Source organism: Procambarus clarkii, chromosome 46 (assembly GCF_040958095.1).
Source record: "Procambarus clarkii isolate CNS0578487 chromosome 46, FALCON_Pclarkii_2.0, whole genome shotgun sequence".
NCBI lineage: Eukaryota > Metazoa > Arthropoda > Malacostraca > Decapoda > Cambaridae > Procambarus > Procambarus clarkii.
This window is the reverse complement of record NC_091195.1, coordinates 14,687,333-14,759,421: the sequence shown is the minus strand read 5'-3', so window position 1 is coordinate 14,759,421 and position 72,089 is coordinate 14,687,333. Positions and strand designations below refer to the sequence as shown.

The following is a 72,089-nucleotide window of genomic DNA, read 5'->3' as shown; positions in this document are numbered from 1 at the left end:
TCTGAGGAGACACCACTGTCACAGGGGCCACATTGTCTCCTCTGAGGAGACACCACTGTCACAGGGCCCACATTGTCTCCTCTGAGGAGACACCACTGTCACAGGGCCCACATTGTCTCCTCTGAGGAGACACCACTGTCACAGGGGCCCACATTGTCTCCTCTGAGGAGACACCACTGTCACAGGGCCCACATTGTCTCCTCTGAGGAGACACCACTGTCACAGGGGCCCACATTGTCTCCTCTGAGGAGACACCACTGTCACAGGGCCCACATTGTCTCCTCTGAGGAGACACCACTGTCACAGGGGCCACATTGTCTCCTCTGAGGAGACACCACTGTCACAGGGCCCACATTGTCTCCTCTGAGGAGACACCACTGTCACAGGGGCCCACATTTGTATAACGGTGGTATTGCCATCTCTGGGAGGGGGGAGGATGTAGGCGTTATCCTGGACAGTAAACATCATAGAAAAGTTAGCAGATTAGAGGCCCTCGAGTATCAGGACCCAATCACTGGTTACTGTGAGTGTGTCAGGATATCATCACCGGGACACCTGCTAGTACTGGGACACAGTCACTGGTTACTGTGAGTGTGTCAGGATATCATCACCAGGACACCTGCTAGTACCGGGACACAGTCACTGGTTACTGTGAGTGTGTCAGGATATCATCACCAGGACACCTGCTAGTACCGGGACACAGTCACTGGTTACTGTGAGTGTGTCAGGATATCATCACCGGGACACCTGCTAGTACCGGGACACAATCACTGGTTACTGTGAGTGTGTCAGGATATCATCACCAGGACACCTGCTAGTACTGGGTCACAGTCACTGGTTACTGTGAGTGTGTCAGGATATCATCACCAGGACACCTGCTAGTACTGGGTCACAGTCACTGGTTACTGTGAGTGTGTCAGGATATCATCACCAGGACACCTGCTAGTACCGGGACACAGTCACTGGTTACTGTGAGTGTGTCAGGATATCATCACCGGGACACCTGCTAGTACTGGGACACAGTCACTGGTTACTGTGAGTGTGTCAGGATATCATCACCGGGACACCTGCTAGTACCGGGACACAGTCACTGGTTACTGTGAGTGTGGCAGGATAGCGAACATTGGACTCTGAAAGACTTCTGTAACGTGAGCGGGAGAAGCCAGCGGCCTTGAAGTAGTGCCAAGGATTCAGAAGAGTGGGACTAAACACTTCACGCTCCCTGGAGTAAACTGTCTACTTTCTGGGTGTGGGCTGTTCCTTTCGGGCGACCAAGCGGCGACACTAAATTGTTTATAATCTTTTCGGTCTGCTCATCTTAATATTACATGTATGTTTTTAAATTTGGTATCAATTTGTTCACAAGAGAATGCTCTAGAGGAATATATATGTAAAATTTCACCATACTCGATATGAGACCCGCACCAAATAAAAAACTTTGGCGATCGTTAGCCGGGAGCGTCAAACCGCGCTGAAATGTTTATGATCTTTTCATGTTTGTCAACCCCGGAATTGTTCTATGTCGTTAATTTTGATATCACGGTGACCGCAATAAAATTCCCTACACGGACATATGCATTTAAATGTAGAATCATGGTAGCTGCCCACCCGCAAGAGTGTGGGAAGTGGCTAAAGTGTTATCTCTTACCACATACCTGACAGCAGATCAGGGAAACACCTATTGAAAAGTGTAAATTCTTTTCACTGTCCTGACCTTAATTTTTGTAGTATGTACTTAATTTTTGCACCAATGTCTTCGCAATAGAATGTTCTAGAAGGACATATGTATAAAATGTCACACAAGGATGCGTTAGACCGGCACCAAATCAAAAACTACGTCGATTACACTGGTCGTGTCAACAATACAATGGTCTTACCACGTAGATGCCGTTCTCCCAAATAGGCTATGAGGCTGTTAAAAAAAAAATAAAAATATAAATAAAAAATATAAAAAAAATAATAAAAAATTTAATGGCAAACATTTTTATACTATCCACAAGTCGATCGGATATGAATTGGATTTTATAGAAATATTTTTTCAAATGCCGCTTGAGGTGCATTCAAGAGAAAACAAATATGTCGTGCTCAAGCGACATATGGGTGCGAAAGTGCTAAATTGTGTGCAATCTAAAGGCGCTCATTTTGAAACCATTACCATATTGATCGGATAAAATTAAAATTTTTAACAAATATTTTAATGAACGACTCCGGACGTCGTCGCTAAAGCGGGAAAGTGCTCTAGCGACCACTAATTAATCTCTGTACTAATCCTAAGAGGCGAGATTAATCTCTGTACTAATCCTAAGAGCCGTGATTAAGCTCTGTACTATCCTAAGAGCCATGATTAAGCTCTATACTATCCTAAGAGCGGTGATTAAGCTCTGTACTATCCTAAGAGCCATGATTAAGCTCTGTACTATCCTAAGAGCCGTGATTAAGCTCTGTACTATCCTAAGAGCCGTGATTTAGCTCTATACTATCCTAAGAGCCATGATTAAGCTCTGTACTATCCTAGGAGCCGTGATTAAGCTCTATACTATCCTAAGAGCCATGATTAAGCTCTGTACTATCCTGAGAGCCGTGATTAAGCTCTGTACTATCCTAAGAGCCGTGATTAATCTCTGTACTAATCCTAAGAGCCGTGATTAAGCTCTGTACTATCCTAGGAGGCATGATTAAGCTCTGTACTATCCTAAGAGCCGTGATTAATCTCTTTACTATCCTAAGAGCCGTGATTAAGCTCTGTACTATCCTAAGAGCGGTGATTAAGCTCTGTACTATCCTAAGAGCCGTGATTAAGCTCTGTACTATCCTAAGAGCCGTGATTAATCTCTGTACTATCCTAAGAGCCGTGATTAAGCTCTGAACTATCCTAAGAGCCGTGATTAAGCTCTGTACTATCCTAAGATCCGTGATTAAGCTCTGTACTATCCTAAGAGCCATGATTAAGCTCTGTACTATCCTAAGAGCCGCGATTAAGCTCTATACTATCCTAAGAGCCGTGATTAAGCTCTGTACTATCCTAAGATCCGTGATTAAGCTCTATACTATCCTAAGAGCCGTGATTAAGCTCTGTACTATCCTAAGAGCCGTGATTAAGCTCTGTACTATCCTAAGAGCCATGAATAAGCTCTGTACTATCCTAAGAGCCGTGATTAAGCTCTGTACTATCCTAAGAGCCATGAATAAGCTCTGTACTATCCTAAGAGCCGTGATTAAGCTCTGTACTATCCTAAGAGCCGTGATTAAGCTCTGTACTATCCTAAGAGCCGTGATTAAGCTCTGTACTATCCTAAGAGCCGTGATTAAGCTCTGTACTATCCTAAGAGCCGTGATTAAGCTCTGTACTATCCTAGGAGCCATGATTAAGCTCTGTACTATCCTAAGAGCCGTGAATAAACTCTGTACTATCCTAAGAGCCGTGATTAAGCTCTGTACTATCCTAAGAGCCATGAATAAGCTCTGTACTATCCTAAGAGCCGTGATTAAGAAGTCAGTGTTTACCATGCGGGTTGAGTGTACCGGGGGAGGGGGACAACACCTGTGTGTTCGTACAGTTGTGTACACGTCTGTGTGTGTGTGTCAGCACGGGTGACAGGTGTACCAGGGTGTGTGTGTGTCAGCACGGGTGACAGGTGTACCAGGGTGTGTGTGTGTCAGCACGGGTGACAGGTGTACCAGGGTGTGTGTGTGTCAGCACGGGTGACAGGTGTACCAGGGTGTGTGTGTGTGTGTCAGCACGGGTGACAGGTGTACCAGGGTGTGTGTGTGTCAGCACGGGTGACAAGTGTACCGGGGTGTGTGTGTGTCAGCACGGGTGACAGGTGTACCGGGGTGTGTGTGTCAGCACGGGTGACAGGTGTACCGGGGTGTGTGTGTGTCAGCACGGGTGACAGGTGTACCGGGGTGTGTGTGTGTGTCAGCACGGGTGACAGGTGTACCGGTGTGTGTGTGTCAGCACGGGTGACAGGTGTACCGGTGTGTGTGTGTGTCAGCACGGGTGACAGGTGTACCGGTGTGTGTGTGTGTGTCAGCACGGGTGACAGGTGTACCGGTGTGTGTGTGTGTCAGCACGGGTGACAGGTGTACCGGTGTGTGTGTGTCAGCACGGGTGACAGGTGTACCGGGGTGTGTGTGTCAGCACGGGTGACAGGTGTACCGGGGTGTGTGTGTCAGCACGGGTGACAGGTGTACCGGGGTGTGTGTGTGTGTGTCAGCACGGGTGACAGGTGTACCGGGGTGTGTGTGTGTCAGCACGGGTGACAAGTGTACAGTGGTGTGTGTGTGTCAGCATGGGTGACAGATGTACTGGTGTGTGTGTGTGTGTTAAAACGGGTGACAAGTGTACTGGGGTGTGTGTGTGTTAAAACGGGTGACAGGTGAACCAGGGTGTGTGTGTGTGTCAGCACGGGTGACAGGTGTACCGCGGTGTGTGTGTCTAGCCGGGTGACAGGTGTACCGCGGTGGGTGTGTCAGGCCGGGTGACAGGTGTACAGTGTGAAGACAGGCACTTCATCTCAAGAACAACGGGACGGTAACGACCCTGTACACACCTAATTCTGATTGTTGGGGTTGGGCTTCAGCTCTTTGATCCCGCCTCTTAACCAGTGAAGCTCTTCATATAGACCAGCCATGAGTATCAAGGAAAGAATGTTAAATTGTTGGAAGCAAACCCACAGACAAGACCAACTAAAATTATACTCAAAGACAACAGTATTCATGTTGCAGTGGAATATCTCGAGGACTGTGAAGAGACTGTCTGGGTCAGGTGCAACACTGGACCAGAGGGACTGCCCAAAAATCAAACAATAACTCTTTGGAAGGGAGACCCGCCCCCAGTCATTAAATTATCAGGCATGATGGCGTGCAAGGTGGAGAGGTATATTGGCAGCCCATCTTTATGTGGCAACTGTCAACGGTGGGATCACAGAACGTGGCAATGTGATCGCCCAACTAGGTGTGAGTGTTGCAGTGGCTCTCACGACACCAAGCAGTGTCTGGCTAAGCTTACACCGGGTGAGGGTGGCGGGGTAATGCCTAAATGTGTCAAATGTAAGCAGCCCCCCACCATACCTGGAACAGTTATTGCACCTTGAGGCCTGATTGACGGGGCTCGAGAGGAAGACCGAATCAAGCCGCAGGTGGACCAGTGAACAGAGACGGGAATGGCTCCGTGGACAGTACCGCAGCAAGATAGGGTCCAGACCAGGACAATAGACCGGCAACCGTCTGGTGTAGTGATCAATCAGTGAATAGGAGAACCCAGGGTCAGGAGGGCAATCAGGCATGGGCCATGGTCACGAGCAGTGTACCCACCCACCACCACTTCCCCTTCCCGGGAACCCACCCACACCTCAATTTCTACCTTAATCGATACGAATTAAATATAGGACAAGGTACCCCATGGGGTGAGCGGGTAAATGGGGACGGGGGGAAGAATTAGTGGGGGGGGGGGGAGGAGGAGAGGAAGGGTTTTAGGTTGAGATAAAGTGCCAGGACTAGACCCAGCTGCATGGAGTTTACGTGTTTTTATGACCGTATTAAGCAATGGAAGCAAGGAGTCGGTATTTTGTGACAACATTCCGTCTTTTCAGCGCACCCACGGAGATAGCAGCCCTCAGCTGAGTGAGTCCTGGAGGCTCACACCAGCAGAGGTTTGATCCACTAGTCAACATCGTGTCCCCCCCCCCCCCACCCTCAGAGTCACTGCTAAACGGGAGTTAGCACCTTCTCCTCCCCCCCCCCAGAGTCACTGCTAAACGGAAGCTAGCACCTTCCCCCCTCCACTAAAGAGGGGGAGAAGAGTTAAGGAGTCTGGGGTAGTTAGGAGCTAGATATTTTGAGGAGTGGTTTTGGAGGAGGCGAGTGTCATTGGAATATAGGAGCAGGGGGTGGGTCGTAGATCAGGTTAAACAGGTTGTGCATATTTCTAGATCTACAGAGGGGTGTTTCTGAGGAAAGTGTCGTAGTTGTTGTGAAACGTGAGACTTCTTGTGATCTGTTTTTCCCCATGTTGTCCCAGACCATGTTCAGTGACGGGGTGTTCGTCCATCCGTGCAGAGCTTCACTAGTGGTGAAGTCCTGCCAGTGAGTGTCGAACACCCATCTCGGGGCCCTGTTCTGGGTGCCTTGGAGTTTCTTTTATTTGTTGGTTTTGCGAGTGATAGTGGGCTGGGTGTGTATGTAAGGAGTAGGAGAATGAGTGTCTTGTAAAGGTAGAGTTTGGTGGCTTGGGAGGCGTGTCTGAGGGGGAAGAGTTTTTAAAGCTTTTGAGGATATGACTTTTTTAGATGTTATGTGTGTGTGTAAGCGGCGGTTGTGGTCTAATGTTAGGCCCAAGACTGATGCTGTTTGCTCTCATGATGTTGGCTGGGTCAGATGATTGTGAGTAAAGGTTTAGTGGGGCTGGCTCTTGTCGCTTGTTATAGAAGTGGATGATTTTGGATTTGTTAGGGTTTGTTTTCATCCGCCAGTCATTTTCCCAGAAGGTTACTTTGTGTATTTCTTCCTGTGCTTTGCGGGTGAGGGTGTCAATCGAGTATCAAGAGATCAGTTGGATTACGTCGTCATCATAACAGAGGGTCATAGAGGTCCAGTATCTTGGGTTCGGAATGTCATTTATGTAGCGTATATATATAGGGTCGTTGTACTGAGAGAACTGAGCCCTGGGGTACTCCAGCATTTTGGTTGAAGTATCCTGTCAGGATCACTGCGATCCTCACTGAACTCCCAGCTAACTGTTAAACTGAAACATTAAATGGTGGAAGCTACAATAAAGAGATATTATTTATTTCAATTAAATAAAAACTTAACTTACGGCTGCTACCACCTTCCTGAACCTGAAACCTGAATGTGCCTGCATTACTGATCTCCTAGGATGGACAGAAATCAATAATTATGAACTCGAAGGGCGTAGGAATCTTGGCAATACTGCTTGGGAATTAATTTATAGAACATTCTTTACTTTACTTGTTTAGATTCAAGAGCAACTTTAATTGCCATTAAATGGAGGAGAACATAGGGGACTTCCAGTACAGCATGTAAACCAGAAATATAACGACTCAGATAAGAAACAAAAAAGGGAGTGAAAATATCTAAACACCAAAATACATTACTCAGCACTATATTTAACAAAAGACACGTATTTATATCCATGCTGTAATTAAGTCCTACGAGGCAATGGTATATCACTGATGGAACATGAGTTCTCAAGAGCACCTTACCTTATCCTGCAATTACCGGCCACAGATGTTGAATGGATCTCTCCCTCAGGTCCCTTGGACCTGTCCCCAAGACACACTAACTTAAAATTTGTTCACAAGGTTACCATTGGAAGGATAGCTCCTCCCACAACTAATACAGCGCCTGGGCTTCTCCCATTATTTTTGGCTACTGCTAATCATTTAAAAACTAGGCCTGAGGTCTGGCTCTCAAGGGCCAGTAAGGGCTTGGCACCTATCTACAGCCAATCACCTTCCAGGTCTGCTTGAAAGATACATGAAATGCCCATAGAGTCGTGTCAGCTGTACCCAGCAGCCCGAAGGAACAAGGTTTCTTTGTAGTTGGCGACAAATACCAGACCTGGCCCACAGCGAGCTGTGTTCACAGAATTGGATGAAATAAGTTCCAGCTTGTCTTATCCAAGATACGGGAAGGGACACTTGACTCGCTTAAGGTTCCATGGGGAAGAAGGGGAGATGAGGCAACGGGGGAGGGGGAGAATGAACAAGGAAGGGGAAGGCGAACAAGGGAAAGGGGCGCAAGTACGCAAGTACTCCCTGCCCTGAAGGGAAAGGAAACGGGGCCTCATTACTTTAGTAAATAACATCATTCCCGCACAGATTATTGATGACCTCCACATAAGGAATGAATATGAATCACTGGGGGGTAACCCCTACACTTAAACAATAATGCCCTACATATAGTCAACCTATATGTGCCAAAGAATAAACTTGACCTTGACACACTACCTGAATTTGTTAATGAAGGAACCTACCTTGAACCGACCAGCAAGGAACCTACCTTGCTGGTCGGTGACCTTAATGCCAGGCATCCACACTTTGGTGCCAACTGTCATCAGCCCAATGTCAATGGACGGAAACTGTTACTCTGTGTTAGAAGAAATGAAAATCTTAGGGTCCTGAGAGATTAACAGCCAACCCACTTCAGATGAGGAAGATTGGACTATGCTCTTCTGCTGAATGCACAGGACACGGATGCCAGTACACAGTCTATGTAGTGACCACTGGGCACTGATTACCACCGTCGACATGATTAAGAGAAGGAAAGAGATAAATAAAAGAAAAATGTTATCACTAGGACCGGATATGGGGCCGCACTTCATAAACAGGATGAGTGACTGGTTCACGGAATATCAAATCCCAGAAGATATTGATACAATTGTTGATAACCTTTATAACCTAATTGAGAGCTGTCTCAGAGTTCCGTGTCGTACGACTGGGCGAAGTATCCTTCAGAGGAAGAAAATACAATGGTATGAGAACAATTACATAAAGATGCTCAATGCAAATGTAAGAGCATGAGTAGAGAGTAACGGAGACATCCCACTGAAAGCAACCAAGAGCTGTTTAAAACTGTGTGTCAAGTAGCCATGGAAGAGAAGATTAAAGAGCGGGAAAGACAGTGGCTTGACTTTACTAGCTCCACTGAACGAGAAACATCTGCAAGACGAGTGTGGGCAAAAATTCAGATAGGTAAGGGGGCAGAACCCGGCTTGCGACTCACAAAGACCCCAAGGGTAAGGCTGAGGAAATAATTCACAAGTGGAGTGATACAGCATCCTTCTCCTCCCTCACTGCAGAAATCAGCAGGGAACAGCTCCTGCGACATAATGACAGAAGATTTAGGATAACAAGAGCACAGGCTAGCGATGATGAGTATGGGCAACCAATCACTGCCCAGGAAGTAAGGGCGCTATGAAAGAGTAAAAGTACTGCACCTGGTGAAGACGGCTTCACCTACGACATACTCAATGCACTGTGTGAAGTGACTGGGAATCCACTACTCAACCTATTTATCAAGTCATTCCTAAGTGGTGTGATGCCCACACAATGGAAACACACAATAATTGTTCCCGTACCGAAGCCCAATGACCCTGGTAATTACAGACCTATCAGTCTCATGTAATTACTTGCAAGATTACTTGCATCTCACTTGCAAGATGCTTGAAAGGATCATCCTAAACCGACTGTTGCACAAAATAGGCAGGCTAGGGGAGGGGGTCAATGGATTTGTTTTAGGACAGAGCACAACAAATCGTATAGTTAATTACTTGGCTAATGCCACAGCTAAGTACTCTGTATTTGTTGATATCAAAGGAACCTTCGACAAAGCGCAGGGGATTGCGATCCTGGACAAGCTTGCATACATGGGTGTCAAGGGGAGACTCATGAAATGGGTTGAAGACTACCTCACAGGGAGGAAAGCCAAGGTTTGCTTCAGTGGAGAATCTCAGGAACAATGAATATGGAACTCGGGACCTCCCTAGGCGGAGTTGTCCAACAAAAGTTGGGCAGCTTTTCAGTCCGTTAATGAATGAGTTCCATAGACTAGGTCTCTTTATTTGCATAGTGTTTACACAGATTAAGTTTGACTGTAGGGACATCAAAGAGATATTTATTTCAGGTGTGGTGATTATGGGTTTTATTACATCTGTCTAGGAAGAGTTTCAGAACAGGGTTTGCATTTAAGAACAGGGTTTTGTAAATGTAAATGGCACAAGAGAATGTGTGGAGTGATTTTATGTTTATCATGTTTAGGGATTTAAACAAGGGGGCGCTGAGTGTTGTCTGAGAGCACAGTTTGTTATTGTTCTGATAGAAGATTTTTGCTGAGTGATGATTGGCTTGAGGTAGTTCGCAGTGGGTGAACCCCATGCAGATACCATCTGTAAGATAGGGCTAGATTAGCGCATAGTATAGTGAGAGGAGAGCAGAGTTTGGAACATAATATCTGATTTTAAAGAAAACTCCAACCGTTTTTTGAGACTTTCTTGGTTATGTGTTGTATGTGGGTGCTGAAGTTAAATATCTTGTCTATGTATAGGCCAAGGAACTTTCCATCATTTTCATTGCTGATGTTAACATTGTCTATCTGAAGCTGAATTGCATTTGTTGATTTGCTTCCAAATATGATGTAGTAGGTCTTTTCTATGTTTAGTGTGAGTTGGTCAGTTGACATCCAAAATTGGATTTTTTAATTTCATAATTTAATGTGTGTGGGTTGGGGTCTGAGTAGATGAGTTGCTTTACATTCCAGTAAGTAATGCAACAGAGGCGCCTCTGCATTTGTACCACAGATATGACACTCTTTAACAATTGGGTTTATTATACCTCCCAGCAGCACTTGTAACCAAGTCTGAGTCTGTGTATGGCTACTGAAATGTCTCTGGATAATGTTTGTGAGTCGCTATGATTTTTAGCACCCTTTTATTTGTGCGTTTGGGATTTTGACTTCCAAATGCAGTGTTCCATTCAAATGAGCGGGTTGATAGTAGTAAACCCATCAGCTTGCTGACTTGGTGTTAGCTTGAAATATTATTTACATAAATTACAGAAGTTGTTGAATAAAGTACTGTTGTTAATTTAGAGGCTAAGATGACCCATGCGTCAGAATGGGACAACATAAGAATGTCAAGGATATTAGGAATACATTTATTACAAGGATTATAACCGAGACTAAACGAGTTGTATATCAGTGGGACCAGGTTTGTGATCGGAGACCTCTGTACTCTACCACTCAAGCAGCAAGCCAACTCACCACCCTTCTTGGCAGTATCATCTATGGTCATATGTTTGATATGTAAGTTAACCAAGTTTTTGGTGTTGGGCTTTACACTTCTCAACCTTTGGATTGTTCTTAAACCGTGCCACAAGCTAGCTTACTGACCCACCACCAAATATAGTTAGTCTTGTAGTCTTGGACTAAACTAAACTCTCTGTATGCTGTACATCTGAACTAAGTTTTTTGTTGAAGGAAATTAATTTGACTATGATCCATAGCACATCTTTTGGTGTAGGATTGTGGTGTAGTGTAAGTGTAGGATTTTGGATAGTAGGACTAATTAATGGTAATTTGTATGAGAAAAGCTTTCAATGGTTCTCTCATTGCATCTTTGGCATTTTTATCTTTTTGTTGCTAAGTAGCTTGAACAATGTACTGTTTGCCCAACACTGATGCTAAAATTACTTCTTTTTTATATAAATTCAGCATAATATTTTTACTGTGAGACCAACGTAGGTAACTCATCTCTTTGAAAAGGAATTTCTCAAATCATAGTTAAGATCCAGACACATTTATTTAAATATTTATACAATTGCTACTGCTGATATTCGGCTGCGTCGCGTCCATCATGTCTCTGCTGACGTATACGCGACGCATCGTGATACTTCAGCCAGTAACTGGTGGTACTCCAGCCAAATGGCTCAGTGCTCGTGATGCTTCAGTCAGTAACTGATGGTGCTCCAGCCATATGGCTCAGTGCTCGTGATGCTTCAGCCAGTAACTGGTGGTGCTCCAGCCATATGGCTCAGTGCTCGTGATGCTTCAGTCAGTAACTGATGGTGCTCCAGCCATATGGCTAAGTGCTCGTGATGCTTCAGCCAGTAACTGGTGGTGCTCCAGCCATATGGCTCAGTGCTCGTGATGCTTCAGCCAGTAACTGGTGGTGCTCCAGCCATATGGCTAAGTGCTCGTGATGCTTCAGTCAGTAACTGATGGTGCTCCAGCCATATGGCTCAGTGCTCGTGATGCTTCAGCCAGTAACTGGTGGTGTTCCAGCCATATGGCTCAGCGCTCGTGACACTTCAGCCAGTAACTGGTGGTGTTCCAGCCATATGGCTCAGCGCTCGTGACACTTCAGCCAGTAACTGGTGGTGTTCCAGCCATATGGCTCAGCGCTCGTGACACTTCAGCCAGTAACTTGTGGTGTTCCAGCCATATGGCTCAGCGCTTGTTGATACCTTGGCTAATGGCCGATTTTCAGCTTTCATTAAATAAATTCCTGAGACTGTGAACAAAAGACGAATAAACTAATAGTCACAAACAAAATTAATAGAAGGAGGACAATAATTTTACACTGTCCATTAGGTTACTGTTTCACAACGCCATCCTCCAGAAATTATAGTATCTATAGCTACTGCGGATGGAATATACAAAATATAAACTGTTGTACTCAGAAAAAGTTCACATTATGTAAAATTGGAATCCTAAATGACATAACAAAAACTGAAACAGCCTAGACTGTCCTAGGCCTTGATAAGCAATACTAGGTTGAACACAATCTTAGGCCTAGTTTAGTACACATATGTACATTACTAGAAAACGTTAGGTTTGGTTGTGGCCAAATTTCTCGTGCCCTCTACAAAATAAATGTTACAAAACGTGGATTTTGTGTGTGTGTAACAGTTAATATTTTGTACACTCTATCTATAGCGGCTATAGACTCTATCATATTTGGATGACAGGTTGTCAGGGAGCTATACAGTGAGGCAAATTATTCAAAACAAGAATTCAGTGAAGATCAAATAGCAGCAGATCAAGGTCCATTCACGGCTGCATGTTTTTGCTGGATAGCGATAGATCATCTATCACAGCTACTTTAACTTACAGGATACATAACTTACAGGAAGATAACTTACATGGAACATAACTTACAAGGAGTATTACCTACAGTATACATAACTTACAGGAACATAACTTACTGGAACGTAACTTACAGGAACGTAACTCAAAGGATGCCCAACTTACAGGAACGTAACTTACAGGAACATAACTTACTGGAACGTTACTTACAGGAACGTAACTTACTGGAACATAACTTACATGAACGTAACTTAAAGGATACACAACCTTCAGGAACATAACTTACAGGAACATAAGTTACAAGGATTATTACCTACATGATACATACCTTACAGGGAACATACCTTACAAGAAACATAACTTTCAGGAACATAACTTACAAGGATTATTACCTACAGGATACATAACTTACAGGGAACATAACTTACAGGAACGTAACTTACATGAACGTAACTTAAAGGATACACAACCTTCAGGAACATAACTTACAGGAACATAACTTACAAGGATTATTACCTACATGATACATACCTTACAGGGAACATACCTTACAAGAAACATAACTTTCAGGAACATAACTTACAAGGAGCATTACCTGCTGGATACATACCATACAGGGAACATAACTTACAGGAACATAACTTACAGGAACATAACTTACAGGAACATAAACTGACGGATCACTCAATACAGCTACAGGGAGGGCAGGAAGGGCTCTTATTGCTCATCAGCCCGATGGCAGCACAATTCAAAGAAATATCCGAATTAGTAACTGGGCGTCCACAATGCAAGCCGAGTTGGTAGCGATACTGGTAGCACTCGAAATTATTGACAACACTGAGGTAGACAGCTTAATTATTTCTGACTCCCTTTCCTCACTACGAGCAATAAACAGTTTGCAATCAAGTAATAACGTGCTTGTCTTGGAAGCTAGACGTAGATATGTAAGAATACTTAGCAAGAGGGTAAATATAAAAATGTTGTGGATTCCTTCTCACATTAGCATGCAGGAACATGACAAAGTTGACGCCCTTGCTAAGGCTGCAGTAAATAAAGACAGTATTGAACGGAATCTTGAGTTATCAATTAGGTCACTTAAAAGTGTCATTAGACGAGAACTCCTGGATGGATTTGAAGAAAGTAGAACAAACTGGAACTAGCAGGTCCATTGTTCATCACAATGAAATGTGTGAAGTAAAACATGTGTATGGGGCAAGTAACAAAGTCAGTAGACTAACAGATGTTGTCACAGCTCGTATAACACTTGGCTACAAGTATCTCTGGCAGTTCGGCTTGTATAGGGATCTAGATGAAGTAAAGTGTAAAGTGTGTAGTCAAAGACAGGGACACACACTCGAACACTATATCTTGGATTGTAGTAAAATTGAGCCATTTAGAGATAAATCTAAGCTCACTCTGTATGATATGGCAACCTATCTTATTACCATGGATAAAGTACCTGAAATCCTTGCACTGTACCCACATTTCGCTTCCAGTAGATGAACGACATATGAGATTCAGAAACAAGTAGTGTATTGTGAGGACTAATAATAAACAGAAGCTCCCCTATGACTCTGTAATATCCCCATTGGCCAAACTATTATGTATTAGCGATAAGACCTACCATTAATGTATGATGACTTACTGTAAATATGTAGCTCTTGTAATAGCACTTTCTCTGTAACTAGCTGACATTGTAACTATAAGGTGTGAAGGATAGATGAAATTGTTTATGTAATAATCTAAGATGAGGTCTGATAAAGACCTTTTGTGCCCTCTGTAATGCTTTTGCGCTACCGCTCACAGGATGAGTATGGGGTGCACAATAAACTAGCCACCTTCGGCAGCAACAATAAAAAATCAGGAACATAAATTTTCTGGTACATAACTTACAGGGATCATAATTTACAGGATACATAACTTACAGGAATATAACTTAAAGGATACATAAATTACAGTAACATAGCGTACAGGGAGTATAACTTACAAGGAATTCAACTTGCATGTAACATAACTTACAGGGAATATAACTTTCAGGGGACATAACTTTCAGGGAACATAACTTACATGGAATATAACTTATAGAGAGCATAACTTCAAGGTGACATAACTTGCATGGAATACTTATTTATTTATTTATTTATTTATTTATTTATTTATATATATACAAGAAGGTACATTGGGTTTGTGAGAATACATTGGATAGTACAGTATTTACACGCTTATAAAGCCACTAGTACGCTTATATAACTTACATGGAACTATATAACTTACTATGTATAACTTACATATAATATGATATAACTTACATGGAACATAACATACATGGAATACAACTTATAGGGAACATAGCTTACAGGTAACATAACTTGCATGGAATATAACTTACAGGTAACATAACTTACATGGAGCACAACTTATAGGGAACATAGCTTACAGGTAACATAACTTACATGGAATATAACTTATAGGGAACATAACTTACATGGAATACAACTTATAGGGAACATAACTTATTGGGAACATAACATACCGAGAACAAAATTTACGTGGAATATAACGTACAGGTAACATAAGATCCAGGTAACATAACTTACAGGTAACATTGTGAGGGGATGGTTCACCAGCTCACTTACAATAGTGCTCTTATGCCTGTGGGAGCCAGTACACTTGTTAAGTGGGCGGACTTAAGTTTTGTACCAGCAACCGAAACATCTAGTGTTTGGGCTCATGTGAGAGCCCCAGTCATCAGCAGTCCATAAATGTTACCCTGGCCGGGGTGGCATGTCTGTGGACAGTGCTAGAGCTGATAGCATCATCTCATTGTATGGCATGGAGCCAGACAACTTTGCGCGCGAACGGCTAGGCCGCAGGCGTGGGTGGACATGTGGGGCCCCACGCTCGCCGGCCACTTGAGTGGTTGTCATGGAGACAGCCGCCATCTTAGAAACATCTTGAGCCGCCATGTTGGTCGGCCATCTTGGAGCTGCCCTAGGGGCTATGCTACACCGTCGCTGATTGGATGAGAGGGGTAGGCCGCTGTATGCCTTCCTCTCATTGGTTATTTCGAGAAGGACGCGGGAATAGCCGGTGTGAGCCTCATTCTGAACTCAGCCGCCACCTTGTCAAGACGCCACTGTACTCAATTTGGCCAAATTGGAGTATAGGGCGTCGTGGTGGCTGGACTACTTCACTGCTGATGCTTCCTGCTTCACCTACGACATCGGTCGTCACAGAATCCGGCCGAAGTCGTCGCTTGGAGGGGTTTAAGACATTGTTATTCAGGGGGTAGAGGTACAGTGATCTGGGATCGGGGAAAGTGTGCATACGAGCAGCAACAGACTCGTAGATCCCATACCAGTGATGATTAGACTTGCTAGTGCTCTGTAGCAGTCGATGGGAACGGGGAAATTCGTGTCAGTGTTAAGGCAAATTTCCCAAGGTTGGTGTGAGACGCTATCATTGTGCGTGTCACCTGGGTATGAACGCTTCACTTCACCGGGGAGTCGAGGGTGCGAACTCAGCCGTGTTGAGTGGGAGGGGTTCGAGTGTGCGCCAATTTTCCGTAAAAGTACTACGGTCAGGAACTACCGCCGCCTACGCCACCCGGAGCGAGCCAGCCACCTATAGCGGGGTGCCTGATGTATGGGAATGGTGTGTAAAGCCGGCAGTGTGAATGAGTAAGCACCTATGTGTGTATTTCGGTGATTAGTAGTCTCTAAAGCTTGAATTCGAGGTCAAGTGTTCCGTCACATTGTCACGCAGCACCCGTTCAGGTGGAGTGAATTGTGGGCGAGGAGATTAATCACCTGTGTTGTCATCTTGTCAGTCCAGAGGGACTTAAGTCTGGTGTACACAGACGTACAGTGTGTGTGTGTGTGTGGGTACACACGGGGAACAGGATACATAGATTAGCCAAGGATTGAGAGGATGTCCATGTAATAATTCTTTTATTTCATTGTGGTAATCATTTTTGATCGTCCGTGGGACGGAGTGATATCATTTCCATGTGTGGTCTTGCAGGTGTGGAATTCCAACACTGAGCGCTCAGGTATGTGTAACGCCAGTGATTCCTGGCAATGATTATTGTGGAGTGTGCCACAGTGTGGCTTTAATTTCTTGTATTGTTCCCAGGGCCGTGACAAGTGTGATTTATATAAATATATATTGTGGTTGCAGTATTAATTAACGTAATTTTGGTGAGTGACGAGGCCGTCTACCCCGCTTTGTTGAGTAACGTAACTCTCGAGTGTTTATCGACATGCGTGATCGATAAATCACTCAACCATGTGATTTAAGGAGTGTGAGATTCTCCTTAGTGTTCCCAATAACGTTTAATAGCTGTAGGCTACATGTGTCAGCAGTAATTATATATATATATATATATATATATATATATATATATATATATATATATATATATATATGTCGTACCTAGTAGCCAGAACGCACTTCTCAGCCTACTATGCAAGGCCCGATTTGCCTAATAAGCCAAGTTTTCCTGAAATAATTGTTTTTCGACTACCTAACCTACCTAACCTAACCTAACCTAACTTTTTCGGCTACCTAATCGAACCTAACCTATAGAGATAGGTTAGGTTAGGTTAGGTAGGGTTGGTTAGGTTCGGTCATATATCTACGTTAATTTTAATTCCAATAACAAAAAATTGACCTCATACATAATGAAATGGGTAGCTTTATCATTTCATGAGAAAAAAAATAGAGAAAATATATTAATTCAGGAAAACTTGGCTTATTAGGCAAATCGGGCCTTTCATAGTAGGCTCAGAAGTGCGTTCTGGCTACTAGGTACAACATATATATATATATATATATATATATATATATATATATATATATATATATATATATATGTCGTACCTAATAGCCAGAACGCACTTCTCAGCCTACTATTCAAGGCCCAATTTGCCTAATAAGCCAAGTTTTCATGAATTAATGTTTTTTCGTCTACCTAACCTACCTAACCTAACCTAACCTAGCTTTTTTTGGCTACCTAACCTAACCTTACCTATAAATATAGGTTAGGTTAGGTTAGGTAGGGTTGGTTAGGTTCGGTCATATATCTACGTTAATTTTAACTCCAATAAAAAAAAATTGACCTCATACATAGAGAAAAGGGTTGCTTTATCATTTCATAAGAAAAAAATTATAGTAAATATATTAATTCAGGAAAACTTGGCTTATTAGGCAAATCGGGCCTTGCATAGTAGGCTGAGAAGTGCGTTCTGGCTACTAAGTACGACATATATATATATAATCGTAGTGTCACGGTGCCCAGTGTTATTGTGTTATTTACTGTGAGGTGATTGATATATATTGACCTATGTTCTAGGGGTCATTTGCAGCAGTAAGTAAGTAAGTGTGTGCAGTATCCTAATATTTGGAAATTAGAGTACTTGCCGTGTGTGTTATTGCAAAGGGGGTTGTTATTTGATGGTGATTGTTGCTAGTGTTGAGCAATCACCGGATGTGATTGCAGTCCAGTAAAGCCATTGTGGGGCAGGGTTCTAGAGGGTTCATGTCCTGTATGTTATTTTGCTAGATTCTGCAGTATTGTCATAGCAACCGGATTGTAACGTAAATCACTGTGATTTGTTAGTGTGATTTGTCATTGTCGTGGGGGAACTCGGCTGTAGATGAGTACTTGGGTACAAATATATTCTCCTGGTTATCAGGTAGGACATCGAAGTCCAGTATTCAGTGAGGTGATTGCGAGGCAATTAATATAACGTAACCAAGGGAACGCCCATTGCTTTAAGAGAATTTGTTCTTTGACAATTTGAGTAACGTAGAATGCGTTTGGGTTAATTTACTTTCCTGCAAGCAGCTACGGTAGTCTCGAGGAGCCTAGCCATCAGCCAGATAAGAATTAGAGTATTGTCTGTCGTAATTAACGGTCAGTGGGCCGGGTAATTGACGTGTTTCAGGAAATCAAAGTAATTAACCTCGATCCTTGTTTGATCGACTCACACGAAGGCTACATTGTTCCATTAACGTAACGTCGTTATCTGCCCGGAAGTACCGGCACTTGATTGACTCGTGGGAGGAGTAGCGTCATTTTAGAATAACGTAAACGTGGGGCTAATTACTGTTATTAGTCGCCTGAATTGGTCTGAGTATGGAAGGCTCAGACAGAATTCATACCTTAATGTAAATTGCTGAGCCAGTGTGAAAGGTTGCGTATTTTAATTGTTTAATTATTGATCTTGAGGATAGTAATTAATTACTCTAAAGGTAATCACGAGTGATTACCGTTCTCTTAGCACTTTGGATATTGTAAATCAGAGTTTACCATCGCTGAGTGATTAGTAACCGATTAACGTAAATTAATGTAACTAGTAAAGAGATTAATCAGCTGTCTGGTTGTAATACCACTCTATTGTAACACCACTAAAATGTACCACTATACTGGAACACCACTATAATGTACACACTACTGATCCTGAGTAACACTTCCTCATCGGTTGCACTTGATAACACTGTTATGAGCTGACATATGATGGTTACACCGGAACCAAAGGTACACTGCCAATAAGGAAATGCTAACACAAGGATTAAATACGCTGCCACCATCTGCCTTTGACCATTGAAACTATATCAAGCAACGAGGCAAGAAACATTGCTTGACTAGGAGAGTACTTTCTATGACTGTCATTAATTATGAAAACGGTTGTCAGCCACTATATCCAAAAGGCTAAGAGGATTCAACAATTGACACAGACGGGAAATTTCACGTAAGTTTATTGATACCAAAATTATGTCAATCACCAATTATAAATCCTATCCTAACACTGGCAAAAAGTTAAGAAATTTGGACATGGAACAAAAACTCAGAGATCACACACATTACCTTAAGCTATCTGTCTCTCCCTGGCTGAGATGTTCTTCACAGCCCCGTTCTCGATCCCGGTGTACCGCACTCTACCCTTCTATGTTCCTACAGGTCCTCTATATACAACCCCCCACAGGGGGGAGGGGGAGATCTGCTGTTGCTACCCACCAAAAGTGTACAAACACTCAAGAAATATTTCAATAAGCTTGTTTGACATTCACCATACACTCTTCAAGAGAGGAGTTATTAATTACGTGTGTGACTGACCTCTGACCTGGCCAAAAGGGGGAGATCCAGGGATGTTTACACATAAGAATCTGGAGTCTAATTTCCTTGCATGAAATATTACATACTTGAAACTATGCTGACTAAGACTAACCCAGGAATTTTTAATCAATATACAAGATAAACCGGAGGTCATCTGGGCTGACCTCTTGGAGAAGGCTTCCCTGGGTGTGAACTCTAAGGGGGGGGGAGGTCCAGGGTGTTACATGGTAGTACAGGGATTAATGGGATTTTCTCACTGAATGCTCGACTGGTAGAGTGTTGTGTAATTTCCGCGTTACTAGTGACAATTGTAAGAGTTGTTAATTTAACGTAAATGTTACCTTGTTATTAACGTAAATGTTATTGTGTTATTAACGTAATTCAATTGTTATTGATTGTTGATCGTCCGTGGGACGGAGTGTTAATGTAAGGATTAATTTGAGGAAGGGTGCTGAGTTGCCAGTGAACCCATTAGTTATTGTTGTCATTGAAAGACTACTGATTTGATTGCATTGCAACCGCTGTTGCAGGAGTAGACTGCACTGAGGCGTAGAACAGTTAGGAGGTTACTGGAGACGTATTTCAGAACCTACTGTGTCATTTGTTGTAATTGTGATTATAGATCTGTTAGTTCTTGTTTCTTGTTGATTCCTCTGTGGTCACGCTTTTGTTCGAGTTAGTTCATTATGCAGTTCGAGGGGCTGGTGTCTAGCTGTCATTGATAGTGTCACAGGAAGGAGGTCACGCTTATGTTCGAGTTAGTTCATTATGCAGTCCGAGGGGCTGGTGTGTAGCTGTCATTGATAGTGTCACAGGAAGGATTTCAAGTAACGTCATTGACATTTCTTTTGTTTTGTTGTAGTAGTTAGTACTTTATTGAATAAACTAAGTTGTTATGGTTAACACTGTCTTTTCGTTACACCCCCACACATTATTATTGTTATGCAAATGTTCTTCACACTCGACTAATAAAATTGAGACTAATTTTCTGAGCTTTGGATCAAATATACGGCACCACACAACAATAAATTATTGTTGTGAGAGCCCGTGACCTACTCGTTAGATTTGCTTCGGCGATTGGCAAAGGTCGGCGGCCTAAGTGGGGGGGATTTCAATTTTCATTGGGGTCTCGGCGTTTGCTCGCGCCTAGTCAATTGTTCATACATGGTCCCAAGGTGAGGAATGAGCTGGTTACTACACTGGTGTGTTAGCTAAGCAAGTCCTTCCTCAGGCGACCTAGTTGAATATCACGACAGGAATAAAGGTTAAAGAATAAAGAAAGTTCTTAGAAATTTTCCGAGCTAAAATTCCTTATACCAATTATAATTTATTCCAAAACTTCTCACAAGTAACTCAAAACTCTCACAGTAGGCCTCTTTCTAAAACTCGTATATCACTTCTGCAACCCGTTCTCGCACTTGCTTATAGTCAATATCTTGCTTATGAATAAGTGTATATGTGACATACTAATTTATTGTTAATAATTGAGTTTACCTTGAAAAGCTGAATATAAAACCACAACCTAACCTAACCTTCTTAGTATGTTAAGATATACAATTAGTACTGAACCTATACCTATACTGATATTACAGTTTTATACAAATAATAAAACAAAATTAAAATATTTAAATAAATTTTAATGTAACCTAGGATATAGTCAATTTTTTTTTTATAAAATCGCTATTGTTTAATAAATCTGAGAAAAAGTTAGTCCCTTGAAAGGAAAAATTATTGCTTGGAATACATCACATATGTATTTATTTATAAGCGAAATAGTGACTATAAGCAATAAGTCATATAGGTGCTGTCTTGTGCGAGAGCAGGTTGATTTCTGATGATATTTTGTTGCTGTGTCGCAGGTTCGTTAGTTATGCTTTAGTCTGCCACTTAATATTTGTGTCGCGCCCTTAACACCCGGGAAATTGGAACTCTAACTAGGAGCTCTAGCACCCACCCCCTAACATCTCATCAGTATGATGCTTACATCAGTAGCATGATAATATGCTACTTAAGATGCATACTCACGTAAACCACAAAGAGGTCTACACTGAGGTGTGGAGGCAACCAGACTGGGACATGTCCACCAACTGATGACCTCACTTACTCTGTTGATGTACCCTGGGCTTCCATTGGATCACCGCCCAGTCTGACGTGCAGGACAGAACTATCTTCCGTCAATTGCTCCAGCCAAATGTCAACTCCCAAATCCACATCTGTCACATATGTCCTCTGGTCCTCCACACAACCAGCCCTTGTGCGCTTCCGGCCACCCTGTGTCCTTGAAGTACCGCCTTCCTTATTGCAGCCATAACTGGCGGATGATTCTTAGACGGTACCGACATTCTGGCGTCCCAGATGTCTCCACTAGCTTGCTTCCACACACACACACACACACACCCATTCATACACATAAGGTAGATATGTGATAGGGTAGTGTTATGATCCCAGGTAGCCGAAAAACGAGTCTCCCCTTTGAGAATTATTCTATCAAGCCTGACCTGACTAGAATGTCCAGGAAATATAGAGGTGAAGATACAGATGTAAAATAGTTGGTTGGATATGATGAACAATTTGAGATTATGGGCAGTGAATAAGAAAATAGATAAATGACTGGTTAGGAGATGTGGATAATTTGCTGGAGGCGTGAGGCTCGCTTCTGGAGGGCTTTGAGTTCACTTCAGTGCCAGACATCGCAGGGGAAAGCCGTGCTCCGTTTGAGCTCCCGTCAGAAAGGAACCCCTAGTGATATATCTCCAAGAGAGGAGAAGTGTGCAGACGTTAAACCTGTGGAATCGAGCTGGGAGCGTTGTGGTCTCAAGTCCTGGACGGCGAGGAGTGTTTATTAAGCCACCCAGAGATGTTATCGTGGGCCGTGGGAGCGCCCTGACCAGGCTCTGTCAGAGGGAGGAGCGCCCTCGACTAGACAATCTGTGGTAAGCACGATTTAAGCCAGTTCATAGTGATTACTTGTAGTTGGTTGTGTGCCCAGCGACAGCAGCAATGTTTATTGATAAGTTAGACATGTTTTGATAAGGCAGAAGGCCTAAAATAAGAGAGTGGAGAGGGAGGAACATCCTGGAGGACGGAGCGACGTCCGTCTCCTCTGAGCGCTGGCAGGTGACTGAGGGAGCCCAGCTCCTGACAGCGGAGGATTCCTCCCAGAGTGAGGACCGCCGGGCGAGGCGGAGCATGGACCAGCTCAAAACGGGGGAGTCCACTCTCACAGTATGTAGAGAGCAGATAGATGTTGGAGGCAAACATATTGTGTGGTTATTTTTGTTTATGTGTTTAAGGGGAAACATTTTTATTGGAGTGTCGATGGGTTGCAGGTTTGTCTTTGGGGAAGAAGTTGCTGAGAACTTCGAAGCCAGCACAGAGGGAGTAGCTGATGAGACTCCAAGGTAGTGGAGGAGAGGACCTCGAGCTGTGAGGAGAAGCAGTGAAGAGGAGTGTCACGTGCTTCTGTAGAGGTGGTGAAACACCATAGTTGCTCGAGGAAACTTAATGGTGTAGCAGCCAGGAGAGCTGTGGAGGACCCTAGTAGAAGTGGCGAAGCACCATAGTTGCCCAAGGGAAACTTCATGGTGTAACAGCCTGGAGGAGCTGCAGAGGATCCTGGTGGTTAAACCCGGAAGAACCTGAAGAGATCAGGGTAGTGAACTTCCAGATGTGGAAGGGAAGTTCTAAATGATTACGTGTAGGGAGGTGATAGAGTGTTTGGTTGTCATTAGCGTGGAAGACGCAGTGAAAGGTGAGTGATTGTTTGCCATTCTTGTGCAGAGGAGTGTTTATACTGAAGTTTAGAGTTACAGTCGTAGGCTGGATTACCTACAGATGTAAGTGTTCTAGGACTGATAGGGTGATCGATTGATCATTGTTATATATCAAGGAACATTTATACTGATATATATGTGTTATTGCATTCATACACCAATTTTCCTTGCACATGTTTATAAATATATATTCTCTTGCTGACAGTGCAACATTGTATTATAAGACTTGATCTACTTGAGGAGGTTGGTAGTATTAGGTGGTGAATCCGGAGATAGGATACCACTTGATAAGCAGATGATAGAGTTCTGATAGTGTTGGAGTGCAACCTGACTGAAATAGTATGGAGTTTATGATTCATTATTATTATATGTGTGTATGTATTGTGTATGTGCTTTGTCCAGTAAATGTATTCAAATTTGCTGGTGTTTGCCCTTGTCCTAGTGAGGCTTCCCAGGAAGTAGTAAAGAAGGAGAGAGAGAGAGAGAGAGAGAGAAAGAACCAAGAACCACTGCTGTGGACAGGGTAGGACGGAAAACTAATAAGTCAAAGGGGATTGAGGATATTATATCGCATAAGGAGAGAGTGGGGAGGCACAGCGGCTCGAGTGGGTGTGTGCACGTGACAACGAGGCTAAGTATTGGAGCCGCATCCCCTAAACGTGTGACGTTGAGCCCCTCTCCAAGAGCCAGAAGCGCCCAGGGTGATCTCCTGGTAAAGTATAAACACTCTACCGAGTTGTGGGTTGGGTTGTCCAGAAAGAAGGATCAACGACGACAACACCACCAACCCACGCTACAACAGTAGATAAAGACAGGCTATTTAACACAAGGGGCACATGCACAAGGGGACACAGGTGGAAACTGAGTGCCCAAATGAGCCGCAGAGATATTAGAAAGAACGTTTTTAGTGTCAGAGTGGTTGACAAATGGAATGCATTAGGAAGTGATGTGGTGGAGGCTGACTCCATACACAGTTTCAAGTGTAGATATGATAGAGCCCAATAGGCTCAGGAATCTGTACACCTGTTGATTGACGGTTGAGAGGCGGGACCAAAGAGCCAGAGCTCAACCCCCGCAAACACAACTAGGTGAGTACACACTTCCCTTGCCCAATACTCTGAGAGAGATTTTCGAATTTATTCACTCCTTCACTTTGGGTCACAACAATAGCCTTCTTAAAAATAAATCATGCCTAACACACTGCTCCAGGTTTAGGAAATGGTAACCAGCAATTCAGACAAGGACTTCCAGTACATGTAGTATACATAAACTTTGCTAAAGCTTTTGATAATGTACCACATGAAAGACTGACATGAAAAGTACAAGCACATGGAATATATGGTAGAATACTAGAATGGATCAAACAATGATTAAAACGAAGAAAGCAAAGTGTCGTCCTAAACGGAAATATCTCTGAGTGGAGAAATGTGGTGAGTGGAGTACCGCAAGGTTCCATTTTGGGACTAACCCTTTTTGTCATATACATCAATGACATAGAATAGAATATCACAAACCATATCATCAAAATTGAAGATGACGCTAAGATTTATGGTAAAGTATGGAGAGAACATAATATTGAGGCCTTACACAGCGATCTACATGAACTCCACAAGTATCGGATGATTGACAAATGCTCTTTAATTTCGAAAAATACAAATACCATGCATATGCGGCATAACATTGCACATCACAACTATCAAATAAGAAATATGTGGCAAAAATAAAAAAATAAAAGAGGGTTGTCAGGTCTATCAAGGGGGTGCTGAGAAGGGAGGCGGCATTTTCTGTTGTCCATTGGTTGACACGGATGAAGTGAATGTTGTTGAAAGCTCTGCTGTTTGAAGCCGTGAGTGTCTTTTCCATACTGCACCGATGAGGTCAGCCTGTTCTTGTGCGTCTTCTATTTTTCCCTGTTGTTCCTCGACATCTTCATCCAGGAATGTGTGTATGAGGCAGGTGAGGCTGGGGTTAGCCGATCCCAAGAGCTGTCTGATCTTACACCAGAAGGCTCCTGGCTCCTTTTTGTATTGGTTGGCCTGTCTCACAAGGGTTCCCCATATGTGGCTCTTATGAGTTAGCATTAGGTCTAAGGTTCCCTTTCTGAGTGTTTGTAGGGACAACACTGGTGGCTGGCCAGTTTGGTAGTGGCTTTGACAGGCTCGTTGGTACTCTTTCATTTTACCTCTGATTTCTTGGGTCGGTTTATATTGGTGGTGGATCTTTCACAGGTGGCCTCAGTTGCAAGCTGGATGTGGTTGTGGATGGTGTTTACTGCTTGGTCTATTGTTTGGGTGGGTAGGTTGTCAAACTCGATGATGGGGTCGTCAGTGAGGAAGGTGTCATAGTCACCTGGGAGGTGTCACAAACTGGAAGGGGGGTAGTTTAGAGGGTGGTGACCACATGTATGTGATCCGACCCCACGTTCTTGCCTGGGGGGTCACTCTGCTGTGGAACAGGTCACAGTCTCTGTTGGTCAGTACTATGTCAGGGGAGCCCCCTCACGGTGCCAGTAAAGAATGTCTTGAAGTGGGGGCCTTCGATGGAGAGGTCTCTGTTTTGCATTAAACTGAAGAGCTGTCTGCCCTTTAGGTCTGCTCTGGTAGGAGCGTTAAATAGGGCCTGGTGGTGGTGGGCATTCAGGTCTCCTGCAATTATAGTTGGGAGTGTCCTGTCGAGCAGCCTGTTGAGTGGGATAGAGGGGAGGTAAGCGAGTCTTGGGGGTAGGTATGCGGTGCAGACGATTAGGGGGCCGTGTGAGGTGGTGAATTCTATTGCAAGGAAGTGGTCATCTTCTATGAGGATTGGGCGGTAGGAAAGCCTTCTCTTTATTAGGATTGCCACCCCGCTGTGCTTTCCCCTGTTGACCTCCATAGTAGAATATCCCCAAAGAGAAATGTGCTGGTCCTGTCTACCCGCTGTTTCATTGAGTAAGATAATATCTGGGTTAAGTCTGGCTACCTCCAGGGTGAGGAGGTATCTGTTGTTGAAGTAGAGTCTGATATTCACTTGAAGAATGGTGATCCCCATTATTGGTTGTGAGTCGTATGTGCTTGTTTGGCTCGAGTGTCAGTGTTGTTAACTTCGGTTTGGCTTCTGATGTGTGTGTAGGTGGAGGATAGGTCTCTTGGGCCAGCAATCATGTTTCTGGTTCCGGCAGGGGGATGGATGAGGTTTTCCACACGTTGCTGTACAATTGAGGGGTCTTTGTTGACGCTGCTGTTCTCGATGTCCACGTCTGTAGTGCTAGAGTCACTCACAGATGGAGTATTAGGGGGGTTGCTTACCCTTACCCTGTCCTCAGGGGATGAGCTTCGGCTGCTAGTGTTGGCCCTGAGCCTCTTAGAACAATGGTGTGTGGAACTGCGGTGTGTGAGGCGCTGATTGCGTCTAGGGTTTCTTATGGCAAGGGTGCTTGTGAGGGCTTTGAGTACAATCCTGTCTGGGACTACTGTAGGAATGGTGGACCTGGGTGTTTGTTAGTTTGTCGGGGTGGAGGGACCGGGGTGATTCTGGGAGTTTGGTGTCTCTTGAGCGTTGGATGAGGCCTGGGGGTGGAGAGTATTTGGGTTGGAGTTGTTGGGTTTTGCTTGGGCCTGGCCGGCGGCTGTTGTGTTGTTAGGAGACAGGTAGGCCAGCGAGTACTCGGGCATGTGGACAGGGGACAGGCCATTGTCCATCATGAGTGAGTTCCAGAAATCCAGGAGATTCACAATCGACTTGAGAATGGTCCAGGACGGACCGAAACGTCGTCGTGTGTGGTCTGGTCAACAGCTTCACTGGGTTGTTTGGAAATGTGATTTGGGCAAATTTTAGGAGTTTAGCTCCTAAGCTGGGATTAGGATCGGGGTTTGGTGCGAGAAGGTTAGATGTTGAGGCCTGTTGTGGATGGTTCTGGGTTTGCCCTGGTATAACTGTAGAGTTATTGAGGTGTTGGTTGCATTGGTGTTTCCCTTGGGCGACCGACTGGGCCTGCAACCCTGGGAATTGGGCCTGTTGTTGGTTGGGGTTACCCCAGGCGTTTACTGGTGGAGGAGGGGCAGGAATGGTGATTGCTGCTTGTTGACGGGCTGTTGTCACCGTTTCTTGTGCTTGCTTGATTGCATCCTGTCTATGAGGACACAAATAAGAGATAGCAATGTGTGCACCATTGCATTGTGCACACTTGGGTGTTGGGCTTGTGCATTCCCTGTAGTTGTGTTCCCCTGCCCACCTGCTGCACTTGGGGATTTCAATATTGCATGCACTAGAATAGTGGTCATACTGGAAGCATTGTTTGAGCTTGTGAAACCTCTGTAAGGTGATTTTGTCAGGGCCAGACTTGATGCCAAATGCAGAAAAGCCAAGGTAGCAGACTTGTGCTGCTTGCTCCGGTGAAGCCAGAAATAGCTTCAGTACTTGGTTGTTGTGGGATTGAGTTGTAAACCAGTGGGCCTGAATTAATTTAATATCCCTGTTTTTTCTCCAGATTTCTGCAGATATCTCGTAAACTGAGTGATCCATGATGATGTCATGGATCCTATGTACAAAAATGGTGCGTTTGGCTTGGAAGTTGGCCGGGGGGTAGACTGTGATCCACCTTCTACAATAGTTTGTTCAGACTGTCGGTCGAAAGGAGTTCTGGAAGGTCTGCATTGTGTACCAACAAGATGGCTCCAGTTGTTATTTTGAACACATTTTTTGTAGGTAATCTGGGTGATCTCATGAATTACTTCAAGTAGTTGAGCTGGAGAACGAATCTGGCCAGATTCGTCAGTGAAGCTGACTTTGGTCGACATGACCTTGTGGGGGCCAGGAAGCCTAGTCTAATCTGTACTAAGGTGGATGTTTGTGTTGTGTCTTGGTAGACTAAGTGGCTGGTGGGTGTTAGTTCGGCCGAGGCCGCAAACTTCTGGTTGTTAGGCAACTAGAGCTACTTGAACAGTTGGTAATTGAACCAATCGATAGCTTAAGCCTGCTACAAGGCTGTTAGTTGCCCGATCAAACCTTCGCGAGAATTTCAAGAACCCAGTTTTGGCTACCGCTCGGGAATGATCGTTTGGAATGGCGAAATACAAGAGGTAGAAACAGTTTAGAAAGACAGCCTTATTCACATCTTAATTCTATGATTAGTAGGTTGTGCACTGTGTATTGTGTGAGTGTGTGTGTGGAGTGTTGTTGTACAGGCAGGGAGAGAATGAGGAGGACGTGGAGGGGGGAAGGATGAGGATGGGTTTACTTGGACATCATTTTGCTGTAAGGTCAGGTTAAGTCTCGTGTCCTGTATACTTGTCTCTGAAAGTATTACATGTAATACAGGGCCAGATGAATCTTCAACGACGTTCCTTACTTTCATAATTTTATAATTTCATCACGAAATTCATAAACCGTTTTGTCTCTAAAGGCAATCAGAAATCCTTTGATTGTAAAATATTAGTTTTGTCTTAAATCCTGTTGATAATATGATGGTTAGAGCACTAGTTCTTGGTCTGGTCTGGGACAGGCAGCCATCTCTGGGGCACCCAGCATCTTGCCACAGAGTATCCCAGCCATCTCTGGGACACCCAGCATCTTGCCACAGAGTATCCCAGCCATCTCTGGGACACCCAGCATCTTGCCACAGAGTATCCCAACCATCTCTGGGACACCCAGCATCTTGCCACAGGGTATCCCAGCCATCTCTGGGACACCCAGCATCTTGCCACAGAGTATCCCAACCATCTCTGGAACACCCAACATCTTGCCACAGAGTATCCCAGCCATCTCTGGGACACCCAGCATCTTGCCACAAAGTATCCCAATAATAGATGTAATTTGGAATGCTTTAACGTGACAATTCCAACCAGGCATAACTTCTTTTATTAGTTTTTTAGAAGGATTCTCTCTCCCCTTCCTTAAACAGCACTGACAACAGATGAAAAAAAAGAGTAATTGAAACTGTTTTGATAGATATTACACTGAAGATTTGTGTTGACAGTTACAATAATTGATATATGAATATTATCAAGTTTTCTGTTAAACAGACACTAAGCTTTTTCAGGTCAGCAATAGTGGCTTTCTGCCAGTTTAAATGTTTTAAGGTTGGTTACTGTTCTCACTGTCAGCAGCAACAGTTTGATAGTGAGGTATAATGAAGGTGAAGAATTTGAGAAAATTATCAAAATGAGACTTTCCTCTCCAGTCATTTAAAGGAAAGTCAACGTAATATTAAACTGAGCATAAACAGTTTTGACCAGCACATGCAAAAGTTTTGTTAAATTTTAAAAGCCTAAGTCTTCTTGTATCGTATTAAGTTTTTCTTAATTTATTAAGAAAATTAATTTATTTTTTATCTACGTGGTTTATATACTTTAAACAAGACAGGTCTCAGGCCAGAGTCCTGAGGACCATTGGCAACGTTTACCACTCGGATTTGTCTTACTCTGTTTCTTTTGAAAAAGTCATATCATATACCACTAGCAAGTTAATACCTCCAAACAACAGACCTCAGAAAATGAGGGCAAATAAAAGTGTTTATATTGTTTAAACTTATATGTTACTGTATTTCAAATAATGCATGTATTGACTTTAATAGTTGTAGTACTTTACTATATAAAATAAAGTACAGTACTACTTACAGTATCAAAGCAGGCGTACATATGGTAGTTACTTTACAAAAGAAATTGTTCATTTAAGTGTGCAGAAGGACACTTACTGTATTAAACTACTTGAACAGTAAGCTGCTTACTGTACAAAAGATCTTGTACAGTACGTTACTGACTGTAATAAAGTAAGTGCCCAAAAGGCTTCCTACTGTATTAGAGCAAGTTTACAATAGGATTCTGATAATATGAAAGTACATATACGGTAAGCTGCTTAATGCATAATTGTAAGTTACAGTCGGCAACTTACTGTATTTAGTTGTACATTAAGCAACTTACAATAACACAGGTGTATATATGCTCCTGCTTGATCTTGAGGATAATAAGGTTAAGACAGACTAAAGTCAGACAAAAATTCCCAATGCCTAAAATCCCTAAAATGTTACAATAACTAAGATCTCGTAACAAATAAAGACCCAAAACTAATAATAGTGATCCAATAAACAATAGTAAAGAAAGTCATATTGATAATAAAGTGTAGAAAATGCTAATATATCAATTACATACCAAAACTTATACATAAAATCAGGAGACAAATGCTTATCTATATCTTCCACTACAGACTGGAAGGCTGCTTATCTATACCTTCCACTACAGACTGGAAGGCTGCTTATCTATACCTTCCACTACAGACTGGAAGGCTGCTTATCTATACCTTCCACTACAGACTGGAAGGCTGCTTATCTATATCTTCCATTACAGACTGGAAGGCTGCTTATCTATACCTTCCACTACAGACTGGAAGGCTGCTTATCTATACCTTCCACTACAGACTGGAAGGCTGCTTATCTATACCTTCCACTACAGACTGGAAGGCTGCTTATCTATACCTTCCACTGCAGACTGGAAGGCTGCTTATCTATACCTTCCACTACAGACTGGAAGGCTGCTTATCTATACCTTCCTCTACACATAAGGGGTATAACTACCCGATCTCTCACAGTGTTCAAGAGAGAACTTGATAAGCTCTGATCAACCAGGCTGTGATTCATACGACAGTCTGCTAGCAGCCGCGTCCAACAACCTGGTTAACCTGTCCAGCAACTAGGAGGCCTGGTCGAGGACCGGGCCGCGGGGACGGTAAGGCCCTAAACGGCCTCAAGGTAACCTCAAGGAAGGTACCACCAGCACAATAAAATACATTCATACCTCCAACATGCCAAAACTCATACAAACAACGTATACCAAAACTCATTCTCACTATCATCAAAACAAAAACTCATTCATTCCACCAGCATACAAAAACTCATTCATTCCACCAGCATACAAAAACTCATTCATTCCACCAGCATACAAAAACTCATTCATTCCACCAGCATACAAAAACTCATTCATTCCACCAGCATACAAAAACTCATTCATTCCACCAGCATACTAAAACTCATTCATTCCACCAGCATACAAAAACTCATTCATTCCACCAGCATACAAAAACTCATTCATTCCACCAGCATACAAAAACTCATTCATTCCACCAGCATACAAAAACTCATTCATTCCACCAGCATACAAAAACTCATTCATTCCACTAGCATACAAAAACTCATTCATTCCACCAGCATACAAAAACTCATTCATTCCACCAGCATACAAAAACTCATTCATTCCACCAGCATACAAAAACTCATTCATTCCCCCAGCATACAAAAACTCATTCATTCCCCCAGCATACAAAAACTCATTCATTCCACCAGCATACAAAAACTCATTCATTCCACCAGCATACAAAAACTCATTCATTCCACCAGCATACAAAAACTCATTCATTCCACCAGCATACAAAAACTCATTCATTCCACCAGCATACAAAAACTCATTCATTCCACCAGCATACAAAAACTCATTCATTCCACCAGCATACAAAAACTCATTCATTCCACCAGCATACAAAAACTCATTCATTCCACCAGCATACAAAAACTCATTCATTCCACCAGCATACAAAAACTCATTCATTCCACCAGCATACAAAAACTCATTCATTCCACCAGCATACAAAAACTCATTCATTCCACCAGCAAACTAAAACTCATTCATTCCACCAGAATACAAAAACTCATCATTCCACCAGCATACAAAAACTCATCATTCCACCAGCATACAAAAACTCATCATTCCACCAGCATACAAAAACTCATCATTCCACCAGCATACAAAAACTCATCATTCCACCAGCATACAAAAACTCATCATTCCACCAGCATACAAAAACTCATTCATTCCACCAGCAAACTAAAACTCATTCATTCCACCAGAATACAAAAACTCATCATTCCACCAGCATACAAAAACTCATCATTCCACCAGAATACAAAAACTCATCATTCCACCAGCATACAAAAACTCATCATTCCACCAGCATACAAAAACTCATCATTCCACCAGCATACAAAAACTCATTCATTCCACCAGCATACAAAAACTCATCATTCCACCAGAATACTAAAATGCAAACACTGGAACATCAAGGCCGTTGGGTACTGTCAACTGGGTGCCAAGTCACATGGGAATAACTGGAAATGACATTGCAGACGATGCTGCAAAACTTGCAACTAAGAGAAGAAATGTAGACATTTACATACCACAGAGTCTATCACAGATTAAGAAAGTAATTAGCAATAGAGCAATGCAGAAGATATATAGTGACCAGTACACAGCAGTTGCAACATCAAGATCTGCGGGTTGGCACAAGAATTACACCAAATACGAACCACATATTTTGATGAAAGGAGTACATCTGGAGTACATCATGTACATCTACACATGTACATCTGTAGATTACTGTACATCTACACATGTACATCTGTAGATTACTGTACATCTACACATGTACATCTGTAGATTACTGTACATCTACACATGTACATCTGTAGATTACTGTACATCTACACATGTACATCTGTAGATTACTGTACATCTACACATGTACATCTGTAGATTACTGTACATCTGCACATGTACATCTTTAGATTACTGTACATCTACACATGTACATCAACACATGTACATCTACACATGTACATCTATACATGTACATCTGTACATTACTGTACATCTACACATGTACATCTATACATGTACATCTGTAGATTACTGTACATCTACACATGTACATCTATACATGTACATCTGTAGATTACTGTACATCTACACATGTACATCTATACATGTACATCTGTAGATTACTGTACATCTACACATGTAAATCTGTAGATTACTGTACATCTACACATGTAAATCTGTAGATTACTGTACATCTACACATGTACATCTGTAGATTACTGTACATCTACACATGTACATCTGTAGATTACTGTACATCTACACATGTACATCTGTAGATTACTGTACATCTACACATGTACATCTGTAGATTACTGTACATCTACACATGTACATTTGTAGATTACTGTACATCTACACATGTACATTTGTAGATTACTGTACATCTACACATGTACATCTAATACTTGATGCGATGTAATCATCTCATTGAGAGATGTACATCATTATCATTGTTATATAATGTACATCTACATTGGTCTCGTGAGGCTGGTCTCAACAACCAGCTCCTCGTAGATGTGTCCTTGTTACATTATTGGTCTCGTGAGGCAGGTCTCAACAACCAGCTCCTCGTAGATGTGTCCTTGTACATTATTGGTCTCGTGAGGCTGGTCTCAACAACCAGCTCCTCGTAGATGTGTCCTTGTACATTATTGGTCTCGTGAGGCAGGTCTCAACAACCAGCTCCTCGTAGATGTGTCCTTGTACATTATTGGTCTCGTGAGGCAGGTCTCAACAACCAGCTCCTCGTACATGTGTCCTTGTACATTATTGGTCTCGTGAGGCTGGTCTCAACAACCAGCTCCTCGTAGATGTGTCCTTGTACATTATTGGTCTCGTGAGGCAGGTCTCAACAACCAGCTCCTCGTAGATGTGTCCTTGTACATTATTGGTCTCGTGAGGCTGGTCTCAACAATCTACAATATCAAAACATTCTTAAAATTGTTAAGCGACGCACTGAGCTCTTGGAGGTACTTCTTGTTCTCCTCACTGTCCGGGATCCTAACCGTAAGGTCATCACCAGTGACGCCCCTCCGGTGAAGTCCTCGCAGGAGTCTCTCCCCACCCACACCTGTAGATGAGAGGGAACATTGCAGCTCACACCTGGCAACTCTCCCCACCCACACCTGTAGATGAGAGGAAACATTGCAGCTCACACCTGGCAACTCTCCACACCCACACCTGCAGATAAGAGAGAACACTGCAGCCCACACCTGGCAACTCTCCACACCCAAACCTGTAGATGAGAGGAAACATTGCAGCTCACACCTGGCAACTCTCCACACCCACACCTGCAGATAAGAGAGAACTCTGAAGCCCACACCTGGCAACTCTCCCCACCTACACCTGCAGATGAAAGAGAACACTGAAGCCCACACCTGGTTACTCCTCACACCCATCTCTTAAGGAGGAGGAGGAGGAAGGTAGTGGTGCAGAGGAGGAGGAGGGTAGTGGTGCAGAGGAAGAGGAGGGTAGTGGTGCAGAGGAAGAGGAGGGTAGTGGTGCAGAGGAGGAGGGTAGTAGTGCAGAGGAGGAGGGTAGTGGTGCAGAGGAGGAGGAGGGAAGTGGTACAGAGGAGGGGGAGGGTAGTGGTGCAGAGGAAGAGGGTAGAGGTGCAGAGGAGGAGGAGGGTAGTGGTGAAGAGGAGGAGGAGGGTAGTGGTGCAGAGGAGGAGAAGGGTAGTGGTGCAGAGAAGGAGGAGGGTGGTGTGGAGGAGGAGGAGGAGGGTAGTGGTGCAGAGGAGGAGGGAAGTGGTGCAGAGGAGGAGGAGGGTAGTGGTGCAGAGGAGGAGGAGGGTAGTGGTGCAGAGGAGGAGGAGGGTAGTGGTGCAGAGAAGGAGGGTAGTGGTTAAGAGGAGGAGGAGGGTAGTGGTGCAGAGGAGGAGAAGGGTAGTGGTGCAGAGTAGGAGGAGGGTAGTGGTGTGGAGGAGGAGGAGGAGGGTAGTGGTGCAGAGGAGGAGGGTAGTGGTGCAGAGGAGGAGGAGGGTAGTGGTGCAGAAGAGGAGGAGGGTAGAGCTGCAGAGGAGGAGGAGGGTAGTGGTGCAGAGGAGGGGGAGGGTAGAGGTGCAGAATAGGAGCAGGAGGAGTAGGGTAGTATCACTACCACTCTCCACCACTGTCACTCACTACTCTCCACCACTGCCATACACCACTCTCCACCACTGTCACTCACAACTCTCCACCACTGTCACTCACCACTCTCCACCACTGTCACACACCACTCTCCACCACTGCCACTCATCACTCTCCACCACTGTCACTCACCACTCTCCACCACTGTCACACACCACTTTCCACCACTGCCACAAACTACTCTCCACCACTGTCACACACCACTCCCCACCACTGTCACTCACCACTCTCCACTACTGTCACTCACCACTCTCCACTACTGTCGCACACCACTCTCCACCACTATCACACAACACTCTCCTCCACTGCCACACACCACTCTCCACCACAGCCACTCACCACTCTCCACCACTGCCACACACCACTCTCCACCACAGCCACTCAAAACTCTCCACCACTGTCACACACTACTCTCCACCACTGCCACATACCACTCTCCTCCACTGCCACTCACCACTCTCCACCACTGTCACTCACCACTCTCCACCACTGCCACACACCACTCTCCACCACTGTCACACACCACTCTCCACCACAGCCACTCAAAACTCTCCACCACTGTCACACACCACTCTCCACCACTGTCACACACCACTCTCCACCACTGTCACACACCACTCTCCACCACTGTCACGCACCACTCTCCACCACTGTCACACACCACTCTCCACCACTGTCACACACCACTCTCATCACTGTCACACACCACTCTCCACCACTGTCACACACCACTCTCCACCACTGTCACACACCACTCTCCACCACTGTCACACACCACTCTCCACCACTGCCACACACCACTCTCCACCACTGTCACACACCACTCTCCACCACTGTCACACACCACTCTCCACCACTGTCACACACCACTCTCCACCACTCACACACCTCTCTCCACCACTGTCACACACCACTCTCCACCACTCATACACCACTCTCCAATACTGTCACACACCACTCTCCACCACTGTCACACACCACTCTCCACCACTGCCACACACCACTCTCCACCACTGCCACACACCACTCTCCACCACTGCCACACACCACTCTCCACCACGGTCACACACCACTCTCCACCACTGCCACACACCACTCTCCACCACTGTCACACACCACTCTCCACCACTGTCACTCACCACTCTCCACCACTCACACACCACTCTCCACTACTGCCCCTCACCACTCACCACCACTCACATACCACTCTCCACTACTGCCCCTCACCACTCTCCACCACTGCCACACCACTCTCCATCACACACACAGACCACTCTCCACCACTGCCCCTCACCACTCTCCACCACTGCCACACTCCACTCTTCAACACTGCCACTCACCACTCTCCACCACTGTCACACACCACTCTCCACCACTGTCACACACCACTCTCCACCACTGTCACACACCACTCTCCACCATTGTCACACACCATTCTCCACCACTGTCACACATCACTCTCCACCACTGTCATACACCACTCTCCACCACTGTCACACAACACTCTCCACCACTGTCACACACCACTCTCCACCAATGTCACACATCACTCTCCACCACTATCACACACCACTCTCCACCACTGTCACACACCACTCTCCATCACTGCCACACACCACTCTCCATCACTGTCACACACCACTCTCCACCACTGTCACACACCACTCTCCATCACTGCCACACACCACTCTCCATCACTGTCACACACCACTCTCAACCACTGTCACACACTACTCTCCACCACTGCCACACACCACTCTCCAACACTGCCACTCACCACTCTCCACCACAGCCACTCACCACTCTCCACCACTTCCACACACCACTCTCCTCCACTGCCACTCACCACTCTCCACCACTGTCACACACCACTCTCCACCACTGTCACACACCACTCTCCTCCACTGTCACACACCACTGTCACACACCACTCTCCACCCCTATCACACACCACTCTCCACCACTGTCACACACCACTCTCCATCACTGCCACAGACCACTCTCCACCACTGTCACACACCACTCTCTACCACTGTCACACACCACTCTCCACCACTGTCACACACCACTCTCTACCACTGTCACACACCACTCTCAACCACTGTCACACACCACTCTCAACCACTGTCACACACCACTCTCCACCACTGTCACACACCACTCTCCACCACTGTCACACACCACTCTCCACCACTGTCACACACCACTCTCCACCACTGTCACACACCACTCTCCACCACTGTCACACACCACTCTGAACCACTGTCACACACCACTCTCCACCATTGTCACACACCACTCTCCACCACTGTCACACACCACTCTCCACCACTGTCACACACTACTCTCCACCACTGCCACACACCACTCTCCACCACTGTCACACACCACTCTCAACCACTGTCACACACCACTCTCCACCACTGTCACACACCACTCTGAACCACTGTCACACACCACTCTCCACCATTGTCACACACCACTCTCCACCACTGTCACACACCACTCTCCACCACTGTCACACACTACTCTCCACCACTGCCACACACCACTCTCCACCACTGTCACTCACCACTCTCCACCACTCACACACCACTCTCCACTACTGCCCCTCACCACTCACCACCACTCACATACCACTCTCCACTACTGCCCCTCACCACTCTCCACCACTGCCACACCACTCTCCATCACACACACAGACCACTCTCCACCACTGCCCCTCACCACTCTCCACCACTGCCACACTCCACTCTTCAACACTGCCACTCACCACTCTCCACCACTGTCACACACCACTCTCCACCACTGTCACACACCACTCTCCACCACTGTCACACACCACTCTCCACCATTGTCACACACCATTCTCCACCACTGTCACACATCACTCTCCACCACTGTCATACACCACTCTCCACCACTGTCACACAACACTCTCCACCACTGTCACACACCACTCTCCACCAATGTCACACATCACTCTCCACCACTATCACACACCACTCTCCACCACTGTCACACACCACTCTCCATCACTGCCACACACCACTCTCCATCACTGTCACACACCACTCTCCACCACTGTCACACACCACTCTCCATCACTGCCACACACCACTCTCCATCACTGTCACACACCACTCTCAACCACTGTCACACACTACTCTCCACCACTGCCACACACCACTCTCCAACACTGCCACTCACCACTCTCCACCACAGCCACTCACCACTCTCCACCACTTCCACACACCACTCTCCTCCACTGCCACTCACCACTCTCCACCACTGTCACACACCACTCTCCACCACTGTCACACACCACTCTCCTCCACTGTCACACACCACTGTCACACACCACTCTCCACCCCTATCACACACCACTCTCCACCACTGTCACACACCACTCTCCATCACTGCCACAGACCACTCTCCACCACTGTCACACACCACTCTCTACCACTGTCACACACCACTCTCCACCACTGTCACACACCACTCTCTACCACTGTCACACACCACTCTCAACCACTGTCACACACCACTCTCAACCACTGTCACACACCACTCTCCACCACTGTCACACACCACTCTCCACCACTGTCACACACCACTCTCCACCACTGTCACACACCACTCTCCACCACTGTCACACACCACTCTCCACCACTGTCACACACCACTCTCAACCACTGTCACACACCACTCTCCACCATTGTCACACACCACTCTCCACCACTGTCACACACCACTCTCCACCACTGTCACACACTACTCTCCACCACTGCCACACACCACTCTCCACCACTGTCACACACCACTCTCAACCACTGTCACACACCACTCTCCACCACTGTCACACACCACTCTGAACCACTGTCACACACCACTCTCCACCATTGTCACACACCACTCTCCACCACTGTCACACACCACTCTCCACCACTGTCACACACTACTCTCCACCACTGCCACACACCACTCTCCACCACTGTCACACACCACTCTCAACCACTGTCACACACTACTCTCCACCACTGCCACACACCACTCTCCATCACTGTCACACACCACTCTCAACCACTGTCACACACTACTCTCCACCACTGCCACACACCACTCTCCACAACTGTCACACACCACTCTCCACCACTGTGCAACACTGTCACACACCACTCTCAACCACTGTCACACACCACTCTCCAACACTGCCACTCACCACTCTCCACCACAGCCACTCACCACTCTCCAAAACTACCACACACCACTCTCCTCCACTGCCACTCACCACTCTCCTCCACTGTCACACACCACTCTCCACCACTGTCACACACCACTCTCCACCACTGTCACACACCACTCTCAACCACTGTCACACACCACTCTCCACCACTGACACACACCACTCTCCACCACTGCCACACACCACTCTCCACCACTGTCACACACCACTCTCCACCACTGCCACACACCACTCTCCACAACTGTCACACACCACTCTGCACCACTGCCACTCACCACTCTCCAACACTGCCACTCACCACTCTCCACCACTGCCAAACACCACTCTCCTCCACTGCCAATCACCACTCTCCACCACTGTCACACACCACTCTCCACCACTGTCCAACACTGCCACACACCACTCTCCACCACTGTCACACACCACTCTCCACCACTGTCACACACCACTCTCCACCACTGTCACACACCACTCTCCACCACTGTCGCACACCACTCTCCACCACTGTCCAACACTGTCACACACCACTCTCAACCACTGTCACACACCACTCTCCACCACTGTCACACACCACTCTCCACCACTGTCACACACCACTCTCCACCACTGTCCAACACTGTCACACACCACTCTCAACCACTGTCACACACCACTCTCCACCACTGTCACACACCACTCGTCACCACTGCCACACACCACTCTCCACCACTGTCATACACCACTCTCCATTACTGTCACACACCACTCTCCACAACTGTCACACACCACTCTCCACCATTCTCACACCACTCTCCATCACTGTCACACACCACTCTCCACCACTGTCACACACCACTCTCCACCACTCATACACCACTCTCCAATACTGTCACACACCACTCTCCACCACTGCCACACACCACTCTCCACCACTGTCACACACCACTCCCCACCACTGTCACACACCACTCTCCACCACTGTCACACACCACTCTCCACCACTGCCACAAACCACTCTCCACCACTGCCACACACCACTCTCCACCACTGCCACACACCACTCTCCACCACTGTCACACACCACTCTCCACCACTGCCACACACCACTCTCCACCACTGTCACACACCACTCTCCACCACTGCACCTCACCACTCTCCACCACTCACACACCACTCTCCACTACTGCCCCTCACCACTCACCACCACTCACATACCACTCTCCACTACTGCCCCTCACCACTCTCCACCACTGCCACACCACTCTCCATCACACACACAGACCACTCTCCACCACTGGCCCTCACCACTCTCCACCACTGCCACACTCCACTCTTCAACACTGCCACTCACCACTCTCCACCACTGTCACACACCACTCTCCACCACTGTCACACACCACTCTCCACTACTGTCACACACCACTCTCCACTATTGTCACACACCACTCTCCACCACTGTCACACATCACTCTCCACCACTGTCATACACCACTCTCCACCACTGTCCCACACCACTCTCCACCACTGTCACACACCACTCTCCACCACTGTCACACACCACTCTCCACCACTGCCACTCACTCATAACTCTCCACCTCTCACACACCACTCTACAGCACTGCCACTCACAACTCTCCAACACTGCCACTCACCACTCTCCACCACTGCCACTCACAACTCTCCACCACTCACACACCATTCTCCACCACTGTCACACACCACTCTCCACCACTGCCACTCACTCATAACTCTCCACCTCTCACACACCACTCTACAGCACTGCCACTCACAACTCTCCACCACTGCCCCTCACCACTCTCCACCACTGCCACACCACTCTCCATCACACACACACCTCTCTCCACCACTGCCCCTCACCACTCTCCACCACTGCCACACTCCACTCTTCAACACTGCCACTCACCACTCTCCACCACTGTCACTCACCGCTCTCCTCCAGTGTCACGCACCACTCTCCACCACTGTCACACACCACTCTCCACCACTCACACACCAATCTCCACTTCTGCCCCTCACTACTCTCCACCACTCACACACCACTCTCCACCACTGCCACACACCACTCTCCACCACTGTCACACACCACTCTTCACCACTGTCACACACCACTCTCCACCACTGTCACACACCACTCTCCACCACTATCACACACCACTCTCCATCACTGTCACACACCACTCACCACCACTGCCACACACCACTCTCAACCACTGCCACACACCACTCTCCACCACTGTCACACACCACTCTCCACCACTGCCACACACCACTCTCCACCACTGCCACACACCACTTTCCACCACTGCCACACACCACTCTCCACCACTGTCACACACCACTCTCCACCACTGTCCCACACCACTCTCCACCACTGTCATACACCACTCTCCACCACTGTCACACACCACTCTCCACCACTGTCACACACCACTCTCCACCACTCTCCACCACTGTCACACACCACTCTCCACCACTGTCACACACCACTCTCCACCACTGTCACACACCACTCTCAACCACTGTCACACACCACTCTCCAACACTATCACACACCACTCTCCACCACTGTCACACACCACTCTCCATTACTGCCACACACCACTCTCCATCACTGTCACACACCACTCTCAACCACTGTCACACACCACTCTCCAACACTATCACACACCACTCTCCACAACTGTCACACACCACTCTCCATTACTGCCACACACCACTCTCCATCACTGTCACACACCACTCTCAACCACTGTCACACACTAATCTCCACCACTGTCACACACCAATCTCCACCACTGTCACACACCACTCTCCACCACTGCCTCACACCACTCTCCACCACTGTCACACACCACTCTCCACCACTGTCACACACCACTCTCCACCACTATCACACACCACTCTCCATCACTGTCACACACCACTCACCACCACTGTCACACACCACTCTCCACCACTGTCACACACCACTCTCCACCACTGCCACACACCACTCTCCACCACTGTCACACACCACTCTCCACCACTGTCACACACCACTCTCCACCACTGTCACACACCACTCTCCACCACTGTCACACAGCACTCTCCACCACTGTCACACACCACTCTCCACCACTGTCACACACCACTCTCCACCACTGCCACACACCACTCTCCACCACTGTCACACACCACTCTCCACCATTGCCACACACCACTCTCCACCACTGTCACACACCACTCTCCACCACTGTCACACACCACTCTTCACCACTGCCACACACCACTCTCCACCACTGCCACACACAACTCCCCACCACTGTCACACACCACTCTCCACCACTGTCACACACCACTCTCCACCACTGCCACCCACCACCACTGCCACACACCACTGTCACACACCACTCTCCACCACTGCCACACACCACTCTCCACCACTGCCACACACCACTCTCCACCACTGTCACACACCACTCTCCACCACTGTCACACACAACTCTCCACCACTGCCACACACCACTCTCCACCACTGTCACACACCACTCTCCACCACTGTCACACACCACTCTCCACCACTGTCACACACCACTCTCCACCACTCACACACCACTCTCCACCACTGTCACACACCACTCTCCACCACTCATACACCACTCTCCAATACTGTCACACACCACTCTCCACCACTGTCACACACCACTCTCCACCACTGCCACACACCACTCTCCACCACTGCCACACACCACTCTCCATCACTGCCACACACCACTCTCCACCACTGTCACACACCACTCTCCACCACTGCCACACACCATTCCCCACCACTCTCACACACCACTCTCCACCACTGTCACACACCACTCTCCACCACTGTCACACACCAATCTCCACCACTGTCACACACCACTCTCCACCACTCACACACCACTCTCCACCACTGTCACACACCACTCTCCACTACTCATACACCACTCTCCATCACTGTCACACACCACTCTCAACCACTGTCACACACTACTCTCCACCACTGCCACACACCACTCTCCACAACTGTCACACACCACTCTCCACCACTGTCCAACACTGTCACACACCACTCTCAACCACTGTCACACACCACTCTCCAACACTGCCACTCACCACTCTCCACCACAGCCACTCACCACTCTCCAAAACTACCACACACCACTCTCCTCCACTGCCACTCACCACTCTCCACCACTGTCACACACCACTCTCCACCACTGCCACACACCACTCTCAACCACTGTCACACACCACTCTCCACCACTGTCACACACCACTCTCAACCACTGTCACACACCACACTCCACCACTGTCACACACCACTCTCCACCACTGCCACACACCACTCTCCACCACTGTCACACACCACTCTCCACCACTGCCACACACCACTCTCCACAACTGTCACACACCACTCTGCACCACTGCCACTCACCACTCTCCAACACTGCCACTCACCACTCTCCACCACTGCCACACACCACTCTCCTCCACTGCCAATCACCACTCTCCACCACTGTCACACACCACTCTCCACCACTGTCACACACCACTCTCCACCACTATCACACACCACTCTCCATCACTGTCACACACCACTCACCACCACTGTCACACACCACTCTCCACCACTGTCACACACCACTCTCCACCACTGCCACACACCACTCTCCACCACTGTCACACACCACTCTCCACCACTGTCACACACCACTCTCCACCACTGTCACACACCACTCTCCACCACTGTCACACAGCACTCTCCACCACTGTCACACACCACTCTCCACCACTGTCACACACCACTCTCCACCACTGCCACACACCACTCTCCACCACTGTCACACACCACTCTCCACCATTGCCACACACCACTCTCCACCACTGTCACACACCACTCTCCACCACTGTCACACACCACTCTTCACCACTGCCACACACCACTCTCCACCACTGCCACACACAACTCCCCACCACTGTCACACACCACTCTCCACCACTGTCACACACCACTCTCCACCACTGCCACCCACCACCACTGCCACACACCACTGTCACACACCACTCTCCACCACTGCCACACACCACTCTCCACCACTGCCACACACCACTCTCCACCACTGTCACACACCACTCTCCACCACTGTCACACACAACTCTCCACCACTGCCACACACCACTCTCCACCACTGTCACACACCACTCTCCACCACTGTCACACACCACTCTCCACCACTGTCACACACCACTCTCCACCACTCACACACCACTCTCCACCACTGTCACACACCACTCTCCACCACTCATACACCACTCTCCAATACTGTCACACACCACTCTCCACCACTGTCACACACCACTCTCCACCACTGCCACACACCACTCTCCACCACTGCCACACACCACTCTCCATCACTGCCACACACCACTCTCCACCACTGTCACACACCACTCTCCACCACTGCCACACACCATTCCCCACCACTCTCACACACCACTCTCCACCACTGTCACACACCACTCTCCACCACTGTCACACACCAATCTCCACCACTGTCACACACCACTCTCCACCACTCACACACCACTCTCCACCACTGTCACACACCACTCTCCACTACTCATACACCACTCTCCATCACTGTCACACACCACTCTCAACCACTGTCACACACTACTCTCCACCACTGTCCAACACTGTCACACACCACTCTCAACCACTGTCACACACCACTCTCCAACACTGCCACTCACCACTCTCCACCACAGCCACTCACCACTCTCCAAAACTACCACACACCACTCTCCTCCACTGCCACTCACCACTCTCCACCACTGTCACACACCACTCTCCACCACTGCCACACACCACTCTCAACCACTGTCACACACCACTCTCCACCACTGTCACACACCACTCTCAACCACTGTCACACACCACACTCCACCACTGTCACACACCACTCTCCACCACTGCCACACACCACTCTCCACCACTGTCACACACCACTCTCCACCACTGCCACACACCACTCTCCACAACTGTCACACACCACTCTGCACCACTGCCACTCACCACTCTCCAACACTGCCACTCACCACTCTCCACCACTGCCACACACCACTCTCCTCCACTGCCAATCACCACTCTCCACCACTGTCACACACCACTCTCCACCACTGTCCAACACTGTCACACACCACTCTCAACCACTGTCACACACAACTCTCCACCACTGTCACACACCACTCTCCACCACTGTCACACACCACTCTCCACCACTGTCCAACACTGTCACACACCACTCTCAACCACTGTCACACACCACTCTCCACCACTGTCACACACCACTCTCCACCATTGTCACACACCACTCTCCACCACTGCCACACACCACTCTCCACCACTGTCATACACCACTCTCCATTACTGTCACACACCACTCTCCACAACTGTCACACACCACTCTCCACCATTCACACACCACTCTCCACCACTGTCACACACCACTCTCCACCACTCATACACCACTCTCCAATACTGTCACACACCACTCTCCACCACTGCCACACACCACTCTCCACCACTGTCACACACCACTCCCCACCACTGTCACACACCACTCTCCACCACTGTCACACACCACTCTCCACCACTGCCACACACCACTCTCCACCACTGCCACACACCACTCTCCACCACTGCCACACACCACTCTCCACCACTGTCACACACCACTCTCCACCACTGCCACACACCACTCTCCACCACTGTCACACACCACTCTCCACCACTGCACCTCACCACTCTCCACCACTCACACACCACTCTCCACTACTGCCCCTCACCACTCACCACCACTCACATACCACTCTCCACTACTGCCCCTCACCACTCTCCACCACTGCCACACCACTCTCCATCACACACACAGACCACTCTCCACCACTGCCCCTCACCACTCTCCACCACTGCCACACTCCACTCTTCAACACTGCCACTCACCACTCTCCACCACTGTCACACACCACTCTCCACAACTGTCACACACCACTCTCCACCACTGTCACACACCACTCTCCACCATTGTCACACACCACTCTCCACACTGTCACACATCACTCTCCACCACTGTCACACACCACTCTCCACCACTGTCACACACCACTCTCCACCACTCACACACCACTCTCCACCACTGCCACTCACAACTCTCCACCACTCACACACCATTCTCCACCACTGCCCCTCACCACTCTCCACCACTGCCACACCACTCTCCATCACACACACACCTCTCTCCACCACTGCCCCTCACCACTCTCCACCACTGCCACACTCCACTCTTCAACACTGCCACTCACCACTCTCCACCACTGTCACTCACCGCTCTCCTCCAGTGTCACGCACCACTCTCCACCACTGCCACACGCCACTCTCCACCACTGCCACACACCACTCTCCACCACTCACACACCAATCTCCACTTCTGACCCTCACTACTCTCCACCACTCACACACCACTCTCCACCACTGCCACACACCACTCTCCACCACTGTCACACACCACTCTCCACCACTGTCACACACCACTCTCCACCACTGTCACACACCACTCTCCACCACTATCACACACCACTCTCCATCACTGTCACACACCACTCACCACCACTGCCACACACCACTCTCAACCACTGCCACACACCACTCTCCACCACTGTCACACACCACTCTCCACCACTGCCACACACCACTCTCAACCACTGTCACACACCACTCTCCACCACTGCCACACACCACTCTCCACCACTGCCACACACCACTCTCCACCACTGCCACACACCACTTTCCACCACTGCCACACACCACTCTCCACCACTGTCACACACCACTCTCCACCACTGTCCCACACCACTCTCCACCACTGTCATACACCACTCTCCACCACTGTCACACACCACTCTCCACCACTGTCACACACCACTCTCCACCACTGTCACACACACCACTCTCCACCACTGTCACACACCACTCTCCACCACTGTCACACACCACTCTTCACCACTGTCACACACCACTCTCCACCACTGTCACACACCACTCTCAACCACTGTCACACTCCACTCTCCAACACTATCACACACCACTCTCCACAACTGTCACACACCACTCTCCATTACTGCCACACACCACTCTCCATCACTGTCACACACCACTCTCAACCACTGTCACACACTAATCTCCACCACTGTCACCACCAATCTCCACCACTGTCACACACCACTCTCCACCACTGCCACTCACCACTCTCCACCACTGTCACACACCACTCTCCACCACTGTCACACACCACTCTCCACCACTATCACACACCACTCTCCATCACTGTCACACACCACTCACCACCACTGTCACACACCACTCTCCACCACTGTCACACACCACTCTCCACCACTGCCACACACCACTCTCCACCACTGTCACACACCACTCTCCACCACTGTCACACACCACTCTCCACCACTGTCACACACCACTCTCCACCACTGTCACACAGCACTCTCCACCACTGTCACACACCACTCTCCACCACTGTCACACACCACTCTCCACCACTGCCACACACCACTCTCCACCACTGTCACACACCACTCTCCACTACTGCCACCCACCACCACTGCTACACACCACTGTCACACACCACTCTCCACCACTGCCACACACCACTCTCCACCACTGCCACACACCACTCTCCACCACTGTCACACACCACTCTCCACCACTGTCACACACAACTCTCCACCACTGCCACACACCACTCTCCACCACTGTCACACACCACTCTCCACCACTGTCACACACCACTCTCCACCACTGTCACACACCACTCTCCACCACTCACACACCACTCTCCACCACTGTCACACACCACTCTCCACCACTCATACACCACTCTCCAATACTGTCACACACCACTCTCCACCACTGTCACACACCACTCTCCACCACTGCCACACACCACTCTCCACCACTGCCACACACCACTCTCCACCACTGCCACACACCACTCTCCACCACTGTCACACACCACTCTCCACCACTGCCACACACCATTCCCCACCACTCTCACACACCACTCTCCACCACTGTCACACACCACTCTCCACCACTGTCACACACCAATCTCCACCACTGTCACACACCACTCTCCACCACTCACACACCACTCTCCACCACTGTCACACACCACTCTCCACTACTCATACACCACTCTCCATCACTGTCACACACCACTCTCAACCACTGTCACACACTACTCTCCACCACTGCCACACACCACTCTCCACAACTGTCACACACCACTCTCCACCACTGTCCAACACTGTCACACACCACTCTCAACCACTGTCACACACCACTCTCCAACACTGCCACTCACCACTCTCCACCACAGCCACTCACCACTCTCCAAAACTACCACACACCACTCTCCTCCACTGCCACTCACCACTCTCCACCACTGTCACACACCACTCTCCACCACTGCCACACACCACTCTCAACCACTGTCACACACCACTCTCCACCACTGTCACACACCACTCTCAACCACTGTCACACACCACTCTCCACCACTGTCACACACCACTCTCCACCACTGCCACACACCACTCTCCACCACTGTCACACACCACTCTCCACCACTGCCACACACCACTCTCCACAACTGTCACACACCACTCTGCACCACTGCCACTCACCACTCTCCAACACTGCCACTCACCACTCTCCACCACTGCCACACACCACTCTCCTCCACTGCCAATCACCACTCTCCACCACTGTCACACACCACTCTCCACCACTGTCCAACACTGTCACACACCACTCTCAACCACTGTCACACACAACTCTCCACCACTGTCACACACCACTCTCCACCACTGTCACACACCACTCTCCACCACTGTCCAACACTGTCACACACCACTCTCAACCACTGTCACACACCACTCTCCACCACTGTCACACACCACTCTCCACCATTGTCACACACCACTCTCCACCACTGCCACACACCACTCTCCACCACTGTCATACACCACTCTCCATTACTGTCACACACCACTCTCCACAACTGTCACACACCACTCTCCACCACTTCACACACCACTCTCCACCACTGTCACACACCACTCTCCACCACTCATACACCACTCTCCAATACTGTCACACACCACTCTCCACCACTGCCACACACCACTTTCCACCACTGTCACACACCACTCCCCACCACTGTCACACACCACTCTCCACCACTGTCACACACCACTCTCCACCACTGCCACACACCACTCTCCACCACTGCCACACACCACTCTCCACCACTGCCACACACCACTCTCCACCACTGTCACACACCACTCTCCACCACTGCCACACACCACTCTCCACCACTGTCACACACCACTCTCCACCACTGCACCTCACCACTCTCCACCACTCACACACCACTCTCCACTACTGCCCCTCACCACTCACCACCACTCACATACCACTCTCCACTACTGCCCCTCACCACTCTCCACCACTGCCACACCACTCTCCATCACACACACAGACCACTCTCCACCACTGCCCCTCACCACTCTCCACCACTGCCACACTCCACTCTTCAACACTGCCACTCACCACTCTCCACCACTGTCACACACCACTCTCCACAACTGTCACACACCACTCTCCACCACTGTCACACACCACTCTCCACCATTGTCACACACCACTCTCCACACTGTCACACATCACTCTCCACCACTGTCACACACCACTCTCCACCACTGTCACACACCACTCTCCTCCACTGTCACACACCACTCTCCACCACTGTCACACACCACTCTCCACCACTGCCACTCACAACTCTCCAACACCGCCACTCACCACTCTCCACCACTGCCACTCACAACTCTCCACCACTCACACACCATTCTCCACCACTGCCCCTCACCACTCTCCACCACTGCCACACCACTCTCCATCACACACACACCTCTCTCCACCACTGCCCCTCACCACTCTCCACCACTGCCACACTCCACTCTTCAACACTGCCACTCACCACTCTCCACCACTGTCACTCACCGCTCTCCTCCAGTGTCACGCACCACTCTCCACCACTGCCACACGCCACTCTCCACCACTGCCACACACCACTCTCCACCACTCACACACCAATCTCCACTTCTGCCCCTCACTACTCTCCACCACTCACACACCACTCTCCACCACTGCCACACACCACTCTCCACCACTGTCACACACCACTCTCCACCACTGTCACACACCACTCTCCACCACTGTCACACACCACTCTCCACCACTATCACACACCACTCTCCATCACTGTCACACACCACTCACCACCACTGCCACACACCACTCTCAACCACTGCCACACACCACTCTCCACCACTGCCACACACCACTCTCCACCACTGCCACACACCACTCTCCACCACTGCCACACACCACTTTCCACCACTGCCACACACCACTCTCCACCACTGTCACACACCACTCTCCACCACTGTCCCACACCACTCTCCACCACTGTCATACACCACTCTCCACCACTGTCACACACCACTCTCCACCACTGTCACACACATCACTCTCCACCACTGTCACACACCACTCTCCACCACTGTCACACACCACTCTCCACCACTGTCACACACCACTCTCCACCACTGTCACACACCACTCTCAACCACTGTCACACACCACTCTCCAACACTATCACACACCACTCTCCACCACTGTCACACACCACTCTCCATTACTGCCACACACCACTCTCCATCACTGTCACACACCACTCTCAACCACTGTCACACACCACTCTCCAACACTATCACACACCACTCTCCACAACTGTCACACACCACTCTCCATTACTGCCACACACCACTCTCCATCACTGTCACACACCACTCTCAACCACTGTCACACACTAATCTCCACCACTGTCACACACCAATCTCCACCACTGTCACACACCACTCTCCACCACTGCCACACACCACTCTCCACCACTGTCACACACCACTCTCCACCACTGTCACACACCACTCTCCACCACTATCACACACCACTCTCCATCACTGTCACACACCACTCACCACCACTGTCACACACCACTCTCCACCACTGTCACACACCACTCTCCACCACTGCCACACACCACTCTCCACCACTGTCACACACCACTCTCCACCACTGTCACACACCACTCTCCACCACTGTCACACACCACTCTCCACCACTGTCACACAGCACTCTCCACCACTGTCACACACCACTCTCCACCACTGTCACACACCACTCTCCACCACTGCCACACACCACTCTCCACCACTGTCACACACCACTCTCCACCATTGCCACACACCACTCTCCACCACTGCCACCCACCACCACTTTCACACACCACTGTCACACACCACTCTCCACCACTGCCACACACCACTCTCCACCACTGCCACACACCACTCTCCACCACTGTCACACACCACTCTCCACCACTGTCACACACCACTCTCCACCACTGCCACACACCACTCTCCACCACTGTCACACACCACTCTCCTCCACTGTCACACACCACTCTCCACCACTGTCACACACCACTCTCCACCACTCACACCCCACTCTCCACCACTGTCACACACCACTCTCCACCACTCATACACCACTCTCCAATACTGTCACACACCACTCTCCACCACTGTCACACACCACTCTCTACCCCTGCCACACACCACTCTCCACCACTGCCACACACCACTCTCCATCACTGCCACACACCACTCTCCACCACTGTCACACACCACTCTCCACCACTGCCACACACCATTCCCCACCACTGTCACACACCACTCTCCACCACTGTCACACACCACTCTCCACCACTGTCACACACCACTCTCCACCACTGTCACACACCAATCTCCACCACTGTCACACACCACTCTCCACCACTCACACACCACTCTCCACCACTGTCACACACCACTCTCCACTACTCATACACCACTCTCCAATACTGTCACACACCACTCTCCACCACTGTCACACACCACTCTCCACCACTGCCACACACCACTCTCCACCACTGCCACACACCACTCTCCACCACTGCCACACACCACTCTTCACCACTGTCACACACCACTCTCCACCACTGTCACACACCACTCTCCATCACTGTCACACACCACTCTCCACCACTGTCACACACCACTCTCCACCACTACCACACACCACTCTCCACCACTACCACACACCACTCTCCACCACTGTCACACAGCACTTTTCACGACTGTCACACACAACTCTCCACCACTGTCACACACCACTCTCCACCACTGCCACACACCACTCTCCACCACTGCCACACACCACTCTCCACCACTGCCACACACCACTCTCCACCACTGCCACACACCACTTTCCACCACTGCCACACACCACTCTCCACCACTGTCACACACCACTCTCCACCACTGTCCCACACCACTCTCCACCACTGTCATACACCACTCTCCACCACTGTCACACACCACTCTCCACCACTGTCACACACCACTCTCCACCACTGTCACACACACCACTCTCCACCACTGTCACACACCACTCTCCACCACTGTCACACACCACTCTTCACCACTGTCACACACCACTCTCCACCACTGTCACACACCACTCTCAACCACTGTCACACACCACTCTCCAACACTATCACACACCACTCTCCACAACTGTCACACACCACTCTCCATTACTGCCACACACCACTCTCCATCACTGTCACACACCACTCTCAACCACTGTCACACACTAATCTCCACCACTGTCACCACCAATCTCCACCACTGTCACACACCACTCTCCACCACTGCCACTCACCACTCTCCACCACTGTCACACACCACTCTCCACCACTGTCACACACCACTCTCCACCACTATCACACACCACTCTCCATCACTGTCACACACCACTCACCACCACTGTCACACACCACTCTCCACCACTGTCACACACCACTCTCCACCACTGCCACACACCACTCTCCACCACTGTCACACACCACTCTCCACCACTGTCACACACCACTCTCCACCACTGTCACACACCACTCTCCACCACTGTCACACAGCACTCTCCACCACTGTCACACACCACTCTCCACCACTGTCACACACCACTCTCCACCACTGCCACACACCACTCTCCACCACTGTCACACACCACTCTCCACCACTGCCACCCACCACCACTGCTACACACCACTGTCACACACCACTCTCCACCACTGCCACACACCACTCTCCACCACTGCCACACACCACTCTCCACCACTGTCACACACCACTCTCCACCACTGTCACACACAACTCTCCACCACTGCCACACACCACTCTCCACCACTGTCACACACCACTCTCCACCACTGTCACACACCACTCTCCACCACTGTCACACACCACTCTCCACCACTCACACACCACTCTCCACCACTGTCACACACCACTCTCCACCACTCATACACCACTCTCCAATACTGTCACACACCACTCTCCACCACTGTCACACACCACTCTCCACCACTGCCACACACCACTCTCCACCACTGCCACACACCACTCTCCATCACTGCCACACACCACTCTCCACCACTGTCACACACCACTCTCCACCACTGCCACACACCATTCCCCACCACTCTCACACACCACTCTCCACCACTGTCACACACCACTCTCCACCACTGTCACACACCAATCTCCACCACTGTCACACACCACTCTCCACCACTCACACACCACTCTCCACCACTGTCACACACCACTCTCCACTACTCATACACCACTCTCCATCACTGTCACACACCACTCTCCACCACTGTCACACACTACTCTCCACCACTGCCACACACCACTCTCCACAACTGTCACACACCACTCTCCACCACTGTCCAACACTGTCACACACCACTCTCAACCACTGTCACACACCACTCTCCAACACTGCCACTCACCACTCTCCACCACAGCCACTCACCACTCTCCAAAACTACCACACACCACTCTCCTCCACTGCCACTCACCACTCTCCACCACTGTCACACACCACTCTCCACCACTGCCACACACCACTCTCAACCACTGTCACACACCACTCTCCACCACTGTCACACACCACTCTCAACCACTGTCACACACCACTCTCCACCACTGTCACACACCACTCTCCACCACTGCCACACACCACTCTCCACCACTGTCACACACCACTCTCCACCACTGCCACTCACCACTCTCCAACACTGCCACTCACCACTCTCCACCACTGCCACACACCACTCTCCTCCACTGCCAATCACCACTCTCCACCACTGTCACACACCACTCTCCACCACTGTCCAACACTGTCACACACCACTCTCAACCACTGTCACACACAACTCTCCACCACTGTCACACACCACTCTCCACCACTGTCACACACCACTCTCCACCACTGTCCAACACTGTCACACACCACTCTCAACCACTGTCACACACCACTCTCCACCACTGTCACACACCACTCTCCACCATTGTCACACACCACTCTCCACCACTGCCACACACCACTCTCCACCACTGTCATACACCACTCTCCATTACTGTCACACACCACTCTCCACAACTGTCACACACCACTCTCCACCATTCACACACCACTCTCCACCACTGTCACACACCACTCTCCACCACTCATACACCACTCTCCAATACTGTCACACACCACTCTCCACCACTGCCACACACCACTTTCCACCACTGTCACACACCACTCCCCACCACTGTCACACACCACTCTCCACCACTGTCACACACCACTCTCCACCACTGCCACACACCACTCTCCACCACTGCCACACACCACTCTCCACCACTGCCACACACCACTCTCCACCACTGTCACACACCACTCTCCACCACTGCCACACACCACTCTCCACCACTGTCACACACCACTCTCCACCACTGCACCTCACCACTCTCCACCACTCACACACCACTCTCCACTACTGCCCCTCACCACTCACCACCACTCACATACCACTCTCCACTACTGCCCCTCACCACTCTCCACCACTGCCACACCACTCTCCATCACACACACAGACCACTCTCCACCACTGCCCCTCACCACTCTCCACCACTGCCACACTCCACTCTTCAACACTGCCACTCACCACTCTCCACCACTGTCACACACCACTCTCCACAACTGTCACACACCACTCTCCACCACTGTCACACACCACTCTCCACCATTGTCACACACCACTCTCCACACTGTCACACATCACTCTCCACCACTGTCACACACCACTCTCCACCACTGTCACACACCACTCTCCTCCACTGTCACACACCACTCTCCACCACTGTCACACACCACTCTCCACCACTGCCACTCACAACTCTCCAACACCGCCACTCACCACTCTCCACCACTGCCACTCACAACTCTCCACCACTCACACACCATTCTCCACCACTGCCCCTCACCACTCTCCACCACTGCCACACCACTCTCCATCACACACACACCTCTCTCCACCACTGCCCCTCACCACTCTCCACCACTGCCACACTCCACTCTTCAACACTGCCACTCACCACTCTCCACCACTGTCACTCACCGCTCTCCTCCAGTGTCACGCACCACTCTCCACCACTGCCACACGCCACTCTCCACCACTGCCACACACCACTCTCCACCACTCACACACCAATCTCCACTTCTGCCCCTCACTACTCTCCACCACTCACACACCACTCTCCACCACTGCCACACACCACTCTCCACCACTGTCACACACCACTCTCCACCACTGTCACACACCACTCTCCACCACTGTCACACACCACTCTCCACCACTGCCACACACCACTCTCCACCACTGCCACACACCACTCTCCACCACTGCCACACACCACTTTCCACCACTGCCACACACCACTCTCCACCACTGTCACACACCACTCTCCACCACTGTCCCACACCACTCTCCACCACTGTCATACACCACTCTCCACCACTGTCACACACCACTCTCCACCACTGTCACACACATCACTCTCCACCACTGTCACACACCACTCTCCACCACTGTCACACACCACTCTCCACCACTGTCACACACCACTCTCCACCACTGTCACACACCACTCTCAACCACTGTCACACACCACTCTCCAACACTATCACACACCACTCTCCACCACTGTCACACACCACTCTCCATTACTGCCACACACCACTCTCCATCACTGTCACACACCACTCTCAACCACTGTCACACACCACTCTCCAACACTATCACACACCACTCTCCACAACTGTCACACACCACTCTCCATTACTGCCACACACCACTCTCCATCACTGTCACACACCACTCTCAACCACTGTCACACACTAATCTCCACCACTGTCACACACCAATCTCCACCACTGTCACACACCACTCTCCACCACTGCCACACACCACTCTCCTCCACTGCCACTCACCCCTCTCCACCACTGTCACACACCACTCTCCACCACTGTCACACACCACTCTCCACCACTGTCACACACCACTCTCCACCACTGTCATACACCACTGGTTGATACCTGGTTGATACCACTGCCACACACCACTCTCCACCACTGTCACACACCACTCTCCACCACTGCCACACACCACTCTCCACCACTGTCACACACCACACTCCACAACTGTCACACACCACTCTGCACCACTGCCACTCACCACTCTCCAACACTGCCACTCACCACTCTCCACCACAGCCACTCACCACTCTCCACCACTGTCAGACACCACTCTCCACCACTGTCCAACACTGTCACACACCACTCTCAACCACTGTCACACACCACTCTCCACCACTGTCCAACACTGTCACACACCACTCTCAACCACTGTCACACACCACTCTCCACCACTGTCACACACCACTCTCCACCACTGTCACACACCACTCTCCACCACTGTCACACACCACTCTCCACCACTGTCACACACTACTCTCCACCACTGTCACACACCACTCTCCACCACTGTCACACACCACTCTCAACCACTGTCACTCACCACTCTCCACGACTGTCACACACCATTCTCCACCACTGTCACACACCACTCTCCACCACTGTCACACACCACTCTCCACCACTGTCACACACCACTCTCCACCACTGTCACACACTACTCTCCACCACTGTCACACACCACTCTCCACCACTGTCACACACCACTATCCACCACTGCCACACACCACTCTCCACCACTGTCACACACCAATCTCCACCACTGTCACACACCACTCTCCGCCACTGTCACACACCACTCTCCACCACTGTCACACACCACTCTCCACCACTGTCACACACCACTCTCCACCACTGTCACACACCACTCTCCACCACTGCCACACACCACTCTCCACTACTCATACACCACTCTCCAATACTGTCACACACCACTCTCCACCACTGTCACACACCACTCTCCACCACTGCCACACACCACTCTCCACCACTGTCACACACCACTCTCCACCATTGCCACACACCACTCTCCACCACTGCCACACACCACTCTCCACCACTGCCACACACCATTCCCCACCACTGTCACACACCACTCTCCACCACTGTCACACACCACTCTCCACCACTGTCACACACCACTCTCCACCACTGTCACACACCAATCTCCACCACTGTCACACACCACTCTCCACCACTCACACACCACTCTCCACCACTGTCACACACCACTCTCCACTACTCATACACCACTCTCCAATACTGTCACACACCACTCTCCACCACTGTCACACACCACTCTCCACCACTGCCACACACCACTCTCCACCACTGCCACACACCACTCTCCACCACTGCCACACACCACTCTTCACCACTGTCACACACCACTCTCCACCACTGTCACACACCACTCTCCATCACTGTCACACACCACTCTCCACCACTGTCACACACCACTCTCCACCACTGCCACACACCACTCTCCACTACTCATACACCACTCTCCAATACTGTCACACACCACTCTCCACCACTGTCACACACCACTCTCCACCACTGCCACACACCACTCTCCACCACTGTCACACACCACTCTCCACCATTGCCACACACCACTCTCCACCACTGCCACACACCACTCTCCACCACTGCCACACACCATTCCCCACCACTGTCACACACCACTCTCCACCACTGTCACACACCACTATCCACCACTGCCACACACCACTCTCCACCACTGTCACACACCAATCTCCACCACTGTCACACACCACTCTCCGCCACTGTCACACACCACTCTCCACCACTGTCACACACCACTCTCCACCACTGTCACACACCACTCTCCACCACTGTCACACACCACTCTCCACCACTGCCACACACCACTCTCCACTACTCATACACCACTCTCCAATACTGTCACACACCACTCTCCACCACTGTCACACACCACTCTCCACCACTGCCACACACCACTCTCCACCACTGTCACACACCACTCTCCACCATTGCCACACACCACTCTCCACCACTGTCACACACCACTCTCCACCACTGTCACACACCACTCTTCACCACTGCCACACACCACTCTTCACCACTGTCACACACCACTCTTCACCACTGTCACACACCACTCTCCACCACTGTCACACACCACTCTCCATCACTGTCAGACACCACTCTCCACCACTGTCACACACCACTCTCCACCACTCTCACACACCACTCTTCACCACTGCCACACACCACTCTTCACCACTGTCACACACCACTCTTCACCACTGTCACACACCACTCTCCACCACTGTCACACACCACTCTTCACCACTGTCACACACCGCTCTTCACCACTGCCACACACCACTGTCACACACCACTCTTCACCACTGTCACACACCACTCTCCACCACTGTCACACACCACTTCACCACTGTCACACACCACTCTTCACCACTGTCACACACCACTCTCCACCACTGTCACACACCACTCTCCACCACTGCCACACACCACTCTCCACCACTGCCACACACAACTCCCCACCACTGTCACACACCACTCTCCACCACTGTCACACACCACTCTCCACCACTGCCACCCACCACCACTGCCACACACCACTGTCACACACCACTCTCCACCACTGCCACACACCACTCTCCACCACTGCCACACACCACTCTCCACCATTGTCACACACCACTGCCACACACCACTCTCCACCACTGCCACACACCACTCTCCATCACTGCCACACACCACTCTCCACCACTGTCACACACCACTCTCCACCACTGTCACACACCACTCTCCACCACTGTCACTCACCACTCTCCACCACTGCCACACACCACTGTCACACACCACTCTCCACCACTGCCACACACCACTCTCCACCACTGTCACACACCACTCTCCACCACTGTCACACACCACTCTCCACCACTGTCACACACCACTCTCCACCACTGTCACTCACCACTCTCCACCACTGCCACACACCACTGTCACACACCACTCTCCACCACTGCCACACACCACTCTCCACCACTGTCACACACCACTCTCCACCACTGCCACACACCACTCTCCACCACTGTCACACACCACTCTCCACCACTGCCACACACCACTCTCCATCACTGTCACACACCACTCTCCACCACTGCCACACACCACTCTCCATCACTGCCACACACCACTCTCCACCACTGTCACACACCACTCTCCACCACTGCCACACACCACTCTCCACCACTGTCACACACCACTCTCCACCACTGTCACACACCACTCTCCACCACTGTCACACACCACTGCCACACACCACTCTCCACCACTGCCACACACTACTCTCCACCACTGTCACACACCACTCTCCACCACTGCCACACACCACTCCCCACCACTGTCACACACCACTCTCCTCCACTGTCACACACCACTCTCCACCACTGTCACACACCACTCTCCACCACTGCCACACACAACTCTCCACCACTGTCACACACCACTCTCCACCACTGTCACACACCACTCTCCACCACTGCCACACACCACTCTCCACCACTGTCACACACCACTCTCCACCACTGTCACACACCACTCTCCACCACTGTCACACACCACTCTCCACCACTGTCACACACCACTCTCCTCCACTGTCACACACCACTCTCCACCACTGTCACACACCACTCTCCACCACTGCCACACACCACTCTCCACCACTGTCACACACCACTCTCCACCACTGTCACACACCACTCTCCACCACTGCCACACACCACTCTCCACCACTGTCACACACCACTCTCCACCACTGTCACACACCACTCTCCACCACTGTCACACACCACTCTCCACCACTGTCACACACCACTCTCCACCACTCCACCTTCCGTAATCTTCCTACTCCTACCTTAAACTTCCTTCTCGTTCCTGCCTTCCTTATTTTTCCTAATCCTTCTATGTTCTTCAACCATCAATATCCACTAACAACAACCAACAGCCACCACCAACACCTTCTCCTCCTCGACCTTCTCATTCTTCCTCCTCGACCTTCTCCTCTTTCTTCCTTGACCTTCTCCTTCCTCCGCGACCTTCTCCTTCCTCCTCCATCTTCTCCTTCCTCCTCGACCTCCTCCTACCTCCTCGACCTTCTCCTTCCTCCTCCACCTTCTCCTTCCTCCTCGACCTCCTCCTCTAACTACAACAACCAACCACCATTACTATCGGTGCTCAACTGCAGGCCATTCTGGCGTGTTTGGAGGAAGTACGTCATGACGACAAAGATGTTTTTGTATTTGTCGATAGCCGAGGAGCACTTGAGTCCTTAAACAGTCGAAATCCAGTCTTCATGTCCATAGTTGAGGATTGTAAGAAAAGGATAAATGAGATACAGCTGAAAGGTCACAATGTGAAATTCATGTGGATTCCATCTCATGTTGGAATAGTGCTCAACGAGGTGGCGGATGACTTGGCCAAACATGCCACATCAAAACCACAAGTTGACATCGAATGTGAATTCACAATGAGACAAATAAGAAGCAAAATCAGAAATATTCAGCCACAGGCAGAAGTGGCGAAGAGAGGTATAATGTATGAGGGAAGTCAAACCAAGCAACACTACATGTGTGTGTTAGTCAAAACACCCATTTCACTTATGGTAAAAGGAGAAATCCTTGGAGTGACTCTGTGCACATGCGGCTCAGGCTTGGGTACAAATATTACTGGGAATATGGGATAGGTGTTCATGATAATGACACGAAGTGTAAACTATGTGGTATGTAAAGGTCACACACCCTTGCCCATTATGTTCTTGATTGTCCGTTGATTAATGTATATAGAAACAGTGAGATTAGGACTGTTCCTGAACGAATAGCCTGGATGTGTCACAACGGAAAGGTTGATGATATTCTGGAGAGATATAAGAATTTTGCACCAAGACTGTTATCTTTTCTTGAATTATCTGCATGTCTCTTGCAAATTGTCTATACAGTATACCTAAGTCATAAAAGTATTTGTGTGTACGTCTGATACCATACTACTTGTGTAAAGGAGGAAATGTATATGTTTATCTCTCAGAATGTTCGGTAATATGTTTATTGTTTGTGATGTGTGTCTATATATGTATGAACACGTTGTACTGAACGGGGTGAGAATAGCTTGAGCTACCTCATCCCTTTGTGAGTATTTTACCTCAATAAACTTATTTCAACTTCAATTTCAATTTCAACTACTATCAATAACCCTAACCATTAATAACCACTGTCATCAACCTAAACAATCATCAACCACCTCAATCATCAACAACCACAACAATCAACCACCACTACTATCAACAACAACCATAAACCACCACCAACCACAACAATCAACCACCCCTACCACCAACAACAATCAACCACCACTACTGCAAAATATAATCAACCACCACTACAACAAAATACAACAATCAACAACCAATATCACGAACCTCAACAACTACCAGTACAATCAACCACAACCACCATCTACCACTGCCCTCAAACACTACTATCAACAACCACTACCACTAACCACAACTATCAACCACCAACAACCATAAACCACCACCAACAACCTCAACAATCACCCACCACTACCACCAACAATCAACCACCACTACCACTAACACTCGACCACCAGTACCACCAAACACCATAATTAATAAACCATCACCCACGCGAACTATAACCAACAACCGCCACTACATAAAGCACAACAATCAACCACTATTATCATGAACCACAACAACTACCACTGCAATTAACCCAACAACCACACCCATCAACCACCACAACAATCAACCACCACAACCATCACAACAATTAACCCCCACAACCATCAACCACCACAACAATCAACCACCACAACCATTAACCACCACAACAATCAACCACCACAACCATCAACCACCACAACAATCAACCACCATTACCATCAACCACCACAACAATCAATCACCACAACTATCAACCACCACATTAATCAACCACCACAACCATCAACCACCACAACAATCAACCACCATTACCATCAACCACAACAACCATCAACCACCACAACAATTAACCCCCACAACCATCAACCACCACAACAATCAACCACCACAACCATTTACCACCACAACAATCAACCACCACAACCAACAACCACCACAACAATCAACCACCATTACCATCAACCGCCACAACAATCAACCACCACAACTATCAACAAACACTACCATCAACCACCACAACCATCAACAAACACTACCATCAACCACCACAACCATCAACAAACACTACCATCAACCACCACAACCATCAACAAACACTACCATCAACCACCACAACCATCAACAAACACTACCATCAACCATCAACAAACACTACCATCAACGACCACAACCATTAACTACCACCACCATCAACCACCTTAGCCATCAACCATCACAGACATCAACCACCAGAGCTATCAACCACCAATACCATAAAACCACCACAACCTGAACCACCATTAACATTAACCACCACTACCACTAATCACAGCCATCAGCCACCACAATTACCAACCACAGCAATCAACCACCACCACCACCAACCACAACTATTAACCACCACTAGAACCAACCACTACCACCAACAATAAACATCACCCACCACTGCCACCAATCACAACCTACCACCACAGCCACCAACCACAACCCAGCAACAATTCCACCACCACTACCATGGATTCTCCATTAAGTGAAAGTAATGAATAAAATATTTTTAACCTACCTTTTATTATGCTTCAGTTTTATTTATAGTATATGTAGAAATATATTTTTAAAATATTTCTACATTTTTTATATATATTCCATCAATCAGGAAAACGATTTTTATGCAGCATTTAAGGTTGCGACACGGTCTCAAAATTGTTTAGCCAAAGTTGTGCAGTAAGTTGTGGCAACTTATTTACAACCACACAATAACGTAGCTAATACATGAAAACAAACGTTGTCACACCTGACTACTCTCCCGACCCACACCTATAGATGAGAGGGAACACGGAAGCCCACACCTGGCTACTCTCCCCACCCACACCTGCACATGAGAGGGAACACGGAAGCCCACACCTGGCTACTCTCCCCACACACACCTGTCTATGTCACACACTCATGCCAAAGAAAACTTATATCAAGTAAATCTAGCTTGTATTAAGCAAGACAATGTTGGGCTAAATATTGATCAGTGTTATCTTATAAGCAGTGAAGCTTGCTTAATGAATATTCTTGGTCGCTAAACGGTGCTCAAAGTTACTCAAGAAGCCTTATAAGTTCTCTAATTCATGACTTTTAATGTAAAAATATTTTTGAAACCACAGGAAGCACTGTGAATTAAACAACTGAGTTACAGATATTCACGTGTTAAAATGTCGTCAATACGTACTGGTGAGACGCGTGTCAGGGAAGGTCAGGTCACTATACCCTCCTCTTGAGGGAGGACACAGCTGAGCCGCCAGGTGGCAGCACCAGTCTATGGCGGGGTCGTCATCAGTGAGGTCCCGGATGATGGTCAGGTCGAGCTCCCTTCCCTGGTACGGCAGACTGCCCAGTGTGTCTGGGTCCACGTAGCCCGTGGCGTCCAGGGTGTCCAGGTCCACGTAGCCCGTGGCGTCCAGGGTGTCCGGGTCCACGTAGCCCAGGGCGTCCAGGGTGTCCGGGTCCACGTAGCTCCTGACGTCCAGGTCAATGACTGAAGACATACACTGAGATACAGTCACTGAGGTTAAGGGTATGTTCTAAGATATAACAAGAAGACATACTGAGTCATCCACTCACCTTACTGCTGGGTTTATTACCTGATGACAAGTCTGTATTTTGGACACTATTAATAGCATCTAAACTACTTATTAATAGCTTTTAAAAGCCACGGTCAAGGTCATCTGTATCAATGGTCAAGGTCATCTGTATCAATGGTCAAGGTCACAGTCAAGGTTATCTGTATCAATTGTCAAGGTCACAGTCAAGGTTACCTGTATCAACTGTCAAGTTTATCTGTATGAATGGTCAAGGTCATCTGTATCAATGGTCAAGGTCGCATTAGAAGGTCATATAAACTAAGTCAAGGTCAGAGTGAAAGGTCATCTGGACCAAGTATCAAGGTCACAGGGATAGATGGGTCACCTGAATTAAGGATCAATGTTACGGAAGGTCTAATTAACCAAGGGATCAAGGTCACAGTGAAAGGTCATCTTGAACAGGAATTAGGTCACAGTGAAAGGTCATCTTGAACAGGAATTAGGTCACAGAGAAAGGTCATCCTGAACAGGAACTAGGTCACAGTGAAAGGTCATCCTGAACAGGAATTAGGTCACAGTGAAAGGTAATCTTGAACAGGAATTAGGTCACAGTGAAAGGTCATCCTGAACAGGAATTAGGTCACAGTGAAAGGTCATCCTGAACAGGAATTAGGTCACAGTGCAAGGTCATCTTGAACAGGAATTAGGTCACAGTGAAAGGTTATCTTAAACAGGAATTAGGTCACAGTGCAAGGTCATCTTGAACAGGAATTAGGTCACAGTGAAAGGTTATCTTAAACAGGAATTAGGTCACAGTGAAAGGTCATCTTGAACAGGAATTAGGTCACAGTGAAAGGTCATCTTGAACAGGAATTAGGTCACAGTGAAAGGTCATCCTGAACAGGAATTAGGTCACAGTGAAAGGAGATCTGTACCACGAGTCAAAGTCAAAGTGGTAAGTCATCTGAACCAAAAGTTTGGCGTCGCTAAATACTTCATGAAATTATTTATGCACAAGAATATATACAGCAGCGGAATGTTTCGAAAATTTATTATTCATGGAGTAGTCTCCCTTAATAAGTCTATAATTGTAATCAAAGTAGAAGGTTTGTCTCCCTTAAGGTGACTATATTTGTAAACAATGTAAGGTGTTTGTCGCTCTTAAGGTGACTATATTTGTAAACAATATAAGGTGTTTGTCACCCTTAAGGTGACTATATTTGTAAACAATATAAGGTGTTTGTCTCCCTTAAGGTGATTATGTTTGTAAACAATATAAGGAATCTTTCGTCTATAAGGTTGTAAACATATATGTAAACAATGTAAATCTGAATTACTATATTAAACATGACGAATGAAGCCCTTTGCGTAATTTTGGTATTAATAAATAACCCTAAAAATTATGGTGGAAAATATGAATATTTACCAAGATACTGCAGGTGAGGAAGGTGAGGCAGGTGACGGATGAGGACGGTCAGTTGGTGTGGTGTGAGGCGCAGGGTGAGGGTCTCGAGGGTGTGAGGCAGGAGGGGTATGGCTGCCTCAGACAAGTGACCAAGAAACCCCTTTAAGGTACACTTACTGCCGGGGGCTGTCAGCCTCTCCAAACATTGTTTTAGTATATCATTTTTCTCTTTGATGTATAAACTACAGTCAAGACATAAGGATATGGTTACCTTCATTGTTGCCAGCTCTGACAGTGCAGACAGGCGCTGCTTTAGTTGGGATGTATCCTTTATGTTTAGGTAAATGTTCTCAGGTGTCACCTTCTTAAGAACAAGCGGCAGGACAACCCACGAGTCAACACTCTCTATTCCCCACTCTTGTTCTGTAGGCAGCTTCTCACACACGGCTTGGATGACGTGCTCACTCCCGCGGGACTCTGCTACATGCTTCAACAGCTCGTCAGTCCCATATGTAACCATCTCGAACAGGTCAATTATGTGAGTAATGAACCTGTGCTCTACTCCCCGGGCACACAGCACCCCGGTAGTGCTGACTAAAATGTTCTTCCATCTGGGGCGCTTCCTAAACTCTTGGTGCACGTCGTCAATATCAAACGTGATCTCACTTGACCCTCTCACGTGATCTCCCAAGGAGCGTTTTTCCTTACGTACAACATTCACCAAGAAGTCAATGATTATAGACCTTTCCCCTGACACACGGTGTGATGCTGGATCACCTCGGTCTTGCTCAGCCCTCAACAAGAGAGCGACCAGCCTCCTGCTGGCACAATACTCCTGGTACCTGGCGTGAAAATAGCCAAACACCCACACCACACTGAGGCCCCGACGGTAGCTGGTTCTTGTGAAATAGTTGGACAAGACCTCCTCCTGCGGCAGCCCCAGAGTTTTACACTTCTCCCTAATCTCCGCTTCAGTCTCCGGCCAAAGGTCGTACTCCTGCCTCTGGATCCCTCTTAAACTAATCTCTTCAAAGAACAACAGAAACTGGTCACATTTTCCTTTGGGGTCAGCCACATGTTTGTCTGTGAGTCTGGACACCAGTTTGTTGGTTATGAAGTCATGAATCTTCTCGTAGACTTGAGTGTTTGTGGTGAGGTTATTAAATTCTTCTGGAGCCTCGACACACAGCAGCGCCAACAAGGTCAAGGTGAGTGGAGTGTTGAGGTACTCACCCAGGAACTGACTCATCTGCTCCAGCTGCTGGGTAAACCTCCTTGTGATGACACTCCGTTGGCACTCTTCCTCCACCAGCACCTTGATGGTTCTCTCGGCGAACTCCACACGACGTTCTGGAGTGATGCCCAAGACGAGGATGTTGCAGCGAGGTCTGGTGTGTGGGACGAGCTGTGACAGTTGTTGGTCCCACCCCGGCCGTGTGGTTATCACCAACCTCACATCCTTGCCAGGCAGGTGCAACAGCTCCTCCACCAGCCTTCCTGAATGGTCGTTGACCTCGTCGTAGCCGTCAATCAGGACTAATATATTTAAGCTCAAGATTATCTCCTTAAACAGCTGGAAGTCGGCACCAGAATCACTAAGTGTTTGAGGCAGCAACTGGCGGAGGAGATCATCGAAGGTATTAAGATGTGAGTCCCTGCACTGTACATAGAAAACGAGGTCCACAGTGCCCAGGTGACATATGGTAGCAGGGTCCTCTACCCACTTCTCGAGGATGAGCTTGAGTAAAGTTGTCTTGCCCATACCACCTTCCCCCGTCAGGAGGACACACTGAGGGACTCTTCCGTCCTCTCGCCTCATACTCAAGATGTCTTCATAGTTTATATCCTGACCCTTGGCAGCGTGGGAGGGTCTTGTGCCATCCTGACCCTTGGCCGCGTGGGAGGGTCTTGCCCCTATGACAGGATCTTCAAGGAGTCGTAGTCGTGTAAAAGCAAGACTTGGGTTGTAGTTAATGTTGAGGAGGAGCCAGGGTGCGGGAACAATCTGGTACAGCAGTTTATACCCGTCAGTTAGCTCCTGCTTGCTCTTCTGCTTAACCTCTTCTCTGATATCTGTGACCTTTGCTAGCAGATCACCAATATACTTGGTGACATCTCTGGTCACGTGGTCCACATCCTGGCTGTTGGTCCCACACCGGACGCCGGACTCAGCCAGCATCTTAGCCAATATGTCACTGAGCTCCGTCAGTGTTGATGTAAGATCTTGCTCTGACATTCCCACATTATCATGGGCCAACGTGTTTCGGTGTTGCTTCAGGCTGTAAATGAGGTGTTCAAGTGATGGCCCCTGAGGCCCTGGAGTGGTCCACGTGGGGTCATTCATCTCAGCCAGACCACACACACGTTGCAGGAGTTTATACAACAGGGTGATGTCAAAAGTTGCCGCGTCAGAGGAAGCTTTGAGTTTATCCCTCTGGTGATCATCGAAGACACGCCTGTACTGAGCATTGGTGTACCCCAAGTCCTGAGTGAGGTAAGTCACTACTGGGAAGGTGCCCCGGTACGACCACATAAACACACTTGCTAGCGCGTCTCGTCCTGCCTTAGTCACAGCCAGTCCATACCGCAGTCTGTTCACATCTTCCGGTTGGATAACAGGACTCGAGGCCGCCATATTGGGCCGTATGATTCTCACCTCACACAACTGTTGTCAAGTTTCACACAAGCAGTAAATGTCCCACGCTGGTTTTGTTATTATATTATGTTTAAAAACATAACATTGTTTCTCACTGTCGGAGACGGGCAGCTTGTTAGGCTTGTGTAGGCCTTCCTAAGCCAACGACAGACCTTCCTCAGGATGCATCCCTCAACAGTTGACTAATTTCCAGGTTAATATTTACTGCTAGGTGAACAGAGGTATCAGGAGGCTGAGCATCTCACACTGCCAGGGAATCAAACTCGGATGTAATCGGTGATGATCCGACTGCATTAACCACAATACAGTCACTTGAATGACCAAAAATATAAGTGATTTCCAAATAAACCAAATTTTACAAAATGTGTTCACATGTTAATGCAATATTCGGTTCCAGCTTTATTTGTTATTTTCAATTTGTTCTTTAACTAGTTAATTTCTTCTGTCTTTATACTCTTCAGATTTCTGTCATTTGGAAGAACAATTTAACGTTATTAAAACAAGATGTTAGTGTTAAACATTGGGTCAGAAATACATTTTTGAGATCACTAAAACAAATAAAATTCCAAAGTCTGCCTCCTGCATTTTGTTATATTTTATAACTTAAAACTTGTCAATATTTTGACCTAACTCCTGTGATCATTGTGGTGTTGGCTTCTGGTTTAGGTAGAGTAATGGTGCTCATTTTCTCACACAGAAATATACGGTGTAGCATTTAGTAATGTTATTCTCTGCCTTTATCTTGCTCTTGTAAGGACCTATTTAGATTATGCAGTTCAGTTTGGTCAACATACAATATACTGGACATAATTTGACTTGAACCCGTAAAGAGAAGAATGACAAAGTTGATCTCAGGAATTAGAAATCTCCCTTATTAAGAGAGATTAAGGAAGCTATGTTTACACATTCTTCGAAAAGTATAGTTGATATTATTGATGTTGTCAAAAGGATGAAAAGTTATGTCGAAGGTAGTAATAATAAGTTGTTAACTATATCAACACAAAATAGAACAAGAAATGATAAATCTGTATCAATAAGAAATAATGTCTGCTTCTCTGTCTATGCGAGCTAGAAGACCCTACTCAGGGAGCTAGCCTCACCTAATTTCTAACAGTAATTCCTGCTGGGTATGTGCCCAACAGGGAATGGCATATATGTAGGGAGTACAACTTTAAAGAGTACCAAAGCTACCCCCCTACCACGAACTTTGCTATATCATATTAATTAGGCTTTGAATTATTTATTTATTTTCTTGCAAGGGTTCCCATCTGAGCTTCTGTGTAGATCGCCCTCTCCCCCTCCGCTCTCTTGTGGACAATATTCACAGTATAATGTTAACAACTTACATGGAGTTTACTACAAGTAAACTTCCGTCCCCTGAGAGTCTCTTATAGGAGCAATGATGGAGGGCCGCGTAGAGGCTCATCATATAAAATGGCCGCCTAGAGGTGCATAAAATGGCCGCCTAGAGGCACATAAAGGGGCCGCCTAAAGGCACATAAAATGGCCGCCTAGAGGCACATAAAGGGGCCGCTTAAAGGCACTTAAAATGGCTTCCTAGACGTGCATAAAGGTCCGTGTAGAGGTACATAAAGGGGCCACCTAAAGGCACATAAAAGGCCGCCTAGAGGTACATAAAGGGCCGCCTAGAGGTACATAAAGGGGCCGCCTAGAGGTGCATAAAAGGGCCGCCTAGAGGCACATAAAGGGCCGCATAGAGGTACATAAAGGGCCGCCTAGAGGAACATAAAGGGCCGCCTAGAGGCACATAAAGGAGTCGCCTAGAGGCACATAAAAGGCCGCCAAGAGGTACATAAAGGGCCGCCTAGATGCACATAAAGGGCCGCCTAGAGGAACATAAAGGGCCGCCTAGAGGCACATAAAGGAGTCGCCTAGAGGCACATAAAATGGCTTCCTAGAGGTGCATAAAGGGGCCACCCAAAAGCACATAAAGGCCGCATAGAGGTACATAAAGGGGCCACCTAAAGGCACACAAAAGGCCGCCTAGAGGTACATAAAGGGCCGCCTAGATGCACATAAAGGGCCGCCTAGAGGAACGTAAAGGGCCGCCTAGATGCACATAAAGGGCCGCCTAGAGGCACATAAAATGGCTGCCTAGAGGTGCATAAAGGGCCGCCTAGAGGCACATAAAGGGGCCGCCTAGAGGCGCATAAAGGGCCGCCTAGAGGCGCATAAAGGCCCGTATAGAGGCACATAAAGGAGCCGCCTAGAGGCACATAAAGGCCCGTATAGAGGCCCATAAAGGAGCCGCCTAGAGGCACATAAAGGAGCTGCCTAGAGGCACATAAAGGAGCCACCTACAGGCAAATAAAGGAGCCGCCTACAGGCACATAAAGGAGCCGCCTACAGGCACATAAAGGGCCGCCTAGAGGCACATAAAGGGGCCACCTACAGGCAAATAAAGGAGCCGCCTACAGGCACATAAAGGAGCCGCCTACAGGCACATAAAGGCCCGTATAGAGGCACATAAAGGAGCCGCCTACAGGCACATAAAGGGCCGCCTAAAGACACATAAAGGGCTGCCTAGAGGCACATAAAGGAGCCGCCTAGAAGCGCATAAAGGGCCGCCTAGAAGCACATAAAGGGCCGCCTAAAGGCACATAAAGGCGCCGCCTAGAAGCGCATAAAGGGTCGCCTTGAGGCACATAAAGGGCCGCCTAGAGGCTCATAAAGGGTCGCCTAGAGGCACATAAAGGGCCGCCTAGAGGCTCATAAAGGGCCGCCTAAAGGCACATAAAGGGCCGCCTAGAGGCACATAAAGGGCCGCCTAGAGGCTCATAAAGGAGCCGCCTAGAGGCTCATAAAGGGCCGCCTAGAGGCACATAAAGGGGCCGCCTAGAGGCACATAAAGGGCCGCCTAGAGGCACATAAAGGGCCGCCTAGAGGCTCATAAAGGGCCGCCTAGAGGCACATAAAGGAGCCGCCTAGAGGCGCATAAAGGGCCGCCTAGAGGCACAT

General features: G+C 48.3%; 1 protein-coding gene across 1 annotated transcript; it reads right to left on the bottom strand.

Annotated features, from left to right (window-relative positions):
* Window positions 1-29,984: 29,984 nt before the first annotated feature.
* LOC138350651 (uncharacterized) lies at window positions 29,985-69,580 on the bottom strand. Its single transcript, XM_069301712.1, has 3 exons — window positions 66,476-69,580; window positions 64,698-65,003; window positions 29,985-34,248 (listed from the first exon to the last, which is right to left on the bottom strand). Exons 1-3 carry the CDS (start codon window positions 69,087-69,089, stop codon window positions 34,094-34,096), a joined length of 3,075 nt encoding a protein of 1,024 aa, XP_069157813.1. The 5' UTR covers window positions 69,090-69,580; the 3' UTR covers window positions 29,985-34,093.
* Window positions 69,581-72,089: the final 2,509 nt, after the last annotated feature.

Coding starts and splice junctions, on each gene's coding strand:
- LOC138350651 (XM_069301712.1), bottom strand. CDS start 69,089: ATGGCGGCCTCGAGTCCTGTTATCCAACCGGAAGATGTGAACAGACTG. Junction 65,004..66,475: donor TCCTCACCTGCAGTATCTTG/GTAAATATTCAT, acceptor GTATGTCTTCAG/TCATTGACCTGGACGTCAGG. Junction 34,249..64,697: donor CCCTGACACGCGTCTCACCA/GTACGTATTGAC, acceptor TCTCATCTACAG/GTGTGGGTGGGGAGAGACTC.